Source organism: Lagenorhynchus albirostris, chromosome 2, assembly GCF_949774975.1.
Source record: "Lagenorhynchus albirostris chromosome 2, mLagAlb1.1, whole genome shotgun sequence".
NCBI lineage: Eukaryota > Metazoa > Chordata > Mammalia > Artiodactyla > Delphinidae > Lagenorhynchus > Lagenorhynchus albirostris.
In genome coordinates, this window is record NC_083096.1 from 128,204,408 (window position 1) to 128,276,496 (window position 72,089).

Consider the following 72,089-nt stretch of genomic DNA (forward strand, 5'->3'; position numbering starts at 1 on the left):
TAGCTACAATTACTTGAGTCTTATGATATGTCAGGCATTATGCTGAGCATATATATTGTCTCATTTAATCCTCACAACAAACTCATGAGGTCTGATAAATGACAAATAGGAAAACAAGGCTCAGAGAGGTCAAATAACCTGCCCTAGGTCACACAGCCAATAAGCATCATATCCAAACTTTGAGTCCAGATCTGACTAACACCCTCTTAACCTCTACGCTCTTTACTGTCACTGGTGCCTAAGTCAGTTCCTTGCATAGATGAGGCGCCAGTTACTAGCAGACAAGGTGGATGGATGGCGTGGTGCAGGGACTGGCAAGCTCTCCACGGGATAGGCAGTACCAGACACAGGCTCACTGTCTTTGGGCCCTCAGAGCCAGCTGGGGTGTGTTTTCAGGAGCTGCCGGCTCCCTGGGCTGGAACCGAAAGCCCTTCCTAATTCCAGGGCTCATTTTCACCCTCATACCTTCCCAGACTTTCTCATCATCCCAGGGAAAGGTGAGGGCTGACAAACCTAAGGAATGCAGTTGAATTGTCTTCAACAAAGTTTTTGCCGGTAAAACTTGGGGGACTTTCCAGGCACTTTCCTCTGACGTTTCAGCTAAGAACACCAGGATAAGCTGCAATGAATCAGCCCATGGAAAACGAGGGCCATCAAAGTCTCCCAGGAAGTCAAATTGCTGTACACATGTCTTCACCCAGCCAGGCAGGAAGTCACAGGCAGCCCAGGGTCCTCCAGCCTCCCTGTGGGGGGATGGGCAGAAGGACAGAAGAAGGAGCACTGCTGCCCAGGTGAGAAAGGCTAGGTCTAGAGGCAACTTCTGAACTATAAGAAGCCTCAGGGAGAAGCAAGAAGAACTATGATCCTGCAGCCTGTGGAACAAAAACCACATTCACAGAAAGACACACAAGATGAAAAGGCAGAGGGCTATGTACTAGATGAAGGAACAAGATAAAACCCCAGAAAAACAACTAAATGAAATGAAGATAGGCAATCTTCCAGAAAAAAGAATTCAGAATAATGATAGTGAAGATGATCCAGGACCTCAGAAAAAGAATGGAGGCAAAGATCGAGAAGATGCAAAAAATGTTTAACAAAGATCTAGAAGAATTAAAGAACAAACAAACAGAGATGAACAATACAATAACTGAAATGCAAAATACACTAGAAGGAACTAACAGCAGAATAACTAAGGCAGAAGAACGGATAAGTGACTTGGAAGACAGAATGGTGTAATTCACTGCTGCAGAACAGAATAAAGATAAAAGAATGAAAAGAAATGAGGACAGCCTAAGAGACCTCTGGGACAACATTAAACGCAACAACATTCGCATAATAGGGGTCCCAGAAGGAGAAGAGAGAGAGAAAGGACCCAAGAAAATATTTGAAGAGATTATAGTCAAAAACTTCCCTAACATGGGAAAGGAAATAGCCACCCAAGTCCAGGAAGCGCAGAGAGTCCCATACAGGATAAACTCAGGGAGAAACACACTAAGACACATAGTAAACAAACTGGCAAAAATTAAAGACAAAGAAAAATTACTGAAAGCAGCAAGGGAAAAATGACAAATAACATACAAGGGAACTCCCATAAGGTTAACAGCTGATTTCTCAGCAGAAACTCTACAGGCCAGAAGGGAGTGGCATGATATATTTAAAGAGATGAGAGGGAAGAACCTACAACCAAGATTACTCTACCCGGCAGGATCTCATTCAGATTCGATGGAGAAATCAAAAGCTTTAGAGACAAGCAAAAGCTAAGAGAATTCAGCACCACCAAACCAGCTCTACAACAAATGCTAAAGGAACTTCTCTAAGCGGGAAACACAAGAGAAGAAAAGGACCTACAAAAACAAACCCAAAACAATTAATGGTCATAGGAACATATATATAGATAATTACCTTAAGTGTGAATGGATTAAATGCTCCAACCAAAACACACAGGCTTGCTGAATGGATACAAAAACAAGACCTATATATATGCTGTCTACAAGAGACCCACTTCACACCTAGAGACACATACAGACTGAAAGTGAGGGGATGGAAAAAGATATTCCATGCCAATGGAAATCAAAAGAAAGCTGGAGTAGGAATACTCATATCAGATAAATAGACTTTAAAATAAAGAATGTTACAAGAGACAAGGAAGGACACTACGTAATGATCAAGGGATCAATCCAAGAAGAAGATATAACAATTATAAATATATATGCACCCAACATAGGAGCACCTCAATACATAAGGCAAATGCTAAGAGCCATAAAAGAGGAAATCGACAGTAACATAATAATAGTTGGGGACTTTAACACCTCACTTACACCAATGGACAGATCATCTAAACAGAAAATTAATAAGGAAACACAAGCTTTAAATGGCACAATAGACCAGATAGATTTAATTGATATTTATAGGACATTCCATCCAAAAACAGCAGATTACACTTTCTTCTCAAGTGCGCATGGAACATTCTCCAGGATAGATCACATCTTGGGTCACAAGTCAAGCCTCAGTAAATTTAAGAAAACTGAAATCATATCAAGCATCTTTTCTGACCACAATTCTATGAGATAAGAAATCAATTACAGGGAAAAAAACATAAAAAACACAAACACATGGAGGCTAAACAATACATTATTAAATAACCAAGAGTTCACGAAGAAATCAAAGAGGAAATCAAAAAATACCTAGAGACAAATGACAATGTAAACACGACGATCCAAAGCCTATGGGATGCAGCAAAAGCAGTTCTAAGAGGGAAGTTTATAGCTATACAAGCCTACCTCAAGAAACAAGAAAAATCTCAAATAAACAATCTAACCTTACACCTAAAGGAACTAGAGAAAGAAGAAGAAACAAAACCCAAAGTTAAAAGAAGGAAAGAAATCATAAAGATCAGAGGAGAAATAAATGAAATAGAAACAAAGAAAACAATAGCAAAGATATATATAAAACTAAAAGCTGGTTCTTTGAGAAGATAAACAAAATTGATAAACCATTAGCCAGACTCATCAAGAAAAGGAGGGAGAGGACTGAAATCAATAAAATTAGAAATGAAAAAGGAGAAGTTACAAGAGACACGGCAGAAATACAAAGCATCCTAAGAGACTACTACAAGCAACTCTCTGCCAATAAAATGGACAACCTGGAAGAAACGGACAAATTCTTAGAAAGGTATAATCTTCCCAGACTGAACCAGGAAGAAATAGAAAATATGAACAGACCAATCACAAGTAATGGAATTAAAACTGTGATTAAAAATCTTCCAACAAACAAAAGTCCAGGACCAGATGGCTTCACAGGTGAATTCTATCAAACATTTAGAGAAGAGCTAACACCGATCCTTCTCAAATTCTTCCAAAAAATTGCAGAGGAAGGAAAACTCCAAAACTCATTCTATGAGGCCACCATCACCCTGATACCAAAACCAGAAAAAGATACTACAAAAAGAGAAAATTACAGACCAATATCACTGATGAATATAGATGCAAAAATCCTCAACAAAATACTAGCAAACAGAATCCAACAACACATTAAAAGGATCATACACCATGATCAAGTGGGATTTATCCCAGAGATGAAATGATTCTTCAATATACACAAATCAATCAATGTGATACACCATATTAAAAAACTGAAGGATAAAAAACGTGATCATCTCAATAGATGCAGAAAAAGCTTTTGACAAAATTCAACACCAATTTATGATAAAAACTCTACAGAAAGTGGGCACAGAGGGAACCTACTTCAACATAATAAAGGCCATATATGACAAACCAACAGCAAACATCATTCTCAATGGTGAAAAACTGAAAGCATTTCTTCTAAGATCAGGAACAAGACAAGGATGTCCGCTCTCACCACTATTATTCAACATAGTTTTGGAAGTCCTAGCCACGGCAATCAGAGAAGAAAAAGAAATCAAAGGAATACAAATTGGAAAAGAAGAATAAAACTGTCACTGTTTGCAGATGACATGATACTATACATAGAGAATCCTAAAGATGTCACCAGGAAACTACTAGAGCTAATCAATGAATTTGGTAAAGTTGCAGGATACAAAATTAATGCACAGAAATCTCTTGCATTCCTATACATTAATGATGAAAAGTCTGAGAGAGAAATTAAGGAAACACTTGCATTTACCATTGCAACAAAAAGAATGAAGTACCTAGGAATAAACCTACCTAAGGAGACAAAAGACCTGTATGTAGAAAACTCTAAGACACTGATGAAAGAAATTAAAGATGATACCAACAGATGGAGAGCTATACCATGTTCTTGGATTGGAAGAATCAATATTGTGAAAATGACTATACTACCCAAAGCAATCTACAGATTCAATGCAATCCCTATCAAATTACCAGTGGCATTTTTTACAGAAGTTCACAAAAAATCTTAAAATTTGTATGGAGACACAAAAGACCCCAAATAGTCAAAGTAATCTTGTGGGGAAAAAAATGGAGCTGGAGGAATCAGACTTCCTGACTTCAGACTATACTACGAAGCTACAGTAATCAAGACAATATGGTACTGGCACAAAAACAGAAATATAGATCAATGGAACAAGATAGAAAGCCCAGAGATAAACCCAAGCACCTATGGTCAAGTAACCTATGACAAAGGAGGCAAGGATATACAATGGAGAAAAGGCAGTCTCTTCAGTAAGTGGTGCTGGGAAAACTGGACAGCTACATGTAAAAGAATGAAATTAGAACACTCCGTAACACCATATACAAAAATAAGCTCAAAATTGATTAGAGACCTAAAGGTAAGACCAGACACTATAAAACTCTTCAAGGAAAACATAGGCAGAACACTCTTTGACATAAATCACAGCGAGATACTTTTTGATTCACCTCCTAGAGTAATGGAAATAAAAACAAAAATAAACAAAAGGGACCTAATGAAACTTAAAAGCTTTTGCACAGTAAAGGAAACCATAAACAAGACAAAAAGACAACCCTCAGAATGGGAGAAAATATTTGCAAATGAGTCATTGGACAAAGGATTAATCTCCAAAATATATAAACAGCTCATGCAGCTCAATATTAAAAGTCAAACAACCCAATCCAAAAATGGGCAGACCTGAATAGACATTTCTCCAAAGAAGACATACAGATGGCCAAGAAGCACATGAAAAGCTGCTCAACATCACTAACTATTAGAGAAATGCAAATCAAAACTACAATGAGGTATCACCTCACACCAGTTAGAATGGGCATCATCAGAAAATCTACAAACAACAAATGCTGGAGAGGGTGTGGAGAAAAGGGAGGCCTCTTGCACTGTTGGTGGGAATGTAAATTGATACAGCCACTATGGAGAACAGTATGGAGGGTCCTTAAAGAACTAAAAATAGAATTACCATATGACCCAGCAATCCCACTACTGGGCATATGCCCTGAGAAAACCATAATTCCAAAAGACATATGCACCCCAATGTTCATTGCAGCACTATTTACAATAGCCAGGTCATGGAAGCAACCTAAATGCCCATCGACAGGTGAATGGATAAAGAAGATGTGGTACATATATACAATGGAATATTACTCAGCCATAAAAAGGAACGAAACTGAGTCATTTGTAGAGACGTGGAAGGACCTAGAGACTGTCATACAGAGTGAAGTAAGTCAGAAAGAGAAAAACAAATATCGTATCTTAACGCATATATGTGGAACCTAGAAAAATGGCACAGATGAACCAGTTTGCAGGGCAGAAATAGAGACACAGATATAGAGAACAAACGTATGGACACCAAGCGGGGACAGTGGCGGGGGGTGGGTGGGGAGGGCAGTGATGGTGGGATGAATTGGGAGATTGGGATTGACATGTATACACTGATGTGTATGAAATGGATGACTAATAAGAAAAAAAATTAATTAAAAAAAAAAAGAAAGAAAGAAACCTCAGGGATGGACTTGGAGGATGGGTTCCGGTTAGAGTCCTTCCAGTGTGACAATGGCCAATGATGCAGCCTTTCTGAGCTTTGGGGTCTTCTCTGCAGAATGGGGGGAATGGTACCTACTTTTAAAGGTCTGATGTGAGATTAAAAAAATTAATGTCTACACAGTGCTGAGCAGTCCCCACAGCGAGTAGCTGCTTGACAGCAGTAGCTCTTATATGTGAGTGAAGGAAGGGCAAAAATATGAGTGGGGCCCTGGCATCTGGGGTGGCCGTGAGTCTAGCCAATTCCTCACTGCTCCCCCTCTGAAAGAGTCTGCTTGCTGTGCCACCGTGACTGCTCCCAGGCTGAGCGGCACGTACCACGTGCCCCTGACCAGTGGCTCCCAAAGTGTGTTTTCCACAGGCTGGTATCTGCAGGAAGGACTGGTGTAGCCACAGCCCACCGTGTTCACAGCGCATGTGTTTTGCAGCCCTGGCAAGCTGGGAGTGCGTGACCCTGCGACACTGTCTCAAGGGGACCCTTCCTCCAGAGGTCAGGCTGGGTCTGCACTCTTACTCAGCGAAGCCCTGCCTTTGAGAAATTCCTTCTGGACACATTGCAGGAAGGCTCATGGGCTCCACGGTCTTGACCGTGTTCCTTTCCTCTCCCTACCACTCACCCCCTTTTTTGGCAGAACCTGAGGCCAGTGGAAAATTTGTACTCAGGTGAAGAAAGATGTGTGATGTCTTAGATAATATCTCTTCTTCTCTGACTTTGAAGTGTGTTAAAGAAATACACATGACCTAAAATTGATAATAGCCTTTAAAGTGTGGTCATGTCTTCTTGTCAAGTCAACAAGTATCTATTAAGTTGTTAAGTGTTTGAAGACTGGGGCTCATGAAGCCTTTATGGATGGAAAGGCCTGTGGAACTAATGTAAACAGTTAAGAAATGAGAGCCTCAAGAGAAGTGACATTCTGAAGATTATCAGCCAGCTGGGGGGATTTAAATCCAACACCCTGATCTTTGGCTTAATTCTCTCTCCTCTTTCTCCTCCTGCTTCTTATGGCCACCTCATGGTGTGGTTGGTATGGTGCTGGGCAACATAAGAACACCAAGAATTAAGGGGAACACCTCTGCTTTTGAGAACCTTTCAATCTAGTAGAGAAACCAGCAGGTTAAACGATGAGCAGATGACGCTTAATAGTATGCTCAGGAGAAAGAGCAAAGATATCGTACAAGGCTGATGTACCCTGGCTCCATCTCCTGGAAAGGCCCCACCACTCACCATCTGTGGGACCTGGGACAGGTTGCCTAGCCTCTGGAAGCCCCAATTTCCTCACCTATAAGCCTGCCTCTTAGGGTTGCTATGAAAGCATTTAGTGTACAGCCTAGAACATACTAGGTGCTCAATAAATGGAAGCAAAAATAAATCAAAGTCCTACAAAAATGCCACCTCTTCCTATTAGACTTTCCTGTGGGTACCCCATCATTTGCATTGTGAATTTACATCTGTTTTTTCCTTCAGTCCTCACAAGAGTGTTCAAAGATAACTGGAGAAGATTCTGAATAAACATTCATTGAATAAACAGTGCATGAATAATAAAACTAACAAGCACAGCTCATATGTCAGAAACTATTCCTAGCACAACCTGTTCTATGTAACTTATATAATACATGCATTATACCCATACAACCACTTTATGAGCTGGGTACTATTATCCCCATTTTACAGATAAGGAAACTGAGGTCCAGAGATACTAAATAAAATACCTAAGATTATACGGGTAGTATATAATTTAGCTGAGAATGAAGTCAGGTAAGCTGGCTCCAGTGTTTGTGTTCCTATGAATGAATGGTGAATGAGTGAATATATCCCCTATCTTACAGACACTGAAGCTGAGGCTGCCAGAGCGTAACTGAATTGCCCAAGGTTACACAGTTGGTTTAGTGCTAAAATGGCCATCAGATGCCAGGAGACCACTTCCCTGCCCCCATCTGAAGTGTAGCCATGTGACTTGATCTATTCAGTAAAACGCGAGTGAGAGTTGCCTATAGCATTTCCAAGATGGAAGCTTTAAGAATTTGCCACATTTCTTAGAAGAACGTGTTGAAGTGAAGCCTCTGTCTGCCTGCGTCACAGAGAGACTAAAATAAGCAGAGTCCACCTGCCTATCAATGATAGCATTAAGTGAGAAATAAATTGTTCTTGTATTAAGCCACGGAGATTTGGGGGGCTTGTTATCACAGCAGAACCTGGCTTCTCCTGACTCATACAGGCAGAACTAAGAACGAGAGCTTGGGTAAGCAAATGCTCATACACCTCCTGTTGCATTACCTAACCCCAGTCTCCAGTGCACACTTGGGGGTTTACCCACCAATGGCTTCTTCCCCTGAGGGACTAAGCTCAGACTGAGTGAGCTGGATCATTTACGGCAGGGGTCCCCAATCCCCGGGATCTAATGCCTGATGATCTGAGGTGGAGCTGATGTAATAATAATAGAAATAAAGTGCACAATAAATGTAATTGTACTCAAATCATCCCGAAACCATCCCCCGCCCCCGACCCTGGTCCTTGGAAAAAGTGTCTTCCATGAAAACAGTCCCTGGTGCCAAAAAAGTTGGGGACCGCTGATTTACGGCATGAAGAGAAGACAGCTGCAGAATTCCAGCTCTTGACAGAAGGCTCCAGACAGACATTGACAGCTTGGCTCTGCTGGTTTGATGCACCAGAAACCCCCTCCCCAAAGTGCTATCTTGTGTCCATTTTTCTCAGTGAATAGAATGCTGTAGAGAGAGTAAGCTTTTCATAAAGCAATCCATAGGTATTGAGATTAGCATCACTATCTCCCAAAGCTGAAGATGTAAAGTCAAGATTAACTGACCAATTTGTATTTGACCGATTTTTTAAAAGGTTGTAAAGAGAGTGGCATAGACATATATACACTACCAAATGTATAACAGCTAGTGGGAAGCAGCCGCATAGCACAGGGAGATCAGCTCGGTGCTTTGTGACCATCTAGAGGGGTGGGATAGGGAGGGTGGGAGGGAGACGCAAGAGGGAGGAAATATGGGGATATATGTATATGTATAGCTGATTCACTTTGTTATAAAGCAGAAACTAACACACCATTGTAAAGCAATTGTACTCCAATAAAGATGTTAAAAAAAAAGAATAGTTACATAACCTAATAGGCTTATCATTTTCTATTTGACAAACACGTTAACATTGAAACAATTGATACTGACACCAAAAATGTTCAACTACTTTTTCAAAAAAAAATTTGATTGGTTAAATGAATCCAACTAAAACTTTTTTTAAAAAATGGTTTCTATATATAGAGAGTATCCCTTATATTAAACTAATGAGAGAAGATTATACACAAGAAGAGTTTCAGGATTTTAAATACTGACTGACATATATTGATTTATCTTAATTTAAAAAATTTGGTGACACACACCAAAAAGTTAATGGTGTCTCAGAGTAGATGAACTCTATGTTCATCCTTAGATTGATTTTTCTGCATCCTCTAAATTTCATTCCTAGGCTCTATACTTTTCTTTGTTTTTCAATATCTTCTGAATTTTTGCATTAGACTAATCTTATAATCAAATAGAACAATCAAGGTTTGGGTTTTCTTTTTTAAGTTATGGTAAACTTATGTGTCCTTTCCTGAGATTGTCTGGCTATCTTTGGGGCCACTGGAGGCCAACTTGAAGGTGAATCTGAGCCCAGCTGTGTCAAACGGTGAGGGCAGACCCAGAACCACACCATGCGGGGGCTGGAAGAGACCTTGGAGCACACTGGGCACAATCTCTCCATTTCACAGGTAGGGGAACTGAGGCCCAGAGAAGGGATGTGCCCAGGGCCACACAGCTGGTGAGTGGTAAAGTAGAGCAACCACTAGAACCCAGGTCTGTCTGATGCCAAAGCTCATGCACTGCTCGCCAGTTTTGAGGAGACTGGAAGCCTCTGGTTTGCACTACTGCACTGGATGTTCTTCTGGAACTTAGGTAGATACAACATCATTCCCCATGTTCTGACACCATCTGCATTTGCCATGCACTTTCCAGGTAAAGCGTATACAAATGCATAATCTCACTTGAACCCCTAACAACCCTGTGGGCTACAAAAGACGTTGAGCACTAAAACTCAGCCTCCTGTTTTCCTGGCCCCTCTTTGCATGTCAGCACTCTCCCTCACCTTTACACATTCAGGTGGAAAACTGTGTGGCACCAGCCATATCTTGGTGCTTCTGTTTCTCAACTGTGTGGTTTAGGACAAGTGACTTAACCTCCCTGAACCTCACTTCCCTCCTCTGTAAAATGGGTATATTAATGTAAGTTGTCCAAATGATCAAAGGAAATAACGCAGGTAGTGTGCCCGGCCCACGTTCATTTCCAGGCTGCAGCTCATCAGGCCCTCTCACAGAGGCATTTGACCAACAACTTCACAGCATGCCCCTTCTGCTCCCTTCTATGAGGGCTTCTCCATGTCATAGGCTGGTGTCCTCCGCCTCACCAAAACCTGCCCCTCCAATGCAGTGTCACCTCCTCTGAGAAGCCTGCCTTGACTCCTTCAGCCACGCTGAGCACTCCCACTTTTGCATTGCTATTGAAAGTATGGTTCCTGCCACACTTGCCTGTATTTTAGGCTCATGTCCCTAAGTAGGTGACTGCCTTTTCTTTCCGGCATCCACCGTGCCATACCAGAATCAAGGATCTTTCATAACAGATAAAGCTGGATCTTTAACTCAGGCTCTCAAAGAGTTTATGTATCTATACCTATATCTATTTATCTATCCACACACACACACACACACACACACACACACACACACACATATATATAATGTGTATATAGGTATATAAGTAGACACATGTATATTTGCATGTATATATAAAATATATATGCATATATATTTAACAATTCATCCCTAATTCTTGTTCCATTAGAAAAGTAGGTCAAGACCTGGAAGATCTTTGCTTTTCTTCACTAGTTTTGAAAAGCAAAGGTAAAGAAATGTGGATGTTAAACAGAGGTAGAGGAAACTGGGGAAAGGAGGAAGGGAAAGCTTGAGAAGGGAGAAAGGGGAAGACAATGGCTAAACATATGATCTCATTTAGTCCTCAGAACAACCCTGGTGTGACTTTCACTTTGCAGATGAGGAAAGTGAGGCCTGGAAGGATGAGTGCCACACACAAGGTTGCAGAGCCAGATCCGATCCTCGCTCTGCCTGATTCTGAAGTGGGTGCTTTTGTTGCAAAACCAGGCTGTGTCCCCTCTGCCAGGTGTGGGATGGTGGTTAGGTGCACACACTGTGAGCCAGTCTGCCCGTGTTGAATCCTGACCTGCCGCTTACTAGCTTGGGTGAGTTACCTCACTCTAGGCCTCAGTTTCATCATCAATAAAATGGGAGTGGCAAAAAGAGAAGGATCGCTTCATGTGGATGTTGTGGACATGAATGATCTCTAGCAAGTAAAGCACTTAGAAAAGTTCCAGGTGCAGAGTTCATCCTCCGTCAGCACTAGCGATGGTCATTCTCCCAGCTCTCCCCATGACCGGAGCAATGGCTCCGGCAGACTCCAGCAGACTCGGGTGGAGCCCACTTCCTCATTACTCCAGATTCAACTTCTCCCTTGTCCTCCTTGCCCAAGGTCAGGACCTCACCAGGACCCTGCTGCTCACAACATTACAACATGGGTTCCCATCCTTTGTGTAGGTGATTTGCAACTAGGGCACAGGTGGAATTTTGACGACAGGAAATATGTCTTATGGAGAACAAACCAACGAAGGCAAAACTCTTCAATATGCTCCATTTTACCGATTTCTTCTCTTGAGTTTCCAATTCATAGAGCACCAGCATTGGTTTCTGCTTCATTTTCATATCTCCCATCATTTCCAACATAGGAAAACGCCCAGGATCACACAGCTACCAGGTGGAGAAACTGGGATTTGAACATAGATCATTGGATTCCAGACCCTGCCTGCTTAACCACTACTCCACAAGGCCAACCTTTCCCTATAGAATATAACTTGAGGACAGGCATCGCCTATTACACTTCCAACCATGGCTGGTACCTCGCAGCTTGCTTATAATAAATAATCAGTACCCACTGATAGACTTGTTGCCTGAAAACATTAAAGACCTTCATTTAATCTCTTCTCTTCAGAGTTGATTATCTCAGGGTTGAATTGAGGAAAGGCTGAAATAGTTATTCATTCATTCATCAAACATGTGCTGAATGCCTTACCAGGACAAGACTCTAAGCTGTGTGCTAGAGAAATGAAAATCAGCAAGACAAGTCCCCTGCACTCCAGCTGCTTCATGTCTATGTCAGGGAGGCAGTGCAGGGATTCCCAACCCTGGATGAACATTTAATCCCCTGGGGAGCTTTTAAAAAAATCCGGATGCCTGGGCCTCACCTCCAGTGGTTCTGATTTAATTACTCTGAGGTGGGAACCCAGGCTTTGTTGGTTGGTTTGGTTTTTTTTTTTAATAGTAAACTTTTTTTATTTTAGAGCAGTTTTAGATTGACAGAATTATTATGAAGGTAATAGAGAGCACTCCTATAAACACCATGCCTAGTTTCCCCTATTATTAACATCTTACATAAGTATGGTACATTTGTCACAATTAACGGACCAATATTAATGCATTATTATTAACTAAAGTCTATCCTTCATTTAAATTTCCTCAGCTTTTCCCTAATGTCCTTTTTCTGTCCCAGGATCCCACCTGGGACACCTCATTACATTTAGTCATCATATTTCCTTAGGCTTTTCTTCTGGGACAGTCTCTTGGCTTTGGTATTTTTTTAATTCCTCAGATTATATTACGCAGCCAGGGCTGCGAACTTCTGGTCTGGGGTCAAAAGCATGGAACTTCTAGAGGCGGCTGTCTGGGTGCAAATTCTGGCTGGGCTGCTTGATAGTTCTGAGGCCTTGGGCAGTAAGCAATCCTGTAAGGCCCCTATTTTCTCACATGTAAAATGGAAATGTTAATAGTGGCTACCCCGTAAGTTGTAAAGGGCGAACGAGGCCAGTGTTTCTCAACTTTGTCATATCAGAGCAGCCAGAGAAAATACATAGTATTTGTATGATGTATTGACATAGCACACAACCCAAGTTCTAGTGGCATACATGGATGAATCTTCTCACAGCCAGGGATGAGGGGATCAAAGCTTGAGCCGCCTGTAGCTCTTCTGTGCCGGGTTAGGAAATTCTGGGTTGACATGTGTAGAAGCACTTAGGCTCTACCTCGGCCTGTGCAAGCCCTCCATAAACGTGGAAGAGGCAGACCTGTAAAACGGAAGGGGCAGTGCAGACTGGGGAAGTGATAGGGGCAAGGCAAGAGCAGTACTTCCGGGGCCCATTTGTACCGACCTCTTGCCTTTCCAAGGGGAATGGGCATTGTCTCTGGAGCAGGAAGGAGCCGCTCTCACTTCCTGAAGCTGGGTGACCAGCTATGGACATAAACCCAGGGCACCTCGTTACACTGCGAGGAACAAGAGCAGCCAGGCTGCTGACACATGAGGAATGCAGTGCGCCGGGAAAATTAAGTAGTGGCCCTTGGAAACAAGATTCAAGATTTCGTGTCCCGAGCCTCCTGCAAGGATGATCCCTCCTGCTGGTTACTGCCTCTCTGGCGCCACCCTGTGGACTCGGCTGGGTGGTTCACGACCGGCCGAACCTGCCAAAACTCTGGCAAGTTTTTTTTTGTTTTTTTTTTAACTAAGAAACTTAAGACTTGGGTAGATCAAATAAAAACAACTTCTAGGGGAAAAATTAAAAACTCCCAATGAAATAAAACGTTAACACTGTCTGGGCCACTGCAGAACCCAGAGAATATATTTGTGTATTTGAAAAATTCTAGGCACTTTATAATTGACCTTTTGATACACAATGACCTATTAAATTTGTAGTTCTTGGCTTTGAGGTTCACAGGACAAGCTGGGAAGTCTTCAAACCTTGAGCTGAATTAATCCCAAGAGGAGTTATTTGGCTTTTGAATCAGTTTTTCTTTGTCTAAGAGGTAACAGCGGCAACAGCACCCACCTTCTGGCCTCGGCGACCGTGCAAGAACCACCACAGCTTCATCTGCCTGGGAGCCGAGAGACTCGAAGACTATAGCACGCACAGCAGCTGGGAGTCGCCCGTTCCCAGCAACATTCCCTTCATCTTTCCAGCCAGATTTGAATGCAGTGTTTGGATGAGTGGGATCAAACGTTCTCCCAGCATCTGCTTCTGTTCCTGGGCAAGTGCTGCAGCCAGCATGGAGTGGGTGGGAGGGTCCAGCCCCACACACGGACCAGCAGGCTGTGCTGCCCTCAGAGGTGCTATGGTAGGATGAGGGCTGTGGCCTCTGGAGGCATATTTGTACAGTGCAAAGATGCTAATCATTTTGATCCCAGCCAAGCTTTGTTGTCTCAGAGTAGATCTTGGGATCAAGCTCTGGGTTCAGATGTTCCAGTCCATCTTCAGTAACAAAGTCTTTTTTTTCCTTCATTTGCTAGGTGTGAATTTCCCGAGGCTGAAGAAATTAGAGTTGTGAAAGATTGTTACCAGGAGATGGTTCTCTCTGCAATTTGCCACAAATGTGTCAGCACCATCTCTAACAGACAGTCCTTGTACCTTTGAGACCCAGAGATGTTCATAGATGATTTAGAAATAATAAACGCTGATATGCAGAAAAGACCTCTCACTACTATAAAGCATTTCTGTGTTCCTCATCTTATAGTGAAGCGTGTCAATGGCAAGAGTTTTATAGTTGACAGACTAGGTTTCAAATTTTAGCCCTGCTGTGTGACCTTGGGTAGGTTGCTTAACCTCCCTGAGCCTCCATTTTCTCATCTGTGAAACTGAGATACAAATGCCATCCTCAAAGTGTTGTTTTGGGAGGATTAAGAAGCATAGTAATTGCTAAGCTGAATGTCTGGCATGTGGTAAAAGCTCAATCATGGGTGGCTAGGACTGTGATTACTCCCACATAACTTTAGGAGGTGGGACAGGCCCACCTTACAGATGAAGGAATTAGAGCTCAGAGACACAGCGTGACTGATCCACGTGAGTGGCACAGCCCATGGGGGCTCAAACTCTGGTTCTCCAGGCACTGAGTCTAGAGCCCTTTCCTCATTCCACATATAGGGTGCCTGCTCTCCTCCCTGCCAGATTCGCAGACACTCAGCTGAGGCTCAGACCACAGGGCTGGAGAAACAGCCACATCAGAGGAAGCCAAAGCAAGGAATGGAAGATCCACCAGACAGGCATGAGCTGGCTGCCGGGAGCTCAGGGGCTTAAGGACCCAGACACAGGAGTGGGGAGATTCAGCCCTGTGTCCACAGCAGGGAGGGCCAGAGGGGTGTGCGAGGCTGAGGTCTTGGCATTAAAGGACAGACGGCCTAACAAGCAGCCAGTGAAGGCTGACTCAGGGAGCCACGGACTCGAGAGGCCAGAGGCTGGAGACAAGGACAAATACGAAGAACCCAGAAATGGACAGAAATAGAGGGAGGGAAACTTGATGAGAGGCTCCAGGATAGTATTAATTGAGCATGGCACCTGGCTTCTGGGGTGTGGCAGGTGAAAAGTCTGTCTGTGGTGGAGTCAGTTAAGATACTCCTTTAAGAGTCCTTCTAATGACAAAAAAAGAAAGTGTCTTTCCTTAGCAAACCAAGCAAACTTTCATAAGCCAACTTCCTCCAAGCTTCCAGTGAAGGGAACTTGGCTAGGAGAAATTTGACTTGCCATGATTTGATGTCAGATGCTCTGGATATCCGTGTGAGGTGTCCATGTGATGTCCACGTGTCGGCCCAGTAGAAGTAACCAGAATCTCTTTCAGCTTGTTTTCCAGAGAACCTGGAGTCGTGGAATCTTAGAATGAAAGGTCATCCAGCTCATATATTTCTCCAGTGCATGAAGCTTCCCTTTCAAAGTGGTCTGCCAGGCTCTGCTCGAACACCTCTGGTAATGGGGAGCTCACTAACCCCCAAGGCAGCCCTTTACATATATGGACAGCTCTGAATTTTAGACAATGCTTCCTTATTATATTCTTCAGTTGCCAGTGACAGAAAAGACTAACGGAAACTGCCATTAGCAACAAATAAATTCACAAATAAATAATAAGGAATACATTTTGCAGTAGACCCTTGAGGTGCCCCCCAGATCCCCCCCCCCATGAAGGACTTTCAGCACTAGCTGCTGGAGAGCTGCCAGCAGACAACCTTTAACTGCCAACCCCTTCAGGGGTTGCTTCCCTGCAGCCGTCTTTCCTGGGGCAACCCACAGCTGATGACTAATCGACGCCAGAGTGTAGCTATCTGGGTCATCTTCACCTAGGGCTCCTCCTGGGCTTGGCTGAAGCTGTCATCAGGACTGCATTTGGCTTGAGTCCTCCCTCTGCAGCTTCTGCTCCCTTCCCTTCCTCCGGCATTCATCCTTAGGGCACTCCTGGCACTCCTGAATAAACACCCTGCACCCTAAACTCTGCCTCAGAATCCACTTTCCAGGGAACAAAATCGTGGCATACTGGCTCCCCTAAGTGGAAGGTCTAGGGCAGGGGTCCCCAACCCCCGGGCCATCTGCCACTCTCCATTGCTCTCATTACCGTCAGAATCATTCCCCTTCTGCCCCTGTCCGTGGAAAAATTGTCTTTCATGAAACAAGTCCCCAGTGCCAAAAAGGGTGAGGACCGCTGGTCTAGGGGATATCAGGCACAGCTGGTTCTAGGGGCTCAGGAGGAATGAGTTTGGGCATAGTGTCACCCCTTCTCTTGGCCGTGCCCAGCTTTGTGCTAACTTCACTTTCAGTTAGTCACATCCATGCAGCCTCAAATCCAAGGGGAGCCGGCTTTTCACCAACAACTCCATAGAAGTTCAAAATGTACTTCTCATTGAACTGAGTTGAGTCACAGGCCGATTCTTGGATCAGTCATTGTGGCCAGAGAGGATGGGATATGCTGATTCTCTTAGGCCAGAGTCATAAGATCATCTGGATGAAGGGACGGAGTCATTGGCCAAAACAAGGGCCAAGAGTAGGGGAGGGACTGTCCCATGAACAACACGTGGGTTCTATGACCAGAAGAAAGGAAGGCAGATGCCATACAGGAAAACACCCAGAAAGTCTATCACAGTTCTGCTGTGCGGAAGTCCATCTCCTCGCTGTTCCCGCTCACAGGGTCACGTGGCACGAAAGTCCTAGCCCTCTTCCACGGGACGCATATTTGAAGAGCCCCGTTCTCCCCCCACCTCCAGGCTGTCCCTCCAGTGTCCATCTCCCATCTTCTCCTGCGTGGCTTGGCTCTGAGCCCTCTTACCTCTCAGAGCATTTTCTTCTAAAAACAATCTCTTTTGTCTTTAGTTTCATAGTGTGCCACCCAGAATGAAATACAATGCTCTTAGAAGTGTACCAGATAATCACTTCTCTCCTTTGAGACATTCTGCTTCTATTAATGAAGTCCAGGGTCAAAAGAATGAGCTTTTCTTGGTGGACATAAAAATTGACTTCTAACAATAAATTAGGTGCTATTTGCCTAAAGCCCTGAGTTGCCTTCCCAACTTCCAGTACTGTCACGTACCTTCTCATTCCACAGTTGTGCAGTTAGGTTTTTGAACAATATTGCATATAATGAATGACAGTTCTCTCTATATATATTGATTGGATATCAGCGCTCATCCTACTTTGACTCTCTGGGTGTAGGCGTATAAAATTATATACGTGAAAAAGATTATTGGACCAGAATCCTGGATTCAGGTTCTAAGCACCAACACTTAGAAGCCGTGTGACCTTTGCTGATCACTTAATTACCCGGTCTCCACTTCATCATATAGATATGAGTTAAAAATGAGTTTAAAAATTTACCTCATATAAGTCATACATATCAAACCAAATATCATATATGCTTTGAAAACTATACATATGTGTGTATATAGTATAAAATGTTTTATATTATTAAATGCTTTTCTTACTGTATAAGAAATGTTACAGTATAAAATGTTTTCTTTCTGTAGGTCACAGTTTAAAACTTTGAAGAAAAATACTCGTTCCAGGCCTATACCTGTCTTATTCACCATTGTACACACACACAGACACACACGCACATACCCGTGAGCGCACACACACACAAACTGAAACAAAGTTTTATGAAACAAAACTCCCTCTTCTTGGGCTTCCCTGGTAGTGCAGTGGTTAAGAATCTGCCTGCCAATGCAGGGGACACGAGTTCGAGCCCTGCTCCAGGAAGATCCCACATGCCGCGGAGCAACTAAGACCATACGCCACAACTACTGAGCCTGCGCTCTAGAGCCCGTGAACCACAACTACTGAGCCCATGTGCCACAACTACTGAAGCCCTCGCACGTAGAGCCCGTGCTCCACAACAAGAGAAGCCACCGCAATGAGAAGCCCGCGCACCGCAATGAAGAGTAGTCCCCGCTCGCTGCAACTAGAGAAAGCCCTCATGCAGCAACGAAGACCCAACGCAGCCAAAATAAATGAATAAAATTAATAGAGAAAAAAATTCAAAAAACAAAAAAACTCCCTCTTATTGCATATGCATAAGATACAAATAACAAAGTTAAATAGCAAACATAATTGTATTACTATTCAAATACAGCATAGAAAGATTATCCCAAAATAAATAATACAAAACCCAAAAATGCTGGTCACGACCCCACTACGTTGATTTCATAGACCATCAATAATCACAACTCAGACAAGTGGATGGCGATTCCAGCAGAGTGCGGTACAGGCGGGGCTGAGGAAGCTACACCTACGGGTACCACTTACGGTATGGAAGCCCCAAGGGGGACACCCAGCAGAGACCCAGGACATTGGAGGCATTTAAGAAACAGAGAAAGTGGTGTTTAAGCTGAAAGCTGAAGGCTGAATATGAGTTGCAGAGGCTGGAGGGTGAGAGAAGCCTGGATGAGCATGAAGAACTGCAGGCAGAAGGCTCTGCAGAGAGAAAACAGACCCCTGGCCTCTCACCACTACAGTGCAAGAAAAAGGAAGATGATGTTTCCTCCCTAAAACATCATGGTGAGAACAGGTCATTGAACTGAAAGTTTGCAAGAGAAAAACAAAACAAAATCTTGAAAAAAATATTAAGTAGAAAAAAAATATGTATACCCAAATAAACAAAAATTCAAAATTCTTAAGAAAGGTCCAAAGAAGTCAATTATGATCAAAATATTTGATGGGTGGGATGAAGTTTAAGATTAGTCTCTCACACTTCCTTAGGGAGTAGTAAGTCAGGCATCATTTACCTAATTGCTCACACTTACTTTTAATCTCAGTGTAAATGAAACTGCTTCAATTGCAAAGTTGATAAAGCTTTGAAAAATGTAGACAGGTATGGTTCCTGGCTCCAGAAAGCTCCCTTCCTCCCCGGGGCCTGCCACTCTCAGCATTACTCACACCTGCAGACAGGCAGGGCCTGAGACTGCAGCTCCCAAGTGGAGACAGGGCAGGACTATAAAAAGCACCTCAACCGCAAATCAACCATCTTCCAGCTGACTGGGCCTCACTCTCCACTTTCGGGCGCTCCGATAACTGGGCCTCTGATTGACCTGTTTCCTGGTCTGGGTCCATCTCCCTCCTGCCAGGACCTGGCTCCCATACTTCACCCCCTTTGGCATGGCATTTAAGCAAAGGTTTCCCCCCCCCCCCCCGCCACTTGGCTCCAGGCTCTGCCTCTGCTGTTTCCTATCTGCATAATCCTTCCACACACCTGCAAGCGAGTTACTGCATGAAAGGCCCTTAGAAGCCAGATGGTCTGAGAAGGAACACGCATTGTCATTCATTTTTTGGATTCATTAGAAAAGTGCAAGGGGATCAGAATAGATTAATTCTGAAGGAGAAAAGGTGGATGTGAGGAAAGAAGCAGGTCTGAGAAGACAGGAGGAGAGAGAAGGAGAGAGAGAGAAAAAGAGAGAAGCCCCGGGCATCCAACAGTCCACATGCAGTTGGAGGCTTTGAAGTGATGGGTTGAGGCAAAGAAAGAAAGGAGCCCACAAAACAAAGCTCTTTCTTTACATCAAAATTTTGCTGCCACCCTGGCCTTTCAGTTGCTCCAACACAAGTTCCTTCCTACAGCGTGTGGACCCCTCTGCTGGGTGGGCTATCCCCCACCTGGCTCCCTCCTATTCATTCTGTAAAGTCACCTTCCAGGTCCCCTGCTTGGGGAGGTCCTCTGCTTGGGGAGGCCCCCCTGGACCCTGAGACAAAGTCCCTATTGTAAACCCTCATCCCACCCTTTCCCTTAGTGTCTCCCATCTCACCAGGATTCCTCTATTGAATCTGCCCTATTTAAGGTCTCTCTTCTCCACTAGATTGTAAGGCCTGCAGGACAGGGATCACATTTAGCTTGACTTTCTGCCCAGCTGTGCCTGATCGCCCCTAGACTTTTCACGTATGTTGCAGCTTCACTCTTGCAAAGTGGACTCTGAGACGGAGTTCAGGGTGCAGGCTGTTTGTGAGGGTGTGCCCTGGGGGGTGAACCCTGGAACAAGGGAGGGGAGGGAGCAGAAGATGCAGAAGAAGGCCCAGGGACAGCCTCAGCTGCAGCCAGGAATTGCCCCGGAGCTAGAATGGCCTCCAGAGTTAAGGAGTGGGGCGGAGATGATGGGCATTTATACTCAGGCATCGTCAGTCACTGAACGGGGCTGGGAGTGTGGTCACTTCAGGAAGGGGAGTGCTGGGGCAGGGTGACTTGGTGCAAAGCCATCCCTGAAGGGGCTGACTGTTAAAGGATGTCTGCCGTCTATGATGGCGCTGAGTTAAAAATTAAAAGGCGTCCCATAACGATTTCATTGTTCCTCATGGTTACTGTGGTGGCAGCGGAAGCCTTTAAATGCACGATTTATTCATTTCTCCATCCATCCCTCCATCCATCCGACCACTGACCTCACAAATATTTGCTGAGTGCCTACGAGGTTCCACATGGCCCTCCATAGCACAGAAAGAGCCTACTCATCACACCTCCAGTGGAGGTTTCTCTAAGACTGGAGAAAGTACGTGGGGGGAATAAGGGGCCCGAAGAGTAATGAAAAGCAATAGAAGGGTCACCAAAGCAACACCTACACCTGTGGCACAATTTGAGGAAAGGAGCACGTAAATGATCGGCACCAACCTCAGAGCAGCACTCACCCTACATACTTTCATCTCCCCAGTGAGCGACAGACAGTACTGTCACGTTTCATTAAAAGGAAAACTGAGTCTCAGAAAGTTCATGGAACTTGCTTAGAATCACGTAGCCCCAAAGGGTGCCAGAGGCAGACCCAGCTCTGCCCGAATGGAGGGCTTTTGCTCAACCTTTGCTGAAGACCTTGGCTCAGCCCTCGCTGCAAAGCCATCAGACAGATGGACACAGAAGCTGCAGCTGCAAGTGGGCCTTGCGGTTGTTGGGGAGATGCCACCAGCCAAGGATTTGACCAACTGTGTCTGAGCCACCGTGGTCCTCTCTGTCTGCTTCCCCTGTGGGTGAACCCCAACGTGCTCACCTTACCTGGCCTGACCCCTGACTGCGCTCGTTGCAGGATGAGTCAGCTCGGCCCTCCTGACCTTGGGCTGTACTCTGACTCCAGTTAACCTGGACACAGCCACAGCGGCTCAGCCACGAGGGCCCATAACCTTTCCTCTGATGCCCTGCCTACTCTTAAGTGAATGAGCTCATGGAGTGTAACAGGTATAGGTGACCTTGCTTCTACGGAAATTCCCAAGACTCCCATTGTCTGTGTCCTTCCATGAAAACATGAACTTGAGCTGCTAATTGGTAAACTCCTTCAAGGCAGGATCACAGTTTAATTCGACTTTGATTCCTGGTACCCAGTGCCTTACCCAGCTACAGCAAATGCTCATGACGCATTCATCAAAAAATGTACAACCAGTCAACACACATACACACAAAATGAGGAAGGCCAGAGCCATTCAAAACTAGAATGACACTGACAGAAATTACTAATGTGTTCCACTATATCAGAAAGATCCAGCTTTAGAACATCTTTTGTGCATTTAACAAATACTTATCGTGCAACACTTGCTAAATATCAGGCATTGTGCTAGGTGCTGGAAAGACATCACTGAAAAAGAAGATACAGTTCCTAACTTCATGGAGCTTACAGACTAGTGAAAATATATATATATATAAAACAAATGGTTGACCAGATGGCAGTCATTGTGATCAGCAGTACAGAGAAGCAGCACGATGCTGTGCAAATTAGCATCCCTGGGTGCTAGTCTGGTCCCAGGGGTTGCAGATTTTCCTATGGAAGGAATATTCAAGCTGGAAGTGAAAAGATGAATGAGAATTAACCAGACAAAGAGGAAAGAAGTGTCATGACAGCAGGGAGGGTCTAAGGGATAGGAGTGCGCCTGTGAGGCAAGAGCCCTGAGCGGTCAGAGAAGGAAGGCATAAGGAAACCAGAGGACATTGATGAGGAGGGCGTAGCCAGGTCAGGCAGGGCGCGCTGAGCCGTAGCAACAGATTGGCGTTTTTTAATACAAGAAATGGGACATCACTGATCATGTTTAAGCAGGGGAGTAACATAATTAGATTTGTGTTTTTAAAAAAATCTTTCTGGCTGCGACATGGAAAATAGATTAGAGATTGCAAGAATGGACCTGAGGCTTCGTCCAGGCAAGAGGCTCTGGTGTCTGGTGTTGGGGAACAGGGTGCCGGCAGTGAAATGCAGAGCAATGGACAGAAGTGAGAACTCTTCGGGAGGTTATTGGGATGCAGGACTTGATGACTGTCCGATCATGCAGTGGATTGGGGTGCAGGGGAGGTGAAAGGGAGAGGCAGTGTCAGTGATGACACCTCCCAGATTTCCTCCTTGATTATCTAGATGTTTGGCGCTGGTCATCCTCTGGATAGGAAACCAAAGAGGAGGGGCAAGTCTAGGAGACCGCTAATAAAGTCACTTTAAAGGAGTCGAGTTTGTGATGCCAGGCTGATATCCAGATGGTGATGACAAGTCAGTGGTTGGAGACAGGGGTCTGAGCTCAGAAGACAGAACTGAAATGGAGATATATGGTAACTACTCCCACATTTATAGGTGGCATTAAAAGCCATGGGAGTGGGTGAGATCACGGAAGGAGAGACTAGAGGGGAAAGAGAAAAAACCGACAGGAGCCAGAGTCTAGAATAAAATCTTCACGACACCTCACCACCAACAACAAAGGCTCAGGGAGGACCAGGAGATCCTCACATGTGCCCAGCACGGATCCTTCCATGTAGGTCTTGGAGCTTACAGGATCAACAATGGACGAAGGTCAGGCAAGCCCTTGGCAAGGCAGCCGCAGGGGAGGGAGGGAAGTGCATGTTTACATACTGATAACCCTGAAATAAGGCAGTTCCCCACAGAGGCACTACTGGAAATGTAAGCGTCTCTTGGGGAAAAGTCTCTGTGTCCACCTCCCTCCCGTTCTCGTCCTTGACATTTTTGCAGCATTGAAATGCTGGAGTCCTGTAGGGTTGATCCCCACAGCTGAGGAAATCTAGTTTCTCAGACATGAAAGGAACTCTGGCTCCCAAGTATCAGGGCTCGCCCAGGAGCTAACCTACGCAATCGAATTGGTTAAACATGAACTCGCCCACAATCAGAACATCACCCCACCGTCAAGCCTCACGGTCCCCAAACTGAATTACGGAAGCTCGGCGGGTTTACTAAGAGCTATTTGTCAATTTAATCGCACAAAACCAAGGAGCAGCCAGATTCTCGACTGAGGCAGACAAATTTATGAAGACTATGACTCAGGTGCTTTCCCCCTGGAAGCTCCCTAATGAAATGCTGTACGAAGCTTAGCTTGTACCTTAGAAGCGGCGGCTTCCAGAAAATAAATTGTGAGATTCTTGATACCCACCCACCCACTCATGTACCTGTCTACACCTGCATACGTATGCATGCACACATGGACACATACACATCTGTATCTGTGTATACACCCATGTGGATGTGTAGATGTATACAAATACTTTCCGGAAATGAGAAAAGCATTAATGGGAGTGAAGTCCTAGATCCTAAGTCTGCCCGGTAACTAACCCTCCTTTGCACAATTTACCATAATGTGTGTGTTGGTGTGTGCACACACATGCACATCCAAAGAAGCACAGTATGTTTTAAGCAATGACAAAGTGGTGGTAACTGACTTTCCCATCCCCCCGCCCTGCCCCCCCCAAGGAATAAAACACTTGGCTCCGTTCCTAGTATATTTATTGGAGTGGAACAAGGCTTTCTGAAGAAGGTGGCATCTGAGCCAGGCCTAGAAGGTGGCCAGGGGTTCTAGTAGCTGGAGAGTTGGCGGGGATGGCGTTCTAGGAGCGAGGGAACAGTCTGAACAGAGATGGGAAAGTCAGGACCTTGAGAAAAACCCTAGGCTTTCACTAGAGCATTGGGTACATCTGGAAAAACAATGAAGGTAAAAATGAACAAGCAGGTTGGGCGGACGGTCCTATCGTGGAGGGTCTCAAATTTTGGGTGAAATAATTTGGACTTCATCTGTAGGACATGGGGCATGGGAAGCATTTCAAAGGGTTTCAACAGGAAAGTGACATGAGCAGGATGATGCTTCAGGAAGACTAATCTGCTCACAGGTTGGTGAGAACTGGAAATGGCAAATTCGGGAGGTTGTAACAGCACTCCAGGCCAGAATTTAAAATAGCGAGATTATGAATATCTCTTAACATGGAAAGATACTTGTAATAAAGTCCTAAGGTTAAGTCAGTTGCAAGTTGATATGTATTATATACATAATCTCATTTTTGCAAATATAAATACACCTACACCTACAAGCTATAACTGCAGAGGAAAAGTCCAAATACACAAACACTGGTTATTTCTTGTTGGTGGGATATTGGATCACTTTTATTTTGTATTTGATTTTGTGTATTTTATATTATTTCCTACAATAAACATTTTGTGTTAAAAAAAATAACAGGAGGAGAGAGGAGGGAGACGGAATCTGCCTCTATCAACCAGAACGTCTGTCAAAGTATTTTCCTAAACAATAGAATCATCTACCTTGGAGCTGGATTGGGCCTCTCCCCTCACTTAATGGCCCAAAGTCGAGGTCATGGTGACCTAAACCAGGGAGGAAGCCACTGGAACGGAAAGGACACGGTATTTTCCTTCCGAGGTTCCTAGGCCAGTCAATCCTGGCACTTGAGAGCTAGACAACCTAGTTTAGGTGAAGAATGCCAACAGCTGTGAGTCTGGGCTGCAAACTGGACAGGCCACAATACCACTCACAGGCTGAGAAAGCCTTATTGCCAGAAGGGTTTAGGGATCATTAGACCAACCCTACTACTGAGTAGCACTGAAAAACAGGACAGTGAAAGTGAAAGGGCCTGACGGCGTTCGTGCTCGTTAACTCAGGCTGTATCAGAGTCACCACACACACCTCAACTCCACCCTCCTCGCTGAATCTAATCCAACCACAGCAAATCACGTATCAAGCTCTTACCGTGTACCAGGCACTGTTCTACGGGTGGGAAGCCCAGCAGCGATCAAAGCAGATTCCGTGGGTCAGACCGGTGGCATTTCATGTCCTTGAAGATCCCCGCCATGGCTTTTCCTCTTCCATTCTTCCTGCTCCCTTCCTTCTGGCTTCTTGAATGTAAGCTTCGCGATAGCTGGGATTTGTATTGGCGGTTATCTCAGCTGTGGGCCCAGGACCCAGAACACCTGCTTGGCCCATAGTAACGGCTCCACAAATAATTGTTGAACCAATGGCCTTCGCATGGGCTGTGTTTCTGACAGAGGTCACGCTTCCACTACCATTTTTGTCAAGCTTATTTCTCTGAACCCCTCAAACATCACTCTCTCTGAGAAGCTTTCTGGAATTTACCAGATTCTTCTGTTAATGATTCTCTTGGTATCCTGTGCTGCTTCTCTTAGCATTTAGCATCACTGTAATTACATAATTACTTAATCTGTCTCTCCTGTGAGTATAGCGACTCCATGAATCCTGGGCCTGGCTGGTCTTATTTACCTCTATATCCCCAGTTCATAGCACAGAACTGGGCCCATGGGAGTCATTCAAAGTTATCAAGTGACTGACTGACTGAAAGAATGCATACAATTTGATGACCACTGAATCCGAGCTGGAAACAGAGTAATCATCATTCCTGTGGTTACTAAGGATGCTCCTGGACAGCTGTTGCCAGGGTGGATCACAGCAACCAGGCTAAGCCCCAGGGCATTTTTTTGCCACCTGGTCCTGTTTCTGAGAGTAAATTCAGGAAACTGGACGAGGCACTGCAGTCGCTGATTCATTCAACAAATATCTAGGTGTCATTAGATGAGGTACAAAGACGACTAAAACAGTCTCTGCTTTTGAGGGAATTGTAATTTAGTGGGGGTAACGGAACTAACAAGATAAAGGCACTGATATTTTGGAAGCTGTATTAGTTTTCTAGGATTATCATAACGAAGTTCCGTAAACTGAGTGGCTTAGGAATCTATTGTCTCACAGTCCTGGAGGCTAGAACTCCAAGATCAAGGTGTCAGCAGAGTCATGATCCTTCTAGAAGCACTGGGGAAAGCTCTGTCTCAGGCCTGTCTACTAGCTTTGGGAGTTCCTTGGCTTGTGGCAGCGTGACTCCAGTCTTTGCATGGCGTTCTTACTGTGTATGTCTGTGTCCAAATTTTTCCCTTTTTATAAGGACACCAGTCATATTGGATTAGAGCCCAGCCTAATGACTTCATTTTACTTGATTACCTCTGTAAAGAGCCTGTCTCCAAATACAGTCACAGTCTGAGGTACTGAGGATTAGAACTCCAGCACAACTTTGGGGGAACACAATTCAGCCCAGGACAGAGCCGCTCTGAGAGAGGTCTGCACAGGACCCAGAGTGGCAGCAGGAGGAAATAATCCACTCCCATGGGGATGGGGATGGGGGCTGAGGAAAGGGTGCAGAAAAGGCTTCTCAGAGCACATGAACCTCAGACTCAATCTTGAAGAAGGAACGAGTATTTTCCAAGTCATGTGGGGTGGAGGTGGGGTGCAGAGAGGGTTGGACAAGGTGGGCAGGAACCAGATAATAAAAGTCTCAGTGTAACCAAAGGGTTGGTCCTGAATGTCCCCCAAGTCCTCCAGCTTTCTAGAATGATCCTTTTGTTCAATATGCAAATGGAAAAAGCTGAAATAGCTATGCCGTGAACAGCAGGAAGCCTGATATCGCTGAGGATTCAGTGTGATTCTGGTGGAGGCGAGACTCTCCTGGGCCACGTGGCACTGCAGCTCACCTGTGACTGGGGCTCGGCGCTGCTCTCAGCCTCTGCTGCTGCCATCGGCTTCTGCACCCCTCAGTCCTTTCCAGACTCTTCTCTCACGACTGTGGGCATGGCAAGCTTACGCTGCTGGCTGGGGAGAGCAAAAGGACACAGCACAGAATAGGAAACAGCTTATGTGAAACACTGGCCATGGTGGTCCCAGCTTCCCTTGGCCACCTCCACTAAAGGAAAGTTCTTACAAGCCAGCTGTATCTTCTTAGGCTCCTGTCACCCCACCTTCTCTGTCTCACCAGTTAGAATCTTTTAGAAGCTTTGAAAGGGCCAATGCCCAAGACCATCTCAAACCACTTAAATCTGCCTCCGTGGGAGTGGGGTCAGGCAGGGATATATCTCCAAGCTCCCAGGTCCTTCTAGAGTGACGACAGCACTGGGAAGACCACTCTGTGTACAGACCTGGCTCATATCTCCCCTTCCTCATTGTCCTGGCAGCTAAGAAAAGCTCTGGTTCCTGTTACCTTATTCTTACTATGCAGAGCAATTCCTCTGTCTGTCTGATTTGCTCTCACTTACCCAGGCCTAGGCACATTAGGCCAGCTCTTCTCAAAATAATAAATAAATGAGGTCAGTCATGATGTGCTCCTACACGACAGCAACCTTTTCCTCCAAAATGAATCATGTCTCTCCCCTTACAGGGAAAACCGTTATACCCCCAAGCTTTTGTATTAAATACCATATTTCAGTGATTTTAAGACGCAAATATTTTCCACATTTTAACCTATCTGAAAGCATATGTATCTTATCATCAATGGGGTATCATAGTTTATTTGACAATTTTTATTTTCAGTGTTTCAAATAACAATACACCTTACAGTTGTAAGGGGATTTGATTTGATGAGATAGTGTAGCAAGAACCTTTTCATTCCTCTTGCCACAAGGGCTGGTTTTGCCAAGGAGTTTGGACTTTATGTCATAGGTAGTAGTTTTGAGTGAGGGAGTCACATGGCAATGCCTGGCTTTGCAGAACCACTTTGTCACATGCCTGTGAGAGTAAGGCAGGAAGGCTCCTCAATGGAACTGGAAAATCAGGCCTGCCTAGGGGTGAAGGGATCCAAACTTGGTTCCTTGCGAACAGGAAGGATTTTGATTCCCTGTGCTAAGGCCCTCGTGTCACTGTGGTCCAGGGGCTATCCTTAGGGAAGGCTCATCTGCTCTCTCCTAAGAGACCCTAGGTGGTAGCCTTCACTGCCTGGTGGATGAATTCTCCACCTGCAGGGCTGGCTCTCTCGCCAGACCAGGACTTGACTCTGTGGGTCCTCTCTACCTGGGGTCTTCTTCCCCAGGTATCCTAGCATTCACCAGGCACACACAAGAGACCGAGGTATAAGCCACATGATCCCATTTGTCAAGGTCCAAAGGGAAATAAAGATGACAGGCAGAGAGCACACTCTGGTAGGGAGATCAGACCATTCCCTCCCTGAAGGCAAATTAGCGGGAAAGCCAAGTTGTCACGAGAAAGCCAGTTGATTCACTTATAAAGAGAAAATCAACTTTCAAGAGTACTGGAAGTTCACACTGGCTGGAGCACCTTGTTCTTTGCCTGTTGAAAAATGAATCCAGAAGCAGCCAAATCATCCAGCAGAGACTTCGTGAGCAAGGAATCGGGGCAGGGGTGATGGTTTAGCAGTAGCCACGTCTCGCAGCTGAATCGCTTGCGTTGCTCTCCTCCGCTAGAGGGGTTGCTGTGCCCAGTGAAACTCACTGCTCAGGTCTGCCTGCCAAGCTTGCTTCTTGCCTGGATGCTGAATGGACGGACCTCGCCAGCGTGTGCCCCTGAGACTTGCCATGTTCAGCTTCCAAGGCTGGCCCGTGCCCGCCTCTGACAGCGTGGCCCTCCCACCCCCAGAGGACTTGGGGCTTTGTTTACTCCCTCATGGTCACAGTCAAGCCCAGCCTCCTCTATCCAAGAACACATTTAAGCACAATCTCTTGGATTTTTCCCACAAATGGCTTATCTCAACTTCCGGGTGTGTAGTTCAATATTTAACCCTTCACAAATGTATTTACAGGCTTTTCAGACTCCTGGCTGTCACTTACTGGGGACAAGCACCAGGAGGAAATGGCCTTCTTTTTAATAGGGAACTTAATTTCCCTTTTTCATCCTGGGCATGGAAACCCTCCCTCCTCCTGGGTTGGAGTAGCCCACAGAGCTGGATTTCACATGCGGTTGAGAGGAAGACAAGAGCTTGTAGCCCAGGGAAGTCTCATAAGTAGCTTCAGGGCAGGGATGGATTTTGCTAGGCCTGCATCACAGGGGTCATCTTATCAGAGCATTAGCAGCACAGACCCTGAAGCCACACAGAGCTGGGTTCCAATCCTAGCTTTGCCTTAGAGACAGCACTCAACCTCTCTGAGCCTCGTCTTTAAAATGGGATAATAATACCTGTATCTCCTGGAAGGATGAAGTAAAACAATAATGCACAGTGCTTGGCACACAGTGAGCATTGTTCCTTCCTCTTTGCTTTCTCAGTTTTTCTCATGATTGGAAAGTGTCCCATAAAAACCTTAGACCTCCACAAAAATCTCCTCTTCACCCTCCCTGCACAACCGCACCCATTGGGCAATTCAAAGCAGTGAAAGAAGTCTAGCAGTTAAATTTTCTTCTTCTCTTGTCTTTTTTCAACAATGTCTTATACCCACCCTAATATTCACATCTATGGGTTTACTTCTAAGATTTACTTGAAAATAATAGGATGAGGAAGTGGGGAAATGGAGAGTATAGAGGAAAGATGATGGGCCATGAGTTGATAGTTGTTAAAGCTGCATAGTGTGTACAAGGGAACTCATATACCATTCTCTGTACTTTTGTGTATATTGATATTTGAAATTCTCCATATTAAAACATATTTTTGAAAGAAAAAAGTCATATTGATGAGTTTCTATTTGCCAGACACTGGTTGAGGAGAGAGGGTTTGAAAGAAGAATAAATTCAGACCCTACCCCTGAGAAATTCACAGACTGGTGGAAGAAGACAGTGCAGAGAAAGATATGCCTGAATGGACATCATTTCCATCATGACCCAGTTCATACGTCCAGGAGCCACTTCATCCTTCTCTCTTCCAAGCTGTGTTAGGTGCCTTCCTCTGAGCTATGTCTTCCTGAGCCTTTATTATGCTGAATAGAGTGATTATATTTGGGTGGGGTGGAGAAGGGAGGAGTCATCCCTGAAAACCTTGTAAAATGCTAAGCTCCCATAATTCAGGACCAATCCTGACAGAATGGCACGTACGTCCACCTACCAAGCAATGGTGGCGCCCCCGTGTGGCAAAAGTGTGAACGTTATCTGCAAATGACCAGGTTCACCTGCGTTCAACTTAAGCAACTCAACCGATTTACAAGTTCAGAAGCTTCTCATTTCTTCAATATTTGCACATAAATGAGACTTAACATAGTTCTACCACACTCCTTCAAATCTGTGGCATAATTTAAAATTGCCTGATTCCTGAATTGTAATTATCTACAATACAGGGTTCTCTTCCTTACCTCTTTTTTCCCAGCTGAGTAGGAGGGAGAGAGGAAGGAAGGAAGGAAGGAAGGAAGGAAGGAAGGAAGGAAGGAAGGAAGGAAGGAAGGAAGGAAGGAAGGAAGGAAGGAAGGAAGGAAGGAAGAGAAGGAAGGGGGACTTCCCTGGTGACGCAGTGGTTAAGAATCCGCCTGCCAATGCAGGGGATCCCTGGATCAGGAAGATCCCACATACCGCGGAGCAATGAAGCCCGTGAGCCACAACTACTAAAGCCCCCATGCCTAGAGCCCATGTTCCGCAGCAAGAGAAGCCACCCCAATGAGAAGCCCACGCATCGCAACGAAGAGCAGCTCCCGCTCGCGGCAACTAGAGAAAGCCCGCGCACAACAACGAAGACCCAATGCAGCCAAAAATAAATTAATAGAAATAAATAAATCTATAAAAAATTATTTAAAAAAAAGAAAAGAAGGGAGGGTAAGATAAGACAGAAAAACGGTCTTCTCTTCCTCTTCTCCCTTCTCCATCCCCCAATGAAGAGGCATATCATGAGAATTTGACATTTGAGATCATCTTTTCTGTGCTGAGCAGTAATTGACTTATAAGTGATGTTATACCCTGATGCTGTCTAGCTCCCCCATCTTGGGCTTGTCATTTCTCCTTCCAAAACCTTTATTCCCCCATCTCTCATGTAGGAAGAACAGTACCAACCAGACCTCTGAGGGGTCATAGAAGGGTCACATTCGATAATGCAGGAGAAAGCCCTTTGAATGCTGTAAAGCTGCAGACTCATGTTAGGGGCATTGTGACCGGCTGACACAGGGCACCCACAGCCTGGTACTTCCAAGTGACTCACCAACCTCTTACATGAACCCCTCTCACTAGGAGGCCCTGAGGGTAGCTGAGCTAATGTTTGCAAACCACTTTAAAGAAGAGAAGGGCTTTAAAACTGCTTGGATCACTTCCAGTTAGATGACCTCTTTACAAGAGTACAAAGAAAAGCAAATGTGGACTTTTCTCTTCCTTTTAATTTTCTTTCAAAACGGGAGACAACTCACTCCATCATTAGTGCACATCACTGTGTTTGAATTAGCCAAGTGAGGGCAGAAGAGTTTGGGGGGTGACAGGCTTATTAAAAATATCATTATTGTTATTTTTTAATGGAGAGAGCAATGTGTGCTTATTTTTTAAGTGTAAATGATATAGAAGTATAGAAAGTAAAGGGGAAAAGCCCAACTCTTCTGAATATCACCTCCACCCCTTCCCAGAATTGGCCACTGTTAAGACAGGTGTAAGAGCTTTCTGTGCATACGGTCCTGCAATTCTCTTTCTTCACTTAACCATAAACAGTAGGTTGTGTTTTTTTTTTACAAGGATGGAAGTTTTAAAAGAAATTTAGAAGGCAGTATAAACGTTTTACCAAGGTGACTGCTTATTCAAATCTGTTTCTTAAGCCAAAACCCAGACTTGGAACGTTACCCCAGCATCTGAGGGGAAGGATGTCCTGTGCACACCTTTGTCGCGTGTTCGTCCTCCCAAACTAGAACGTGAGCTTCCCAGAACCCAGCACCATGCCCGGCACAAATCAGTGTTTGCCGAGTGAATACATGAATGACCTTGATTCTGCAGAATTAATCTCCGCTGGGCCCCTCTGTGCTTCACAGCATCTTGCTTTCCCAGCACTTTCACACTTTGGGTCATTGTGGCCTCACAACAGCGCTCTAATGTGTGTTGCACTTCCTATTTCATTTTATGGTTATTTTATAGCGGGGGAAACAGTCCCAGTGAAGTCACAGAGCTGGGCCTAGAACCCTGGTGTGTTCTTTTGCACCCACTCTTTGTATTCACCAATGCCTGCCTCTACTGTGTACAATGGTCAGAGGATAACAGAATCAGTTGAATGTCTACATAGCTGAAAGCTTGCTTTGAGGTGGTGAGGGTTAATCCTCTTCAGTCTGTGAGCTAGGAAGGCTAATTTATGTTGGGTGCACTAAACTTTATGAAGGCCTCTGGTTTGCAAATCCATCTTCCGCCATCTGCTGGATGAAAGCAGCATTTCAGTACTGCCGCTCATCAGCCCTGGTAACAGTTACCGTCTGTTAAGGTACTACTTAGTGGCATGCAATTAACACGTATAATTTCTTTTACTCCTCCAAGCAACCCTGTAAGGTAGGTCCAATCTTATCCCCATTTTCAGATGAGGCAACTGAGGTTCACGTGGTTAGGTAACCCACCCTATGTGTACTAGTTTCCTAGGGTTGCCGTAACAAATTACTGTAAACCTGGTGGCTTAAAACAATAGGAATTGGGCTTCCCTGGTGGCGCAGTGGTTGAAAGTCCGCCTGCTGATGCAGGGAACGCGGGTTCGTGCCCCGGTCCGGGAAGATCCCACATGCCGCGGAGCAGCTGGGCCCGTGAGCCGTGGCCGCTGAGCCTGCGCGTCCGGAGCCTGTGCTCCGCAATGGGAGAGGCCACAACAGTGAGAGGCCTGCGTACCGCAAACAAAAAAAAAAACATAGGAATTTATTCTCTCAATTATGAAGGTCAGAAGTCTGAAATCAAGGCGTCAACAGGGGCTTCTTCCAAAAGCTCCAGGGAAGGATTTTTCCTGGCTCTCCCAGCTTCTGGGGCTCCAGGCGTTCCTTGGCTTGTGGCTGCATCGCTCCAATCCCTGCATCCATCTTCACACAGCCTTCTCTTCCTTCTCCCTGTGTGTCTTTCCTCTGTGTTTCTCCTACAAGGACATTTGTCATCTAATTTAGAGCCCACCAAGATAATTCAGGTGATCTCTTCTCAAGATCCTTAACTGAATTACGTCTACAAAAACCCTTTTCCCAAATAAGGTCACACTCACAAGTTCCTAGGGTAAGAAGGTGAGCATATCTTTTGGGGGTTGGGGGAGCAACCAGTTAACCCAGTACCCTATGTTCTTTAGTTGACATGTTGCAGAGTCTATGCTCTTAATCAGTTAGGTGGGATCGAGACAGCTGCTAGCAACCCTCCTCTGTGTCTCCTCTACCCCTCAATCCTTCCCATTGTAGGTCCACCCCTTCTCTCTTTTCAATTAAAGGACAGGCCAAAAAAAAAAAAGGCTTGCACCCTGAGCCTCCCTGCTCTTGATCATTGCATAGGGTGACCACATGATTTACTATCCAAATGAGGACACATTTGAGGATCAAAGAGTAAAAGTGAGTGTTAACAATGATCCTGCGATGACAGGCACATCAGGACTGTGAGGGCAAAGCTAGATGCAGAGGGTCCCTGCCAGGGCCTCCCCAGGGTGGGCCTCTCCTGCTGGCTTTCCCAAGACTCCATGCCTCCCTTTTCTTTTGCACCCGAAGTCAACATCCTCTGCCAGGCACCTCCACCTGGCAGGTGATCAGGAGACTCTGAGGCCCAGCAGACACCTACTAAATGAGTGCTGAATTCTTTTTTAAAATATTTGTTGAACATGGACTTTGTGCTGCTAATCATTGGCACGAAATCCCTGCCCTCAAGGAGTTTATAAACTAGCAAGGGAGTGGCTGACAGCGGAAGTGCACTAACTTCACCGGCTGCCACCTAAGGGGGACGTTGCACGTGGGAAAGGCTCAGTGGGGCAAAGGGGAAGGAAAATGCCCCGGCAGGGCTGACCCAGGTGCTCTAGCCCACCATCTCACACAGCCCTCACATTCCTGTGAGGAAGGCATGGATCCATGGTCTATTATCAAAAATCCCTGGGACCAATGTATTCTGGAATTCAGATATTTCTCGATTTCAGCGCAAAAGTGTGTTGTAACCATTTTCTATTCTGTACCTGATGGTCTGGGGCTATACTCCCCCCCAGAGTGAATATATTCACAATATACAGCAAAACATGTATATTCACATTAAATAAAACAAACACAGACTGTAAAAAGTTTCATGTCAGTTCAAGGTAGGATTTTATGGCAAATTAATTCATATCAATTAGATTTCACTGCTAAATGAGTTAAGGAAAAAAATGTCCATTTTTATAGTTTGGGGATTTGGGGATTGGAGATAAGAGATTGTAGGGCCGTAGTATTTGCTCCAATGTGAAGACAAAGAAACTGAGGCTCAGAAAAGTTATGAAACTTGCCCAAGACACACAGTAAGTGGTGCAGCTGGAATCGAACGTTCATCTGTCTCCTGGCTCACCTGCAGTATCACTCTGTTTTGACTTTTTTTGATTCAGGTAAGGGAGTGAAGCCCGATCATGAGCAATATCATGATTTCTGAGATAACATTGGCTGCTCTGTCCTGCTTGTCTTTGTAGAAACACTTGAACCAAAGCTTTAAGTCATATAAACATGCATGATCTTTTTGTCTGCCCATGTTTGTAGCGTGCCATTCTTGAACCATCTGTAGTGTGAATGATTCTGTGGTTTCAGGCACGGGGGTGCAGTTCCTACTCATGAACTTGGAAGGGGCTTTAATTAAAAAGTGATGCAGGGCTTCCCTGGTGGCGCAGTGGTTGAGAGTCCACCTGCCGATGCAGGGGACACGGGTTCGTGCCCCGGTCTGGGAAGATTCCACATGCCGCGGAGCGGCTAGGCCCGTGAGCCATGGCCGCTGGGCCTGCGCGTCCGGAGCCTGTGCTCCGCAACGGGAGAGGCCATAGCAGTGAGAGGCCCGCGTACCGCCAAAAAAAAAAAAAAAGTGATGCAGGTGACAATGCAGGCAGAGTTGCTTAGACAACAAAACCAGACAGCTCCTTTTTGTTCACCTACTTCAAACACATAGGACTACTTAATTTTATAAAAAGAAAATAAAGTCCCAGGGAGAGTAGTAATCATTCCTAACAGCACCTTTAAAAGAAATGGTCTGATTAGTAGAAAACACCCAACCCACGAATAATTTAAAATGCTTGCTTCCTCAACCATAGTGCGAGATCAGATTCCCTGACCTGGCAGTCCCAACACACACACACACACACACACACAGATGATAAACATCCTATGGACGGTGAAGCTTGGTTGAATTTGTTCTTCTCGTCCCCTCTGTTGGGCGGTGGAGTGCTAAACTCCACTGGATGTATAGTTAAGCCTTTCAGCCTCTCCTCACGACTAGGTCTTCACCATTGTTTTGTCTCTTGACACAAAAGTTGACATGCCCAGAAAATTCCCTTAACAGGTCAGTTTTGTGTTCCTCACACTTCTGCAACAAGGAAAGAAATAACAACTTACTTAAAACAATCCAGAGTTTTCCATTCAAGTTGCAACAATGACAGCATGATGATTCCTAACTTTATTGAGAGGCTACAATGACCCAGGGGACACAGCATGCTGTGCGATTTATCTCGGGAGAAATGAAAGCCATCAAATTACAGCTTTCAGGACCGTATTGTATGCGAATACCAATAAATACTTACATAGCATTGTCATGTGCCAGGCACTGTTCTAAGTGCATTATATGTAATCCTCTCACTGTAACCCATACAACAACCCTATATGGTAGATACCTATGTTATGCCATTTTACAGATGGGGAAACTAAGACCCAGAGAGGCTAAGTAACTTGTCAAGGTCACACAACTAAAAAGTAGTGTAGCTGGAATTATGATTGAGACACTCATGTCCTAAAGTTCATGTTTTTCCTGTTACTGTGAAAACGTTTTCTCTAGGGATGAGGTCTATGTCTTATTGTCCCTGCATCCCAGCTCTCAGCATTGTACCTGGCAGAAATACATGCTTAACACATGTTCAAAGAGGAAGTAAAACATGGGGGTATGGGAGGGAAGGAGGATACCTGTTTCAGAGATATACCTGTACAGTGCTCCCCATGGAAATGAAGGTCCGGGGCCCATTAGTAATCAATGAGAGAGAAGAGCTGATGGATAGATCTTCGGGGGTTTGCTTTTATGAGCTGTCTGCTGCAACCCCATAAAGGGAGTACCCTTTGCAACTTTACCAACGGCCAAAGGACAGAGCCTATCAGAATATGCTCATGATCCCAACAGCAGGATTAAAGGGCTCTCCACGGACGGGGGTGCAATATGGGGAGCACAGAAGCATAGCTAGGTAGGGAACAATCATTCTGCTGGGTCCATTCTCTAAATAACAGTACTTTCTAATATTTGTAAGGAAATATTTAGATCTGAGATTGTGAAGACTACGTTGATGCAGAGCAAAAGCCAAACTGTGCAAAGAACCGGCCCTCTATTTCCTGAGGTTTCCAGAATATCAGTCATACCTTATTAATGTAGGTAGCATGTTTTAGAGGAGTTATTTGTTTATATCTATCTCTCCTGCTAGCCCAGGTGTTCCTGAGGTGCAAGGACCCTGTTACTCATCCTTAGTATGGTGTAAGTGGTTAAACATGTGACTTAGGGAGTCAGATTACCTGAGATAACATTAAGCTTCCTCATTTACTGTGTGGCATTTGGCAAGTTACCTAACCTCTCTGAGCCTCTCTTTTCTTATTTGTTAAATAGGAAATAATGTTTTCCATAAGGGAACTTCACCAGCTTCTGAGCAAAGATCTCTGGCTGCCTGGGGAAAGTCTTACTGGGGGGAAAGGAAAAAGAATGACATTAAAGTGGGGTTCTGCATGCATTACTTCATGAAACCTTGATGATTAAGTGAGAGATTTATGTAAATTGCTTAGCACAGCGCTTGGCTCATATCGCATGTGACAAAGACTGCTTCCTAGTACCTACACTCCCCTTCTTTCTTTTTTTTTTTTTTTTTGAGGTACACAGGCCTCTCACTGTTGTGGCCTCTCCCGTTGCGGAGCACAGGCTCCGGACGTGCAGGCTCAACGGTCATGGCTCACGGGTCCCAGCCGCTCCGCGGCATGTGTGATCTTCCCGGACCGGGGCACGAACCCGTGTCCCCCGCATCTGCAGGCGGACTCTCAACCACTGCGTCACCAGGGAAGCCCCCCCTTCTTTTTTTAGTAATAGTATCACCAAAGTTTTAGTGGGGTGTGTGCCTGGTTTCAGAAAAGAAGGCTCTGGAGAACCGTGAAGAAATGGTGGGGTGCGTGTGGCTAGGGGCAGGTGTCCACTTGGCCATGGCCAAGGTCAAGGTGAGAGGAATACTGAGCACCCTGTCAGTGGTGGAAAGGAGTGGTGAGCACTAGGGTGTTTCTGGGGCAGAGTCAGCCAGATTTTATGAATGACACAGGGAGAGAAGAAGGCAGGTGTCAGGGAGGGGAAGAGACCAGAGGGCACCCAGGTTCTCAGCATGATGACTAAGTGTGGGGACTTAGTAATTAATAAGTCACTGAGCTAGAGAATGGAGGAGGAGGAATAGGTTTGGGAGGCAGGTGATGAGTGCAGTTAAGGACACACTGGGCAGAGGGGCAGAGGGGATGTCCCATCCAGAGGTCCAGCCAAGTTCCTTTGTTCGCCGCCTCTGTGGAACGGCCTTTCATCATCAATATGAATCCTTAAAAAGAGAGTGGCATGGACATATATACACTACCAAATGTAAAATAGATCGCTAGTGGGAAGCAGCCACACAGCACAGGGAGATCGGCTCGGTGCTTTGTGACCACCTAGAGGGGTGGGATAGGGAGGGTGGGAGGGAGACACAAGAGGGAGGGGATATGCGGATATATGTATACGTATAGCTGATTCACTTTGTTATAAAGCAGAAACTAACACACCACTGTAAAGCAATAAAGATGTTAAAAAAAAAAAAAGGGTTTTGCAAAGATCACGCAAATGTTCTGTGCCTGGAAGATCAAAATAACCTGCAGAGGGAGCAACTTTCACACACACACACACATACACACACACACACACACACACACACACACACACACAGAGCCTACAGTCAGCCCTCAGGTGGCTCCCCCTGCCCCTCCAGGTCTCTTTCCAAGGCTGCAGCTCAGCCTGGTCTTGCCCCACACCAGGGTCCCTGGGTGGGATACAAAACATGTGTATCCACAGCACAGAAAGACCATATCTACCCCGTCAGCGATGGTTTCTGCGGAACGTTTGGTCACAGTGTGCAAGTTTTTGTTTTACTGCAGAGTCGTTTCCGTGAAAATAGCCAACGTGATCATGTTGAATTGCACAGCTCACCTGGAGCTCTCTCCATTGCAGTTCTGCTCCCTGCAGACATTTCCCTGCAATTCTATTTTGCACCAACTCCATGCAGGCTCTTACAAGTCTTGTAAAACTACAAAGGGCCTGAAGCAAGTGTGCTACCCAATCCCCTGACCTCAGACCAGGGAGGTCAAACAGCAAGGATGGATGATCTTTTTTCTCAGCAGGGAGTTTTAAGAGGTCAAATCACCACCTTGAAGACCCAGCCCAGTATTTAATGAATGCTTGTTAGTGTCTGTCACTAAATAAAATATTGTGTATGTATTATCTTATTTAATCCTTAGACCTAAAGAACAAGGCAGGTAAGATGAGGCTCAGAGAGGGTGAGGAACTTTCCTAAAGCTGTGCAGCTAATAAATGGTAGAGGTGGGATTCCACTCAAACCTGTCTCATACCAGTTCTCAATGCCTAACCACTGGGATGAACTGCCCTCCACCATCAGTCCAGGGCTTCATTCTCCTGGTGACAGGACCACAGTTAGCATTGCTGTCATTTACTTCCAGGTCCTCTAGCTCAGTTTGCCCTATTTTCCATGTGTTGTTCTTCACATCTGGACTGGTTTACTGAAAGGGATGTGTGTGGCTTCCTACCATCCACCAAGTGTTAGAAAAGGAAAGGTCTTGGCCATGAGGAAACTCAGAAAAGGTATCTCTGGCTCTACTTGCTCTCCTAGAAGTGATGAGTGGGGTAGACAGTGGTGACCAGTGTCATGCTGGCTCTGTGAGAGTGGCCGCTTGGTGAGCTCTTTGTGCAGGTGACCATCAAACCTAGCTCGGGGCATAATGGTCTTAAGATAGAAAAGCTATCTATTTGGGTCCACATCAGTGTACTTTTTATAAAGCAAATCTGGGCTATGAATGTTTAGAGTTCTGAGGTAAAACAAATGAGACAGGATGGACATGTTTAGAAGAGACTTTGATAGTTCTGTCTTCTCTCTGAATCGTTTGTTTCCTCTGAGTTGCCCTCTCGTTTTCTCTTTGTTTGCCTGCATCACCATATTTCCCGGTAGACGCTGAGTTGTCAGAATGGGACAGGCTAAGTTGCAGTGCTTATAGGGTTGCAGAGGTAGAGGAAGAGCGAGTGTCGAGGTAGCACTCCGGCTTTAAATGCTTCAGCCCAGAAGCAGCACACGTCACTTCTGATCAAATTTCACCGCTGAGAGCTAGTTCCAGGGCTGGGGAAAGCGATCTCTCCCTGTGCCCGGGCAGGAGAGGAGAAAGGGACCTGGGGAGAACTGGTGATCTCTATCATTGAGACTTTCCTTTGATGTCTACTGATAGTTGTTGACGTGATTAGGGACAAGGAGAATTCTGGTAAGATATCACGGTAATGGTGCAGGGTTGTTTGTGAGGTGTTTTGTTTTTTTTTTAATTTTGTCAAGGTGTGATTTATATATCATAAAATTCACCCACTTTCAGTGTACAATTCAATGATTTTTAGTAAATTTACCACTTTGTGCAACCAGGTAGTATAGCAGGTTTTTTTTTTTTTTTTTTTTTTTTTTTTTTGCGGTATGAGGGCCTCTCACTGCTGTGGCCTCTCCCGTTGCGGAGCACAGGCTCCGGACGCGCAGGCTCAGCGGCCATGGCTCACGGGCCCAGCCGCTCCGCGGCACGTGGGATCCTCCCAGACCGGGACACGAACCCGTGTCCCCTGCATCAGCAGGCGGACTCCCAACCACTGCGCCACCAGGGAAGGCCAGTATAGCAGTTTTTTAATCTCCTTGAATCCCACCAGTAAAACATTCACAGCCACTAGGTTAGCAAAACCAAAAACCCATGGACCCAAACCTGGCAGGCAGTGTTTCCTTGAACTCCAAAATTTGCGTCAGTAGGAACAAGCTGCCAATAATTGCATGGCCCACCTGATATCAGAAACTGCAGAAGAAAGAAGAGGAAAGGTAAAGGGGCTTCTGATGCCCCTAAGAATTGGAGGACCCCCCCCCCAAACACCAAAGAAACTCACTGGAAAGTTCCGCAGGTGTTGGGCTGCACCCGGCAGGCCTACAAGGCCTGTGCTGGCCAGTTTCAAGACCAAAGAAAGAGCCCGGAGTCAGCGGCAGAGACATTGATGGTTTAATGAATGGGGGAGCTTACCCATCTGTAGCAAGGTCCTGGAGAGATACCCTACCTTGTACGGCACACGGCGGGCAGGACATGATGGCAGTCTGCTCCCAGGGGGGAGGAGCGATTACCAGTTATAGGGGAATTGATGTCAGGTGGGCTCATTAGTTACCAGGGAAACCAGCAGAGGGGCACACCCCTCACCACACCTTTGACAAGAACAGTCCCTAGCTGGGGCCTGGGGTAAGTATTCAGGAAGGTCAGTCATGTGTGTAGGCGTAGGTGAAGCAGGCACTGGTTGGGCAGGGGATGTACAGAGAGCAAGAGAACAGCCATCTGGAGTGGCCTGACCATACAGTGGGCCATTTAGAGAATGGAGGCAAAGCTGTGGTCTGGTTCAGGGGAGGTTCTAATGCACACATGAGTACAGGATGACTATGGGAAGATCTGATCATGCTGGTGGGGTCCAGGGGTCCCAGAGTCCAGAGGTCCAGACCCTATGAACTCTTAAAGCCAACAAGCCAAAGCACTCTTCCAGGACAAAGCCCCACCCTGAGGAGAAAATGCTGAGAGTGTCATCCAAACTGAATAAGTCAGGGCAAACAGGCAAAGAAAAGTGATGATAAAGTAAAGGGTGGGGGCTTCCCTGGTGGCGCAGTGGTTGGGAGTCCGCCTGCCGATGCAGGGGACGTGGGTTCGTGCCCCGATCCGGGAGGATCCCACATGCCGCGGAGCGGCTGGGCCCGTGAGCCATGGCCGCTGAGCCTGCGCATCCGGAGCCTGTGCTCCGCAATGGGAGAGGCCACAACAGTGGGAGGCCCGCGTACACCCCGCCGCAAAAAATAAATAAAAATAAATAAATAAATAAAGGGTGGGGAGGTGAGCAGGGAAGAGGAACTCAGAACGTACAAGGTCATATTTATAGCTACTTCATGAAATCAACAGAAAGGGATGCTATAGACTGTGAAACTAGAAAAAGCTCTCTTGTTTTTAACTCCTGAAAGTAGAGGGGAAACTCCTTTCCCTAAAAAAATGAGCCACAGGAAAGGACTGTAGTCAAATACCAACAACATTATTATAAGGAAGAAAGAGAATAAGAAGCAGAATAATACAACCATGAGAATGAAAAAATACCAAAAAACATGCCACAAAAAAGATGAAAATTGTGATCTAATATTTCAAGATGAGCTTAAAAAATAAGAAAATAATAGAAACTATGAAAGACAACATAAATCAGAATGCGAAGAAAAGTAGGATGATTTAGGACAAGGAAGATTTGAAAAGAGAAAGAATTCAAAAAAGAATTGGAGATAAAAGAAAAATCATTTCAGAAATAAAGGCTAAACTAGAAGGACAAGAATAAACAAACCAAATGAAAAGTGCCTTGAGAGAAATAGAAATGGAAAATGGAAAAAGTTTTTAAAACCAAAAAGGAAAAAAAAGAGATTAAAAGGGCTTGAGGGAAAGTAACAAGCAGAGAAAACAAGCAAAGAATATCCAACGTACCTATTAGAGTCCCCAGAGAAGAAAACAAAAGAATGAGACAAAAAAAATTATTAAAAACTAAAATACAAAAAGAACTTGAAATTTAAAAAAAAAAACACCTTAAACCACATATTGAAAACCAAAAGAACCTACTATATAGTACAGGGAACTATAGTTAATATCTTGTAATAACCTATAATGGAAAAGAATCTGAAAAATTATATATATAATATATATATACTATATATTAATGTACAGTATAAAATTTTTATTATATATAGATATTGAATCACTTTGCTGTATACCTGAAACTAACAGAACATTGTAAATCAACTATACTTCAATTTAAAAAGACTTTTTAATTTTTAAATTAAAAAAAGCACACATATTGAACAGACACACTGCATAAATTGGAAAAATCAGCCCTCAATAGCTCCACGCTGAAACTACTGAATTTTAGAGAAAAATCTTAACAATCCTTTTTGCAGCCAGACAAACAGAACAAGTATTTTATAAGAGAAAGAAAATCAGATTGTCATTAGATTTCCAACATCAATGCTTCATTCCAGAAATCAATGGAGTAACTTATTTAGGATATTCAAAGAACATGTGAGTCAAGAATTTAAAATCCAGCCAAATTGATCTTCAAATATAAAGTCAGCAAACATCCTGTTATGAACACACAAGAACCTGGGAGGCAGTAGTACTTCTAGGAGTCTTTTCCGAGGAATCAAAGAATGCAACCAAAACGGCTGAAGAGACAACGGCATAAGAACTGCTCAAGTAGGCCAGATAACAAAGGAAGATTAATGATAGAATTAAAATACATCATTTGGCAACCCAGATGAATTAATAGATTTGTTTGTTCAATGATCATCAGTGGCTGCTAACATCACAAAAAGAGAGACAAAGATAAATTTGTCACCAGAGAAGCCACCAGGGAAGCCCCTACATATATATTCTTTTTCAGATTCTTTTCCTTTATAGGTTATTACGAGATATTGAATATAGTTCCCTGTGCTATATAGTAGGTCCTTGTTGTTTATCTATTTTATATATAGTAGTGTGTATCTGTTAATCCCAAACTCCTAATTTATCCCTCCCTCTCCCTCCAGATTATTCCATATTTTTAAAGAGAGAAAGACAGTGCACACATGATTGAGAGAGAGAGATTAGGAGATTATGGGAATAAAAAGTGAACTGGGGGGCTTCCCTGGTGGCACAGTGGTTAAGAATCTACCTGCCAATGCAGGGGACACGGGTTCGAGCCCTGGTCGGGGAAGATCCCACATGCCGCGGAGCAACTAAGCCCGTGCGCCACAACTACTGAGCCTGTGCTCTAGAGCCCGAGAGCCACAACTACTGAGCCCATGAGCCACAACTACTGAAGCGCACATGCCTAGTGCCTGTGCTCCACAACAAGAGAAGCCACCGCAATGAGAAGCCCACGCACGGCAACAAAGAGTAGCCCCTACTCGCCGCATCTAGAGAAAGCCCGCACGCAGCAATGAAGACCCAACACAGCCAAAAATTAATTAATTTTTTTTTTAAGTGAATTGGAAGTTCTGGGTGTGGTTTCTACTGACCTGGGCCCTCACTATAAAGTTATTTGCTTCAGCCATTTGATGGCAAACTCCTAATATCAGTACCTTTCAGTCTTTTAAGTTGGTCAGGTTATATTCCCCGGAATAGATTCTTCCTATTACTAGACATAGATGGTAAAGGCCTGGCGACCAGCTTCCTGGGAGCTGCATGAGGAATTGTGGGGTGAGGGCCTCAGCATTTCATGGTTAGGGTACCGCCATCCTCACCTGTGCCTGGGGTCTCTCCATCCAGAGACCCTATGTTTTTCCTTCTCCAGAAAATAAACCTCTAACCTTCTGCTTGGAGAGGGAAGCAGGAGTCATCCAGCAGTCCTGGGTAGAGGACGGGACCTACAGGTCTAACTACTTCTTAAACAGCCACCAAAAAACACTCCTTATTGTAACACCTGTTTTATACTATTTCTTGATATTCCAGGAACCCAAACTTCCTGAACCTTTTCAAGATTCTGCAGTGAAAATAAAGTTGGTTCTCAGCTGTCAACAAAAAATGAATCAATAGTCCATCTAACAAAGAAGTGGAAAATTTATTTGAGCCAACCTGAGGATTAGAACCTGGGAGAGAGTCTTTCAGAAAGCTCTGAAGACTGCTCTGCCTGCTAGGGGTCAAAGCCCAGTTACACACGTTTTTGAGACAAAGGATTATACATCAAATAATGTACTGACAGTTTACACAATCCAGATCTACATGAACCAGTAGTGGGTCACTGTGACCCCTTATAGGATTGAGGGAAGGTTATCTCCTAATAAGGTCTAGTTAATGCAGATGCACAATACACACTAAAGGGGAGATAGGAGGCCCAAATAGGCAGAGAAAATTTTTAGGCTTAAATTTTTTTTTGTCTTGCCATAAAATTTTGGCCCGATGAATTTTATTTCATCACAGCTTTCCCCATTGCCAGTTTAGAATTCTACGTCAGTGAATCTGTTGAGCCATTTACCTCTCATTCATCTGTGTTCTCTTCTTTTACTCTCCTGGCCATGCGAGTCTACAGAAAACACATACACACACACACATACACACACACACACACACACACACACACGACATTTTTAGCTGGGTTCTGGGAGAGAACAAAAAATGAAATGTGTATACCAACTTACTCACCCTTTACCCATTTCTTTATTCTTTAATTCAAAAACAATAATATAAATACAGAAAAGTACATACAAATATGTATAGTTTAATGAATAATTATAAAACAGGTCCATGTGACCACTACGCAGGCCAAAAACAGAACTCTGCCAGCACCAAGGAACCTCGGTGAGCCCCATCGGATCCCAGCCCCGTCGCCACCAGGGGCAACCTCCATCCTGACTTTTAAAAAAATCCTTCACTTGCCCTTCATTTATTTTTCACTTTTCTCTACAGTAGCCATCTCTATACCATATAATTTAGTTTTGCCTGTTTAGGAGCTTCTTTTGATGGGAAACGTACTATCGTATTCTTCTGTGTCTTGCCTCTTTCCTTCAACGTTACGTTTGTGAGATGTATCCATGTTGCACGGAGCTCTGATGTATTCATTTTCTTTGCTGTTATTCCATGATGAATGCACGGTAGCTTTGTTTTCGCATTTTATTTTGTATGGACACTGGACTGTTTACAGTTTGGGTCTATGATGCATAATTGTGCTGCACACATTCTTGGACTTGTATTCTCGCAGATTTACACAAATTTCTCTAGCTATACGCCTAAAAGTGAAACTGCATACGATAAGATATGTGAATCTTCAACTTAACTAAAAATCCCCAAGGTGTCTTCCAAAGCAGGCCACCTCACTGTACAATTGGAGAGGGCGTCACCGCCCCAAGTGTCCTATGCAGATGGACACTTTTAAATGTAAGATGAGTTGGGCTCTGTCAATTTGTTCTCCCACCAGAAGCTTTTCAGAATTATTCTTATTGTTCCATGTCTTGCCAGCTCTTGGAATTTTCAGACTTTAAAATTTTTTTGAATCTGGTGAGTGTATAATTATGTTTCATTGCACTTCCATGGTTACAAGTAAGACTGAGCACATCTTATGTTTATTGGACTTTGGATTCCTGATCCTCCCTTTTTTAACATTATTTTGAAAATATGCATTTGTTTCTGTAATCTAAACCACGTAGTTAAAACCTTATATATTTGACACAGTGTGTTACCCCTGTAATGACTCGGGGTGGGGCGAGTTTACTGTTTCTATGCCAATATGTTAAATTCTGAATAATGCCAACTCAACATAGTGCAGTTGGATTCTTTGTCCAGCATTGACAGCACAGCTAACACTTTTATGTTTACCTATAAAAATACAACTAACTCCATCCTTTTAACTCACAGAAATCTGATTTCTTTACCACTTTGCTCCTTAAAGTGATTTGTAAAAGGTTTCCTGGGACTTTCTGTGATCAAATCGTCTCTGACGTTGCTCATCCTTCTTGGCTGTTCTGTAACATTTGACGCTTTATGCCTCCCTCCTTCTCTCTATTGGTTTTCCTCCTATCTGGAGACTCTTTCTCTTTTTCCTCCCCCATCTCTTCTTTCTAACATCCAATCAATGTTGGTGTTTTCCAGTGCTATGTCTTTAGACCTCTCATCTCTAGTAAATATCATTAGCCCCACAAGCCAACTCTAGTCCCTGGGAAAATTCCCTAGCCCCATCCCACATTCAAGGGGATGAGCCTTTAACAGGTGTGTTTGTATTGCCTTCCCTCCCTTAGCTGATTGGCCCAGGGTGGACAACAGACCAAAGATGGGTCAATCAGATTCCTGCTCCCCCAAATTAGGGACTGAGACCCAACTCTGAACTCTGGCTGGAATTGTGACATGAGAAACTCAGAGCCAGAGGCAGACTCATTCTAACAAGTGGGCGAAGAAGTGAAGACAGCTGTCAGGGAGAGGACAGAACAAAGCACACAAGCACAGAGTAGCAGAGACAGAGACAGTGAGAATTCCTCACATGATGTTTTGGTTCCCAGGTTCCAGGCCCATTCTCACCCTTAGGTCCCATGAGACAGTCACAGCTCATCCTTATTTCAAGTCCCCTCACTGTGTTCAGGCTTACTTAGCACGTTCACTGTATTCGCAACTTAAGTCCCAACCAACCTCTTCTCTTCTACCTCTACCCACTTATCCTGGATGATTTTATTCCCACTGGGATTTATCCCAGAGCCCTATCCTACCCAGCTGAAAGGCCCCATTGCTTTGTATTTCTTGAGGAGAGAACTCCATAGCTCAGGAGAAATTCTCGATGGTGTGCCTGGTTGGTTCCCGCCATCCTGGGCTTGAGGCTTTTCTGCCATGGCTTTCAAACAGGAAATCATCTGTTCCTTGTCTTTTCTCCAGGCCCTGCCATCCTTCCCCAGCTTGGCAGCTTTACTTCAGTGCTTCTGTTGATGCCCCTTGTCCAGAACTCCTTTTTCTCTAAGCCTGGCTAGTATGACTTAGCACCTGCCTGCTCTCCCCAAGAACAGCCATATTCTTAGCTATTGCTGTCAGCACCTGCTCTGAGGATCCGGTTCCTTAACCCCTTTTCAGGACAGAGCCCGGTTCAGATACAGCAAATATATGGCACAGGCTGTCTGTTCCCCCATCCCACAACAGAAATGTTTTCATTAATCATATCACTCTTTCCTGCTGGTGCTGGACAGGACATCACCTTAGAATCTTTCTTAACACAGTCCTGGAGTACCAACAAATTATCCACCAGAGCTGGGTTCTGATGATATGAGAGAATGATGATGACATTGGCAAGAAAGAGACATTTAGAAAGATTTGGGAATATGTATTGAATTCTAGTTTTAGCCCTAGATTTGAGGAGAAGGCATAATTTCAAGTGCAGCAGACTCATAGGCAGCTGGAAGGCCAGGACCATAGAGGAAGAGAGCCCAGGGGTGACACCTCCCTTCCCTCCCTGGGATCTCTCTGCAGGCTGGGCTTGCTCCCCTCAGCTGTCTTCAACCCTGGTCAGTGGCCTCTGCATCTCTGTAGGAACTATTTGGTCTTTGGATAATGTAGTGGTTAAAAGCATGGGTACTAGAGCCAGGCTTCCTGGGTTTGAATCCCAACTCTACCATTTACCAAATGTGGGAGGGACTTCTGGCAATTTATTTAACCCCTCCCACCCCTGTGCCTTGATTTCCTCATCTGTAAAATGGGATAATAATCAGATCTACCTCATTGGATTGTTGTGAGGATTAAATGAGTTCATATGTATAAATGCTTAGAACAGTGCTCAGTAAATGTCTGCAACTATTATTATCCCACAAGGAAGCTACAAGTTCCTTGAGACTCAGTTGGTCTTCTTCATCTTTTCCTGGCACATAGATGGCTCTGAATTGAAGAACACAGTCTTTGAAGACCCAGAGATGAAATCTCAGCTCACCCGCTCAATATTTGGGTGACTAGAAAATAAGTATCCTCCTTGTAAAACTGAGATGATAATACCTACTTTATAGAACTGATTTATAGAATTGTGAGTATTAAATGAGATATTATATGTAAAGCTCCAAGGACACAGCAAACCCTAAAAAATGCAAACTCTTACCATCAAGGCTAGGTATAGTGTCATGCCCATGGAGCCACACTGCTTGGTTTTGAATTCCGGTTCTGCCACACGGTTGCTTTGTGATCTTGTCACAGTTTTCTCTCTGTGCCTCAGTTTTCTGAGTTCCCTGTGCCTCAGTTTTCTCCTCTTTAAAATGGGGATAATGCTAGCACTTACTTTATAGAGTTTGGGCAGGATCAAGTTAGAAAAAACATGTATGGCCCTTAGCCCAACGCCTGACACATATCTCAGCCAATGCCAGGTTGTTACTGTTTGTTTAATAAATGAATGAATTGTAGACAAGGCTCTCAAAAGCAAACTTGCTAAAGGACAGAATCATTGAGTGCCATAATTACCAAGACCCATCCTGAAGCCAGATGCAGGTTAAGACAAACCCATAAATGCAAGGAGAGCTCTGGGAAACAGTAGCCCAGTGAACTAAGCCCTCTCTCCCTGTTGTCTTCACTCACTGGTCTGGGACATGGGAAGAACTGGCACCTACAATAATAGGCTGCTAGAGCTGGAAGGATCTTTGTGACTAGATCAGGTAGGCCGTTTTCTCCTGAGTAATTGAAACCCAGAGAGATAAGTGACCCCAGTTGCCCAAGATTCAGGTCAGGTCAGTGGCTTCATTGCAACACGCTGTTTCTCGACTCCACAGTTTCCTCCTGTGAAAATGGCGACGTGCTTGCTGCCCGTTGCCTGCTTCAAGGCATCTGGCAGCCGTGAACTTCAACTCTTCCTGGGCTAAAAAAAGTTCAGCGGGAACAGTAGAAAAGTGAAGCAAGAATGATGTAGGGTCTACTCGCAGCCTCTAGAGGGAGCCCTGAGCACAGGCTGGGACGCACCATACTGGCGCGCACCCAGGCCCTGGGGCGCGGGCTGCAGCCTGAGGACCAGCGCCAATCCCCCACCCCCACCCCCACCCCGCCCCGCCCCGAGGGCTCCTAACATCAGGCCGATCCCTTCTCCCGGCACTCGGAGCTCTGGGAAAAGCCCAGGATACAGGCGCAAACACAAGGCTTTCGGCCCTTATTCCATTCACTCAAGGTGTGTGCACCTTAACCCCACTGAGCCTCGGCTGTCAGGTGGGAAGTCACATCTGCCTTGCCTATTCCAGGATTTAAAAGACTGATCCTCTGACTAAATAAAGTCTAGGAATTTACCCCAAATAAATAAACAGAATCAGGTAGAAAGATTGGTATGCAACAGCAAATCTCACTGTTTTTGTCTCATGACCCCTTTATACTCCTAAAAAATCACTGAAGACCCCAAAGAGCTATTGCTTATATGGCTTATATCCATCAATATTAATCATATTAGAAATTAATTCTTAGAAATGTCTATATACTCATTTAGAAATAATAAGTCATTATATGTTAGCATAAAGAGCATTTTTGTGAAATAATATTTTCCAAAACAAAAACATACATTTTTTCAAGTCTTTTTAATATCTAGCTTAATGTAAGAGAGCTGAATTCTCCTTTTGCACTGAGTACATGGCGACTTCACGTGTCATGTAACATCTGAAAGACTCTACTATACACCTTGAGAATAAGAGTACAGAATAAGAGTACAGAGTCCTTGAGGACTCCCTAAAAGGACACTGCAAAGGTCCAGGGGCCACACTTGGAGAGCTGTTGGTGTAAAGACATTTTTCTTAGCGTTCTTTATAGCAGGGCGACTCCCCTCTCCCTTCTCACTGCCACCAGGCTGGTTCAGACTTGCATTACACGGGGCAGGTGACAACAAAAGTCTCAGAACTGGTTGCCTTGCCCCTACCCTCCTTCCACTCCCAACCGTGGAGAGAATTCTTCATAAAACACTGCACGAGGGCTTCCCTGGTGGCGCAGTGGCTGAGAGTCCGCCTGCCGATGCAGGGGACACGGGTTCGTGCCCCGGTCCGGGAAGATCCCACATGCCGCGGAGCGGCTAGGCCCGTGAGCCATGGCCGCTGAGCCTGCGCGTCCGGAGCCTGTGCTCCGCAACGGGAGAGGCCGCAACAGTGAGAGGCCCGTGTACCGCAAAAAAAAAAACAAACACTGCACGATTATGTCACATGCCCCCCCCTCCCAAATCCTCTCACGATCCTTCACTACCTATTCAGTGCTCGTACACCTAAGGGTCAGGCTCCCTGGTCTGATTGCAGCCCAAATTCCCACCCTTATGTCATACTCCACCTGTCTGATGTGCCTGATGGCTTTAGCAAAACCAGATTATTAACCCTCCCTCATATGTGCTTTCTGTGTCCCACCTCCATGTTTTTGTTTCTTTGGGTCCCTTCACTTAAAATATTCTCTCTCCCAGGACTTCCATGGTGGTCCAGTGGTTAAGACTCCACGCTTCCACTGCATGGGGCATGGGTTCGATCCCTAGTTGGGGAACTAAGATCCTGCATGCTTCGTGGCACAGGCAAAAAAAAAAATTACTCTCTCTCCCATTTCCTTCCATTCTCCTTTCTCTTTCAGACTCATTCCTCCAGCTGGAGACCTTTACAAGCTTCTAAGATACTTGTTTGTCTTCTTTTATGCAAAGTAGAGTGTTCTGATGTGGGGCTTCTGACCCAGCTGTTGAGAGATAAGTTTCAAAAAAAAACACTTGCTTTATTAGTTTCCTATTGCCACTGTAATTACTACAAACTTAGTGGCTTAAAATAACACAAATTATTACCTTATAATGGTGGGGGTCAAAAGACAGAAATGATTCTTAGAAGCTAAAACCAAGGTGTTGGCAGAGCTTTGTTCCTTTTGGAAGCTCTAAGGGGAGGATCCATTTCCATGCCTTTTCCAGTTTCTAGAGGCCTCCTGCATCGCTTAGCTAGTGGTCCCCTCTTTCCTGTTCAAAGGACGTCATGTCTCCCCCTCTCTCTGACTTTCCTGCATCCCTCTTACAAGGACCCTTGGGATTACATTGGACCCACCTGGATAATCAAGGACACTCTCCCCATTGCAGGCTTCTTAATTTAATCACATCTGTAAAGTCCCTTTTGGCATGTAAAGTAACATATTCACAGGTTCCAGGGATTAGGACATGGATATCTTGGGGGACATTATCCAATCTAATATCACAGTTGCTAATATCAAAAGATAGAAAAATCAAGATGCAATCTCAATGCATTAACTGTACAAATCTTGGAGTCAGACATACACCCTTATGTGAGATAAATCTCATTCATCTGATTGCTTTGAAGATTCAATGAGATGATCTGCATGAGGCATGATGACAGCTACCCTGAGATCACTCACCAAATGCCTGTGACTATTATTATTCGCTATTATTTGGCATTTTACCACCAGCTGACTTAGAGTTGCCTTCATAGCACTTGTCATATTTTATAATTATTAATTTCTTTGGGGTGACTGTGCAGTGTACAATGATTTTTAATTATGTAAATACGACCTTAATTCTCCTACAGACAAAAAATCTATTTGTTTCATCTGTCTCTCTCACATTGGATCATGAGCTCCACATGGGCGAGAGCGGTTTTACGCACCATCAAATTCCCAGAATCCAGCCCACTCGTGAATACATACATACTTAACAATCTATAAATGTTTATGGAATTAATGAATTCAGTCTAATTTATAAAATAGTTCTTCTGGTTCCCCATTGCTTTCAAGATAAAATTCAGGTTCTTTACTTAGCAAGACAAACAAGTTTCAGTAAGAGCTAGTCCCATCTTGCTTCAAATCTCACTTCCCACCACTCCCTGCCATCGTGTACCTTACCCTCCAGCAACATCAAACTTGCCCCATCCTCTCAGGCCTTCAGGCCCTTTCTTGGGCCAGTGCAGCAGCTTTCTTTGTCTGGAATGGCCTCTCCCCACCCTCAGCGATGTGAACACACCCATACATCACCCCCTCCTTGTCACCTGGATAAGTCCCGCTCACCCCTGCTTAGCCCAACGCTCCACTCTGGACAGCTCCCTCACGGCCCCCCACATTCTGGACAAGGGGGCCTACCAGATCCTCCTTAGCCCCTTGAGCTTCTACCCACCCTGGCTTGAAGGGCACTGGATTGCAACTCCCTGTCCATCTGACAGCTTCTTCCCACCCTCACCCCAACAGCCTGTAAGATCTTTAAAAGCAGGGATCAGATCTTACTCACTGTTACATCCCCAGAGACTGGTAGGAAGTACATAATAGATACTCAATTAGTGTTATCTGAACCCCTGCCTCTGTCTCTAGAATGTCAGCTCCTTGGGTACAGGGACGATTTTATTTATCTTTATGTCTTCAGCCTCTGGCAGGAACATCGTGGACACTCTACCAATGTTTGCCGAGTGGCCAAGTCTCTCCACAAGATGCCCTGCCCACATTAAGTTACAGGCTTGTGTGTCAATTACTGTGTGCTAATCACCACTGCTAGGCTTTGCAAGGATTAAAAATAAAAACAAGGGCTTCCCTGGTGGCGCAGTGGTTGAGAGTCCACCTGCCAATGCAGGGGACACGGGTTCGTGCCCCGGTCCAGGAAGATCCCACATGCCGCGGAGCGGCTGGGCCCGTGAGCCATGGCCGCTGAGCCTGCGCGTCCGGAGCCTGTGCTCCGCAACGGGAGAGGCCGCAACAGTTAGAGGCCCGAGTACCGCAAAAAAATAAATAAATAAAAAAATAAAAACAAAACACTATTCTTCCCTCCAGAGCTCACAGGAAAATACAGTGGGCAAGACCCAACATAATTAACTATTGATGGCCTCTACAAATGCTTTTCAATGGATTCTACTAGTTATACTTCTCACCAAGAAGTATATCTCACAACAAGAAAGGCTAATGAATAATCCTAAAATAGCCACTATTTCTCTCATTCTATCAGTGATGCTCTAGTTCCTACTCTCCGTATGCCTGCTCTGCACCTGCCCACACCCTTCTACGGATAACACCAGGGCTCCGACAACTCCTCTGACAAACCAACAGACCCACTGTGTGTCTAGCATCATCCCTTCCTCCTCTCTTTTGACCTTACTGACACTTTCCCAAGGAGGCCAGAGGACTTCCCTTCCCCAATCCACTCTTATCTCACTTGGCAGTCCCCAGATGCCCAGAGCACCAGCCCTATCTTCTGAAGCAGAACTCTGGTAGCAGAAGAAAGGACAGTTGGGGGCAGGAAAGAGGTGTTCACAGAACAGTCTCCAGAGCACCCAGACACACACACTGAAGCGGCAGATACAGCTTTATTTCCTGTATTATGGAGAAAAAAATTATCAGGCTCCTGTTAAGGAGCACATGGCTGGTTGTGTAACTGCATCCTTTACAACCGTTTACCTAATTCGTTTCTTTCCAACCAGCCTATTTATCAGCAGATATATTTTAAATTACTGTGAATTGGAGGGAATAGGAGATAAAGAAGGGAACTACCATTTGAGAAGAGGCTACTGGGTGCCAGGCAAGGACTGTGCTGGGCATCTTTATATGTGCTAGCTCTTTAATCCTCACCAAAACCAGCAAAAAGACAATGTAGTGCTAGATACTTATCATCTGCATCTCCCAGGGCCTCAGAAAGTTTTAAGTATTCACAGAGCTGATAAGCAGTGTTATCATGATGCGAAGACAATAGCCACAAAACCCGTGCTTTTTACACTACACGAAGTTTTCTGTTGTGGAGCAGCTGCTATATGGCAGTCACATGGCCAATGATATTCCATGCATCTTCCCACGACACTATGGGAAGTGGTTTCATGCAGTCACTTTATAAGCAAGGAAACCAGGCTCAGAAAGGTTAGGTACCTTGTCCAAGTCCATATTTACAAGGAGCTTTCACACTGAAATCTTAAAAACACCTGCTACCACTCCCCCACCACCCCGCCACACACACACACACACACACACACACACACACACACACACACACACACGAGATAAAAGAATAGCTCCAGCTATATTAAGCAGGAAAGGATTACAGGGAATTGGGTGCTTACAAAACTGATGGAAGAGCGGGATCTAGGCTGGGACCCCAGGAATGGCACCCGGAACAACATCCAAATGGTATCTCAACTGCTGTTGTGGCCCCGACCGCCTAAGCCACAACCCAGGATGGAGAAGCTGCCATTATCAGCGTTGGCGCTGCATCAGTCAGCCCTACACCAGCAACGTAGTGTAGCAGCAAGGCGGCCCCACCTTCATCCCCATTTAACTTGATTCCAATTTGAGCCTCCAGCAAGCACGTCTGAATGACACTCTAATCATACCCAGAACCTGTACAGGAGGCTGATAAGGTGGAGTTTACCTTTGCAGCCTCTGCAGTTCAGGAAGGCACGCAGAGGAAGGAGGGATAGATGCTGAGCGAGTCATTCTACTGTATCTGTCATAGTCTGCATTCCCACGGGCCCCCAGTGGCTGCTGCTGAGAAGCCCCCTTCCGAAGAAGCCAAGGATCAAGTCCTCCTTACTTACAAGCACTATGTATGTTGTGTATCTATTGCTTCTATCTGCTACATAGATCCCACTGTGTGAATCCACCACTTCTTACCTATCCAGTCTACTAGTGATGGAAACCCAAGCTGGCTTTTGGGCCTCCTTGGGAAATTACATAAGACATATGCTTGGCCCTGATGGGCTTTTGAGCTTACACCACCTGATTTCATTTTCATCCACTATAGAATAATAGAATATATAACGATATAAGTATGTATGTATATATGTACGTATGTGTAGAATATAGAATGACAATAGGTAACGTCCATGGAGCATTTGCCATGAGTCAGATACTCTTCTAAATGTTGTAATGTACTAATTCATTTAATACAGTCCTCATGGATGGTCATGAAGATTAAGTTAAGCAACACAGGTATCTGGCATTTTATACCAGGGACATAGTGGTGCTCCGTAAGTGACAGTTCTTATCACCAACGACTAGGTCAAGGGAAGGACACCAAGGCCTGTCCATTGTCTGACACAGTCTGGAAGGCACCGCCAGGCAAGATGACTCAGTTTCCCTCTGTGCGCCCACCCTATGGCCTGTGCCACTTAGATTCTAGCCCCTTAAACACAGGTGGACCTGATCTGTTTCTCTCTCTAACTCCCCATGAGATTAGGATACCTTTGAGGCAGGGGGTGGGTCTTACTCTTTTCTATACTCTTTTCAACACCTAGCACAGTGACTGGCACATGTAGGCATTCAATCCATGACTGTTGGATGAAGATATTAATGTGTAGGGGAGTTTATGATAGTCCTAAACCTCATAAGAGAAAATCCTTGGGGTGTAGATTCCATAGGTGTTTCAAGGAGTATGGGCTCATTGGCCTTTGAAGGTCAAAAAAGGGTATTTCATAATATGCCAGGGAATGTTATTCTCCTAGAGGATGAACTATAAGGAGATACCAAAAACCGGGGCTGTTTCCTACATGCCTGGCAGAAGTTCAGTTGGGGTTAGGATAACGGGGAGGCAGCACCTTCCACAATGCTGAGGCAGCCCTGCTGTTCTCAGAAATGAACATTTCCTAGAGGGCTTCTTCTAGATCAGTTGCCAGACTAGGTGCTAGGCTTGCAAACTCAGATGCCTACAGAGGGCAGGCAAGGAACTTAAATGAGTGAGGAGTTCACTGAAGAAAAGAAGAAATGGGGACCATGGACATCTTATCAGCGACAGCTGCTGCTTAATCTCAGCCATTGTTGCCATGTAGGCTGTGGACCCAGTGTTAACCAGGTTCTTCTGTTTTTCAAAGAACGTCAGATGATATCGATTTTTATGGGTCTAACTTTTAATGTAAATTTGTAAGTTAAGATGGTCCTCAGGCCTCACAGGTTCTCTGAGGAAAGTATAAGCTTTTACAGTTATCCAGGAAGAAGTGATCAGGTGCTTACCTAAGGCAGTGGCAATGGGGACAGATAGACCTGGAGGAGGTAGGATAACTAGATTTAACGACTAATTGGATGTAGATGATGAAAGATGTTGTAAAAGACTCTGATGTTTCCAGCCTAAATGACTTAGAGGAAGCCAGTGCCACAGGCAGCTTCATGAAATGGCACAAGAATGGATCTTGAATCAGACAGAACCGGTTCAAACTCAGCCTCATCACTTACTAACTGTATGACCTTGATCATGCAGCTTAACCTCTCTGAGCTTCAGTTTCTTCATCTATTATATGGGGCTGTCTCCCATATAATTATTTTAGAAATAAAAGCAAAAATTATTTTTATTTTAGAAATAAAAACAAAATAAACAAATGGGACCTAATCAAACTTACAAGCTTTTGCTTGTAAGGAAAGGAAACCATAAACAAAACGAAAGACGACCTGTGGAATGGGAGAAAATATCTGAAAACGATGCAACTGACTAGGGCTTAATTTCCAAAATATAAAAACAGCTTATGCAACTCAACAACAAAAAAACAACTCAATTGAAAAATGGGCAGAAGAACTAGACATTTCTCCAAAGAAGACAAACAGATAGCCAACAGGCATATGAAAAGATGCTCAATGTTGCTAATTATTAGAGACATGCAAATCGAAACTAAAATGAGGTATCACCTCACACCAGTCAGAATGGTCATCATTAAGAAGTCTACAGGGACTTCCCTGGTGGTCCAGTGCATCCAATGCAGGGAGTGTGGGTTTAATCCCTGGTTGGGGAGCTAGGATCCCACATGCCTCTTGGCCAAAAAACACAAAACATAAAAAAAAACCAGAAGCAATATTGTAAAATATTCAATAAAGACTTAAAAAAAATGGTCCACATCAAAAAAGAATCTTCAAAAAAAAAGAAGTTTACAAATAACAAATGCTGGGGAGGGGTAGAGAAAAGGGAACCCTCCTACACTACTGGTGGGAATGTAAGTTGGTACAGCCACTATGGAAAACAGTATGGAGGTTCTTCAGAAAACTAAAAATAGAGCTGCCATATGATCCAGCAATCCCACTCCTGGGCATACATCTGGACAAAAATATAATTCAGAAAGATACATACACTCCAGTGTTCATAGCAGCACTATTCACAATAGCCAAGACATGGAAACAACCTAAATGTCCATCGACAGATGAATGGATAAAGAAGATGTGGTACGTATATACAATGGCATACTACTCAGCCATAAAAAAAGAACAAAATGCCATTTGCAGCCGTGTGGATGGAACTGGAGATTATCATACTAAGTGAAGTAAGTCAGACACAGAAAGACAAAACCATATGATATCACTTATATGTGCAATCTAAAATATGACACAAATGAACTTTTATTGAGAGAGAAACATACAGACATAGAGAACAGACTTGTGGCTGCCAAGTGGGAGAGGGTGAGAGAGGGATGGAGTGGGAGTTTGGGATTAGCAGATGCAATAAACCACTAGGTCCTACTATACAGCACAGGGAACTATATTCAATATTCTATAATAAACCATAATGGAAAAAAATATGAAAAAAATATATAACTGAATCACTTTGCTGTACAGCAGAAATTAACACAACATTGTAAATCTACTGTATTTCAATAAAACTAAATAAAAATTGTAAAACTATACAGGGTAATGTTGATATATATGTCACAGAGTTGTTAATAAAGATTAAATAAGATTGTGCATGTAGATTGCTTAGCATAGAACCCGGCACATAATAAGAGCTTAAATGTTTGTCAAATTTATTAGCAACATCTCTTCATTCTACGTCCAGTAAAATGAAGTGTTGGGGTTTTTTTGTTTTTTGGTTTTTTTCTTGGTAGTTTGTACTCTTCCCCATCCCCTGATCCAGGAGTATCATGTGACCCAGGCCTGGCCAATGAGAACATTACATTCTTCTGGTGATAGTGATTAGTTCAGGGACCAGATCAGATAGTCTGAGAATGGAATCAACGCAGTAAGCAGAGTTAAGGGATGAAAGAGAAACCAAGTGCTTCTGGAACATTTGGTTGTCTTCATCATGCCACACCTGAAATCAACTCTATGTCTGGACTTTTCAATTAATATTCTTTTAGATTATGTCGTTTGGATTGGATTTTCTAACATGTATCACTAAAAGAATCCTGATTTATCACTACAACTACTGTTATTATGAGTTTTTAACTTAGATTCCTAATGACTGGCATATCCTTCATAGAATTTAAAGCTGACTGCAGTTGGGAAAGCCATCTCCAGCCATGGTCCCCTGGGGATGAAGCCCTGTTCTTAGATGAGAGTGAGAACATGACATGTATCTGAGGTACCCTTAGAATCTATCCCAAGGTGGGAACCTACCCCCTCACAGCTCAGCAGCACCTACCGAGCTTGAAGTTCAGAAACCCAGCCTGAGGGTGAGGCAACAGGCATGGGGTCACTTCTTCTGTAACTTCTGTGGTTCTTGTCTGGTTTCCAGAGGAGACTCTCAGGTTGGACATTAGCTCGGGAAGCAGAAGTCAGGTGAGATGTAGAGACTAAAGAGAACCCTGGATGTTTGAAGAGAAAACCCTTCATCTTGATCCTCCAGGGATATGGTACCTAGGCCTTACCAGCCTGCTGTCACATCCCATGGGGTCATGAGAGAGGGTGTTACATGTGCAGGGCTCTGGCTGGCATTTGGGAGATATGGGTTTTAGCCCTGTCTCCAAAACACACTAGATGTCTAATCTAGGGACATGCTACTTGCCTCTCTGATCCTTATTTTCCTCATCAAGAAAGCTGGGAGAATTTAATGAAATGATATATCTATAGCACTTAGCAGTGTCTGAAACACAGTATGTATGTTCTTAGCAAACACTTTTTTTTTCCTCTCTGAGTCTCAAGTTACTCATCTGTGGAGTAAGGGCAATGAGACTAAACTCTGGTTACTGGATAATCCGTGAGGTTCCTTCTAGCTTGAAAATATTTCAAAACACTCTGGATTTCTTTAGCTTATTTAAACTGAAAAAAAAACATACTGCAAGCTTATCATGATACTATAGAAACATAACCCTTCATCCAAAACTCTTGGTGTCAAAAGCAATTCATAATTATTTAGGATTCTTTATTGAATTCCTCAGTACATAAAAGACTAAAGCAGACATTAGACTGCTCCAAAGCTTGTATATAACAGAAAACACCCAGGGAGGTATGGGTAGTGCTCCTATGGTGGTTTTGAAATACATCCACAAGTTCTGTGATATTCTCTTCTTCAAGAGATGAAGACTAAATCTCTTCTTGTGTGTGGGGGGCTGAACTTGGTGATTCTCTTCTAAGAAACGAACCAAACAGAAGGGACAGTGTAACACTTTGAAGCCCAGCTCATAAAACGCATTGTGCTTCCTCCCGCCAAGAGCCGTATGAATAGGCTGCCTTGCAGGAGAGCCCTTCAGTCCAGTCAAGTCTGCAGGTGACTGCGGCCCCAGCAACACCTTGAGTGCGGCCACCCAGGTGAGTCGCTTTGGAATTCCTGACCCACAGAAACTGTGGGATAATAAATATTTGTTGCTTTAAGCCATTAAGTTTGGGGGTAATTTGTTACGTAACTGCTAATAACTAATACAACCCCATAATCAAGCACATTGATAATTTTGCAAGGCGACGTATAAATATTCATAGTAAGTGGTTTAAATAACATCTGCAAATAAACTTCCTTCAATTCAGTCAAGTTTGACTGCAAAGTGAGTTGCCCCAAACTTGACTTCTGGTTTTCAGTGCATTTTTATTTTATTTTATTTTATTTTGTAAAGGTAGATGAGAAATTGTGAACAGGGATTACATAATGCAAAACACTTAAGGTGGGGGGGGCGGGGGGGGACACATTTTTTGGTCCCAGTGTGCCTGTTAGACAATGACCGTGTCAGAAAAATGTCCTGAGTTAATTCTCTTATAAACAAACATTATCAGCCGCAAACTGCCTTCCCCACTAAACTGTGTACTCGAATGTATGGACCTTCTCATCTTCACAGACATTGCAGCCTCAGGGATTTTTAGAGATCATCTAGGCCATAGTTTTCCAAAGTACGATAAAGAGGTCACCCTCGTCAGAACTGGGAAGGTTGGGGGCTTCTCTGGTGGCGCAGTGGTTAAGAATCCGCCTGCCAATGCAGGGGACACGGGTTCAAACCCTGGTCCGGGAAGATCCCACATGCCACGGAGCAACTAAGCCCGTGCGCCACAACTACCGAGCCTGTGCTCTAGAGCCCGTGAGCCACAACTACTGGGCCTGTGCGCCTAGAGCCAGTGCTCTGCAACAAGAGAAGCCACCGCAGTCAGAAGCCTGCGCACTGCAACAAAGAGTAGCCCCTGCTCCCCGCAACTAGAGAAAGACCGAGCACAGCAACGAAGACCCAATGCAGCCAAAAATAAATAAATAAAATAAATAAATTTATTTAAAAAAAAAAAAAGAACTGGGAAGGTTGGGAGAGGTACTTGTAATGCAGACTCTGAGGCCTTAGCCAGGCCTGCTGAGTCAGAATCTCAGACCTAGGAATCATATTAGTCTCACGGTGTTGGGTAAATTAGCTAACCTCTTTAAACCTGAGTTTCTGCATCTATAAAACAGGGATAATAATACATGCTTCTTAAGATTATTAGCAGGATCAAAGGAAGTGGTATAGTAAAGTGTCCAACACAGTGCCTGGTATAAAAATGATTTCTGAATTGAGTTATATAATTAAGTCTATACCTTGATTCCAGGAAGCCCAGGACCAGGGGAATGCATAATACCACCTCCTCTGCCGTACAAGGCGTCAGTGGGGTGTAAGAGCTTAAGTATGATAATAGTATTAATAACAGCAACACTATTGTTGAATGTTTAAGTGCCAGGTACTGATCTAAACACTTAGCTAACATTAACTTATTAAATTCTCATAACAATCCTGTGAGGCAGATGCTGCCTTTTGACCCATTTTACAGATGAGGATACTGAGACACAAAGCAGTTAAGTAACAGACTAAAGTTATAGCTTCCAGGTGGCAGAGCCAGGATTTGAACCTAAATAGTTTGTAAGAGTAAGATTCACCCAGGTTTGCTCTCCTTAAAATAAAAGAGAAGGGACCCCAAGTCCCAAAGCCTATTCCTTTCTTGATGAATGTCTGCTACTCTGCCTCAGAGCTATAGCTGAACCTGAGATCCCAAGTGAATTGTGGATCCTGGCAAAGCTGGCTCTCATGCTCTTACCAGGAGCATGTTTGGATGAAACAAAGGGAAGCACTGGGCCTAGGGCAGACGGACACTTTCTGGAGAAAGCAGTCCAGGCAGGAAGCCTGGAGGGCCCCCAAGAGTAGCTTAGCTTCTTTTAGCCTGAGCCAACTTCAGCTTTAGAGCCGTCACACAATCCATTTCCTCTGCCCAGAATTCTCCCTAGGCTTCTTTATCCTTCAAGTCCTATCCTTTACATCCTCCGAGAGGCCTTTATCTGATAATTCCATTTGAAATAGATGTCCCGTCCCATCCCCCATTCTCGATTATTCTCTGTAATAGCCCACTCTTTAGTTCCTACTAGCACTTACCGTAAATTTTAATGATTTTTAGAAATCTTTCATCTGTTTTCTGATCTTCCTCACTGCTTCAGGAGAGCAGGAACCATGACTGTCTCATTCACCACTGTAAACTTCGGGACCTGACTGTAAACAAGGTGTGGCACATAATTGATTCCATCAGGACTTGTCAAATGCTGGTGAATATGATGAAAAACATGAGTGGATATACTGGCCTTTCCCTCTCCTGCCCACATTGACACCCATTCCTCACCACTTCACCCTACATCTTTCCCTTTGAAGGGAATCGCTGAGCTCGGATAGGGGACAGACCTGCTTTCCGCACCTGTCACTGTTCTCAGCAGAGGATTTCTCCCACTCTCCAGCCCCAGTCTTTATCACAAAGCACCCACATCTTCTGGGAGGAAGGCTGAACCAAGCACGGAAGCGTGACCTGAACAGAGTGTTCAAAAAACCTACTTAAATATTTTTAAAAGTAACCAGCTTTGGAGCTCCAAAGTCTTCAGTCCTAGAAAGAAAAATAGAATGGATTCAGTGATTTATACTACTGGGGGCAAGGGTTTTCTTTAAGCTAGAACCAGCATCGTTAGCCATTGTTCACAATCCACTGAGTGATATCCAAGGTTTGAACAAATTAAGCCACAGCTTCAGATCATGGCTGGAGACAAGTGATGGCAGAGAGAAGGCTCCGAGGCCCCATCTCACACCCCAGCTGTAGACGACGGATAGTCCTATTGACTTTGGCAAGAAAACACATTGAAATACATTTGGGGCAGGGCAGTAACTTTTCTGTTGAATGTGTTCTTTCCCTGCAGAGCCCTAAGAAAGTAAAACTGATAACTCGAATGACTTCCAAGTGGCAAATGGTACAATTCACTGAGAAAACCAGGGTTGCACAATCATTAAAATAGCAGAATCTCCCAGAAGCAATTCCTAGAAATAAAATGCCAACCGCAGTACAAATTGTCAGAAAGCCTTTGGAGCAGGAATTTCCAGCTTGACAGAAACCATCCACATAGTGTACTGAGACAAAAGAACAGCATTTTCCCAATTCCTTACACTTGCATTGTTACTGAGACTTGGAATTTAACTATTCAACTAAATAATTGCTCTGAAGTTCATTTGACATTTTTAGCTCGGTGACCCTGGGCGTGTTACTTGACTTCTCTGGGTCTTATATCCTATAAAATGGAAATAATTGTAGTACGTATTTGCCTCATGTAGTATAAAGACTAAACAAATTATAATATACGTAAGTGCTTAGTACAGTGTCCGACACATAGTAAATGCTATGAAAGTGTTGAAAACCGATATTTTTTGCATATGTTTATATGGTTATTGCAAATATGCTCACAGTGCAGCTTCACACATCTCCATCACATTGGATCCTACTACCAGTTTGTTCTTCCACTTCCTTCCTAGAGCAACCTGAGGGCAAGGACTCAGTCTCTTTCTCCACGTATCCTGGTGCCATCCATGATCTGGCAAATAAGCATTCAGTAAGGACTTCTGATGAATAAATAAAGGCATACTACGCTGAGGTTATAAAATGAATATCACACAGTCCGTGCCCTTGAAGAGCTCATATCCACTGGGGGAGAAAGACACTGAACAAAACTCCATCATGTGATTGATCAGAATTCTTAAAGAGAATAGAATTCTAATCTCTTAAAGAGATTAGAATTCTTAAAGAAAACACTGCTGTTAGAATTTGCTTGGGTTGGGGGAATGAGGGAAGAAGGTGATGTATAAACCAACCTCAAAGGAGGGGAGGACTTTTGCCAAGTAATGTTTGAGTGAAGGAGGTGGCATCTCAACTGAGTTTGAAGGATGAGTAGGAGTTGGCCAGACGAAGAAGGAAAAGAGGACTCTGTGGGCAGATGAAGTAACAGGCATGCGCTTCAGGCTCTTGTGTGGGGAGAGCGTGTGGATCTGTATATGTGTGAGAGAGACATTTTGCTATCGACTGTAAATTCCTGTAGAACAGGGGTCAGCAAACTTTCTCTATAAAGGGTTAAATAGAAACTGTTTTCAGCTTTGTGAACCATCCAGTCTGTTGCAACTACTCAGTTCTGTCACTGTAGCAAGAAATCAGCCGTAGATAATATGTAAACAAATGACGTGGGCAGATTCAGCCCGGGGAGGGCTGGATTTGGCCCATGGGTCCTAGTTTGCCAACTCCGACTACAGAACAAGGAAACTGCCCTCTGGCTTCCCAAGGATACAGTGCATGAAGGTGCCCAACCCACAGGGCTTATGCTAGGGAGCCCTTCACATGATCAGACTTGCTCTTTGCATGGGTTATCAAGTGCTGTGCTACAAATTATCTCAAAACTTAGTGGCTGAAATTATCAATATCTATGACAGTTTCTGTAGGTCAGGAAGAAATTTGGGTAGTTCTGGCTCAGAATCTCTTCTGAGGTTGCAGTCAAGATATCAACCAGGGCTGCAGTTATCTGAGAGCTCTACTGGGGCTGGAGAATCTACTTTCAATAAAAGTAGCTGACAAGTGTGTGCTAGCTTTGGCAGGTGGCCTCAGTTCTTCCCCACATGGGCCCTTCCACATGGCTGCTTGAGTATCCTCCACAACATGGTGGCTGACTTCCCCCAGAGCACACAGTCCAAGGGACCAAGGTGGAAGTCATGACCTAGCCTAGGAAGTCACACACTGCCACTTTTGCCATATGTTATTTGTCATAAAGACAAACATGGATTCAATATGGGAACATACACTATGCAAGACATGAACACTAGGGGGCAAGGAATACTGAAGGTAATGTTGAGGCTGGCTACCACACCCTTTCTCCATAACCCACAGTGACATATGCTTCACTCTTCTCTCCCCTCTTTCAGTCAAATGCTATAACAGAAACATCAGAGAATTTGAATGTCCCAAACCCTTCATATTACCCATAAAAGACAATAAGAAGGCCACTTGGATAATGTGGAGATGTTAAAAAATTAAATAAATCCTGGACTTCTCTGGTGGAGCAGTGGTTAAGAATCTGCCGCCAATGCAGGGGAGACGGGTTTGATCCCTGGTCCGGGAAAATCCCACATGCCGCGGAGCAACTAAGCCCGTGCACCACAACTACTGAGCCTGCGCTCTAGAGCCCGCGAGCCACAACTACTGAGTCCGCGTGCTGCAGCTACTGAAGCCTGCATGCCTAGAGCCCATGCTCTGCAACAAGAGAAGCCACCACAATGAGAAGCCCATGCACCGGAACGAAGAGTAGCCCCAGCTCACCGCAACTAGAGAAAGCCCGCACGCAGCAACAAAGACCCAACGCAGCAAAAAAAATATAAATAAATAAATAAATAAATAAATCCTTGCTATATTTACCTAGAGCATGAGAGAGACTAGGGTACAAACACAGGAAGCTCACCTCTGTAATTCTCCCTGAAGGAAAGGGCTTATTGGATAAACCATTAGTTGTTCCTCATCAATAAATCTCCACGCCAGTTTCCTCACTTGCCTAAAGGCGAGCTGTATGAGATAGCCAGATACTTTACTCTTCACCTTCCATAAATGAAGTAGAATCCAGAAACTGCTCAAAATTTGACCTAGAAACACAGCTTACTGTTCCCCAAACAAACCCAGTGGGGCTACTTGAGGAAACAGGCTGAACAACTCCATTTCTATCAAACTATTTGGGACTTAGGGTTCTAACACTTTAGAATTGACAAGACCTTACCATTTTTTTCCAGCCTCCAACTTGGTCCAGCACCCCTTTCCCCTGCACTCCTGACCAACAGCCTTTCTGCTTCTGTTCACAGGTATCACAGGTCCTTTGTGGCTAGGCAGGGCCTGGGGAGAAGCTAGGTGGTATCTCTGCAGAGTATCTCTTCAACTGGTGCACGGAGGCTCTGTGCTTTGTGACTGGGGGAAAAGAGAGTTTTATTTATTTTGCTTGTCCAGGTGACAGAGACCGTTGAGAGAGATGTAAAGGTGACACGGAGGGACAGGATATTGTATTAATTTGACCCAAATCTAACTGTTGGACTTCTCTGAAACCCTATAACCAAGAATATGAGGGCCAGAAGCTGAGAGAGACATCTTGTTGTTGAGAGATAGAAGACTCTGGCCAAAAGTAGTGTTTCTTGGGGACTCATAATGACAAACTGTGGCACAGAAGTGGGACCATTCTCCACAGCTCTCAGGACCCAGTGACACACGGGGATGCTGAGCCAGAGGGACCAGGGTGCATTGTGAGGAAGCCCCCTTGGCACATACATTGGTACACACAGGGATGCTGAGCCCGAGGACCAGAGCGCATTGTGAGAAAGCAGACACTGGCACAGACATTGGTGTTCTAACAATTAGTATAGTTGGCAGAGGCAGGAGCAAGTCTGCCTAAATAGCGTCAAGAGCTAAGATGTCACCAAGAGGGAAGCCACAGTGTATGACAGGTGCTCATACCACATGCACTAGTTTGTAGGCGGAGGTAGGTACTCCATGGGGACTCCTGGAAATGACCCAGGCACCTCTGGGTGAGGGGGAGAAACTCCTATAATTCGACATGTAGGAGCTATATCTTGGGGTATTCATATAAATGTGCCCTCACTATAGTAGTTAAGAGCATGGATTTCGGAGCCAGACTAGCTGGGTTTGAGTCACAGTGTGGCCCTGGGCAAGTTACTGAACCTCTCTGAGCCTATTTTTCCTCATCTGTAAATTGGAGATAATAATATACTACTTCAGAAGGTTGTTGTAACTATTCCAGGAATTACATATGTAAAGTACTTAGAACAGTGCCACCATAATAACCACCACATAATGGTTGAAAAAATTTTTTTGTTCTCAAGTTGGTGATGCCAGGAACAAACTTGTTATATAGACTTCCTGGGATGAAACTTATCTCCTCCACTATAAAGACTGTTGCTTGTTGGAAAATTCTAGTTATTAAAATTCTTTCTGTTAAGGCAACTTTCCTCCTTGCAACTTCTCCACATTGGTTTCAGTTTTTCTCTGAGCTATTCCAGAATAAACCTGTCTCGTGGTAAGAGCTCACTGAGACACCTCTCAGGATCTCCCTGAGTTTTCTCTTTGACGTGCTGAGCAGCCCCAGATCTTTCAACCATTTCCCAGAAACCTGGCCCCCAGGTCCCTCTCCATCCCAGAGGCATGCCTCTGAATGCACTGCAGATCGCCAGCATTGGGGAGGGATGTGGACTCCAAGCAGACAGCCTGGGGACTGTCTCTAGGAGACCCCCCCTCACATGAACACATGTTCCTTATAGGAAAAAATGTCAGATGAACCCAACTGTTTCAAATTAATTTTGTTTGGGAGAGCAAAGGAAAGGGAATTTCCAAACAGGGCCAAGGTCTTTGTCAAAGCTGTTCCTCTAAGATAGAGACGGACAACTGGCTGCCTGGAGAGGGGCCAGCTGGGAAGTGTAACCCCGTCCAGGGACGTGAGCCAGTGCTGGCTCCTCCTTTCAGGAGGTGAGAAGGAAAAGCTGGTTTCCTCAGTAGAGATAAGCACAGAGTGTGTGCTCCAGGAATAAATAAAACTCTTGTACCTGGCACGGGCCGTAACTCCTGTCCCCAGCTGAGACATATGCCTCTCTCACTCCACTTTCACTGTCCGAAGCCCTGGAGAGCAGTTGTCTGCCCCCCACTCCAGGGCAGGAGGCTGCCAGCACATTTCCGGGTTTCACTGGCTCAGGACTTTCTAAATGATTTTCTTTTATGGGCCGGAGGGGTAGAAGAACAGGAGGTAGGAGGGAACATGGAAAATGTCATTTTGGTCTCAATCAGACTATTTTCTGAAGAATGACAGTTGAAACTGTCTTCAGTTTCTTTGTGTTTGGCAATATTTCATAAGGATTATGCCCAAGGACAGTTTTGGAAATAAGGCCTCCTCATTTCTTTTTAAAAAAGTTTCCACCTATTATAAAAGTAAGGCCTGCTCATCAAAGGGGGAAAAATCTATCAACCATAATTCAACAATCCAAAGGCAAGCTTCATTAACACTTTAGTGCATCTCTTGCCAGAATTTGTCAGAACTTATTATCTCTTTTCCAAATAATTATAATTATAGTTTACAAAACACGATCTCAAATCATTCACACATTTTATGAACATTTCTTCTATTGTTATATACTTTACACAAATGTGTTTTTTAACAGTTTTATTAAGATGTAATTCACATACCATATGAATTTAAATTTGCCCATTTAAAGTATATAGTTCAGTGGTATTTAGCATACACAGAATTGTGCAACCATCACCATAATCAATTTGAGAACATTTTTATTACCCCAAGAAGAAACCTTGTGCCATTAGCAGTCATTCCCCATCCCCAGCCCTACCCCAACCCCAGTCTTAGGCATCCACTCTTTCTGTCTCTATAGATTTGCCAATTCTAGATGTTTCATGTAAGTGGAATTATACAATATATGGTCTGTTGTGACTGTCTTCTCTCACTTAGCATAATTTTTTAAAGGCTTATCCATGTTATAGCATGTATCAATACTTCATTCCTTTTCATTGCCAAATAATATTCTATTATATGGATATGTGACATTTTATCAATTTGTCACTCGATGGACATTTGTGTTGTCTCCACTTTTTAACTATTATAAATAATGCTGCTGTGAACATTTGTGTACAAGTATATGTTTTTATTTCTCTTGGGTATATACCTAAGAGTGGAATTGCTGGGTCATATGGTAACTCTATGTTTAACCTTTTGTGGAACTGACATAGTGTTTGCCAAATTGGCTGCATCATTTTACATTCCCAGCAGCAGTGTATGAGGGTTCTAATTTCTCCACATCCTTGTCAGCATTTGATACTATCTGTCTTTCTTAGTGTAACCATCTAGTGGGTATAAAATGGTGTCTCATTATGGTTTTGATGTGCATTTCCCCAATGGCGAATGATGTTACAATGGAATACTACTCAGCCGTAAAAAAACCAAAATAATACCATTTGCAGCAACATGGATGCAACTAGAGATTATCATACTAAGTGAAGTAAGTCAGAGAGAGAAAGACAAATACCATATGATATCACTTAAATGTGAAATCTAAAATATGGCACAAATGAACCTATCTACAAAACAGAAACAGACTCACAGACGTAGAGAAAGACTGGTGGTTGCCAAGGGGGAGGCGGGTGGGAGAGGGAAGAACTGGGAGTTTGGGATTAGCAGATGTAAACTACTATATATAGGATGGATAAACAACAAGGTGCTACTGTATAGCACAGGGAACTATATTCAATATCCTGTGATAAACCATAATGGGAAAGAATGTAAAAAAATCATGTCTCTATGTGTATAACTGAGTCACTTTACAGCAGAGATTGGCACAGCACTGTAAATCAACTATGCTTCAATTAAAAGAAAAGAGAAATGCAAATCAAAACTACAATGAGGTACCACCTCACACCGGTCAGAATGGCCATCTTTAAAAAGACTACAAATAACAAATGCTGGAGAGGTTGTGAGGAAAAGGGAACCCTCCTATACTGTTGGAGGGAATGTAAATTGGTGCAGCCACTATGGAAAACAGTATGGAACTTCCTCAAAAAACTAAAAATAGAGTTGCCATATGATCCAGCAATCCCACTCCTGGGCATATATCTGGACAAAACTATAATTCGAAAAGATACATGCACCTCTATATTCATAGCAGCGCTCTCTACAATAGCCAAGACATGGAAACAACCTAAATGTCCATCAACAGATGAATGGATAAAGAAGATGTGGTATATCTATACAATGGAATACCACTCACCCATAAAAAAGAATGAAATAATGCCATTTGCAGCAACATGAATAGACCTAGAGATTATTATACTAAGTGAAGTCAGAAAGAAAAAGGCAAATATCATATGATATCACTTATATGTGGACTCTAAAATATGACACAAAAGAACTTATCTGTGAAACAGAAACAGACTCACAGACATAGAGAACAGACTTGTGGTTGCCAAGGGGGAGAGGGGTGGGAGAGGGAAGAACTGGGAGTTTGGGATAAGCAGATGCAAACTATTATATATAGAATGGATAAACAAAAAGGTCCTACTGTATAGCACAGGGAACTATATTCAATATCCTATAATAAACCATAATTGAAAGGAATATGATAAAGAATATATATATGTATAACTGAATCACTTTCCTGTACAGAAGAAATTAACATAACATTGTAAATCAACTATACTTCAATAAACTAAATTTTAAAAAATAAAACAAAATAAAGTGTTTGACTACATTGCTTTCTCAAAAGTTTTTATTGGTTTACACTCCTTTCAGCAGTATATAGTTGGCCCTCTGCATCCACAGATTCAACCAGCCTTGGATCAAAAATATTCAGGAAAAAAAAAATTCCAGGAAGTTCCAAAATGCAAAACTTGATTTGCTGCACACTGGCAACTATTTACATAGCATTTACAGGCATACTTCCAAGATATTTTGAGTTTGGTTCCAGACCATGGCAATAAAGCAAATATCATAATAAAGCAAGTCACATGAATTTTTTTGGTTTCCCAGTACATATAAAAGTGATGTTTACACTGTCCTGTAGTCTAGTAAGCGTGCAATAGCAGTATATCTAAAAAAGTACATATCTTAATTAAAAAGGACTTTATTGTTAAAAAAAATGCTATCATCTGAGCCTTCAGCAAGTTGTAATCTTTTTGCAATAGTAACATCAAAGATCACTGATCACAGATCACCATAACAAATATAATAATAATGAAAAAATATGAAATCTTGCAAGAATTACCAAAATGTGATGCAGAGACAGGAAGTGAGCAAATGCTTTTGAAAAAATGGCACCGACAGGTTGCTCGACACAGGGTTGCTACAAACCTTCAATTTGTAAAAAACACAGTATCTGTGGAGCAGGATAAAACAAACCTCAGTAAAATTAGGGGTATGTCTGTACATTGTATTTATAACTATTTACAAAGCATTTACATTGTATTAGGTATTATAAGTAATCTAGAGATGATTTAAAGTATAGGGGAGGATGTACCTGGGTTATGTGCAAATACTATTCCACTCTATATAAGGGACTTGAGATTTTCATATCTGCGGGGCTCCTGGAGCAAATCCCCCCACGGGTACTGAGGAAGGACTATATAAGGACTGTATAAGAAAGCCCTCATTTTGTCATAATTGCAAGGGGATTTGTATTTTTTTTTTAATTTTTGCTAACTTGATTGGCACACACTTTTTTCATTAATTTGTTTTCTAGTTGCATTTCTTACTCTGAATTTTCTGATTCTGTCCTTTCCCACATCTTGCTTCCTTGTTTGAACTCCTTTTATAGCCCATCTAATTGTTTGGCTCCCTATCATTCATTACCCTGTAGCATACTGATCAAAAATTCTTGCTTGATCACTTGAATCTTCTGCCTCCATAGTGAGAACTTGCAAAGACTTAAGTTAGTTTTTTTTTAATGTTTTAGCATCTTTTTACCAGCTGTTTCCACTCCTGGCAGTGCTCATCCTGCAAAACTTCTTATAGTTGCACCGTAACATTTTTGTTTCTTTGCTTTCTCTTGAAAATGGTCCTTTGCTTTCTCCTGAAAACTTACCAGTCCCGTGTTCCACCCCCTCAAAGCTCTTCTGGTTGGCTCATTAATTAATTTAACTGTGCAAATAATATAGTTATGTAGGATAAAGCATTCTGCATGCATTACTTCACATTGGCTCACATAAACACTAAGAGATAGTTATCACTATCATTCCTGAGACTGGAAACCTGAAGCACAGAGAGATTTAGTACCTTTTTCAAAGCCACATAGCTAGTCAGTGGTTGAGCTGGATTTTGACCCCAAGCCCTCAGACTCCAGAGCCACTGGGGTAGTCAGCTAGTTTATATGATCCATGAAATTACATCAAGGGAAAGTGGATGAATAGGGCCTGGTGTTACCATCCCAGGTCAAAATGTACACTTTCATAGTGACCTCAACCCAAAGTTATGACTAGTTTTGGGCACCACGACAAGACAGGTACAAGATAGAGGAGTATTTCAGGGTCAGATGCCATTGTTTCCCTTTCTCAAAGCACACTGCTTTGTTCTATATTGTATCTGAGCTAAATATGTATAGTCCTGGCACAGAGTAAGTGCTCAAGAAACATTGGTTTTCTCTCCCTGCTTCCTTGGCCCCCAAGAGATGCCCTATCATCATCAGTGAAGAACTTTGGTGACAGATTATCAACTTCACTCTCAGAGTAATAATAAAAGCTGCCCTCTGAATGCAGTCGATGATGCAATCTATTGCCAGGCACTGGCCTAAGCAATTCACATACACACCACCTCATAAACTCATGTCAATCTCACCACATGCCTGAGAAGTCACTCCTTAAACACACAGTCAAATGACATATTAAAACATCTGGAAAGATGATCCTTTTCCATATATATC

The 72,089-nt window shown here is 44.0% G+C and overlaps 1 long non-coding RNA gene across 1 annotated transcript; it reads right to left on the reverse strand.

Annotated features, from left to right (window-relative positions):
* Nucleotides 1–24,106: 24,106 nt before the first annotated feature.
* LOC132514708 (uncharacterized) lies at nucleotides 24,107–27,248 on the reverse strand. Its single transcript, XR_009538905.1, has 3 exons — nucleotides 27,127–27,248; nucleotides 25,343–25,511; nucleotides 24,107–24,281 (listed from the first exon to the last, which is right to left on the reverse strand). It is a non-coding gene; the product is annotated as an uncharacterized LOC132514708 (long non-coding RNA).
* Nucleotides 27,249–72,089: the final 44,841 nt, after the last annotated feature.